This window comes from Sardina pilchardus, chromosome 4 (genome assembly GCF_963854185.1).
Source record: "Sardina pilchardus chromosome 4, fSarPil1.1, whole genome shotgun sequence".
In the NCBI taxonomy this organism is placed as follows: Eukaryota; Metazoa; Chordata; class Actinopteri; order Clupeiformes; family Clupeidae; genus Sardina; species Sardina pilchardus.
This window is the reverse complement of record NC_084997.1, coordinates 4,231,163-4,303,251: the sequence shown is the minus strand read 5'-3', so window position 1 is coordinate 4,303,251 and position 72,089 is coordinate 4,231,163. Positions and strand designations below refer to the sequence as shown.

Here is a 72,089-nt window from a genome sequence, read left to right as displayed (position 1 = left end):
AACCAATAAAAATCTGTCATTTCACCATTTGAAAAATTATGTGTTACTGATTGGATACTGAATACTGATGATCCAATCAGAATGCAGTTTTGACCTGTAACTTGATCTGAGAGCACCATGGAGGTATTATAAGAACTGGAGAAAGTGAACAAGTCCCGCCCCCATTCATTTCAATGGGAATGCTAGGCTAGTGAAAAGTGCCAAAATTGAACGATTTTTTCAGACTTCAACATGGCGTTTCAAGGGGCTTGTTTCCGGTGCCGTTTTACTTAGCCAATTAAGTGCCAGGTTACTGACTGACGTAAGGTACAGAACGAGAGCTCGTGCCCACACTGAAGCTCGTGCATGAGCTGAGAGTGGAACAGCCACCAATCAGCATGAGGAAAACTATGGGAAAACGGCACCGGACATGATGTATTTCTGGAAAATGGCGACGAGGAAGTGCCTTGCTAATCGGCGAAGCTAATCAGTCAAATCCTGACCCCCTGGAGAGCACTTCAGACATCAGATAAGACAAGCATGGCACTGAAGCTTGACAGGAGGAGGGGTAAGCGTGTTTTAACCCTCATAATTATGAATTTGTATGCTAGCCTAATAATTTTGGACTCATTATACTTTTAACCATGTTAACCCTTAGATGCATAGGCTACCAATACCTACACTCTTCCATGAGTGGGGTCAAAAATGACCCCAATTAGAATGCATGCGTTTTTTGCTTTAAACTCAAATAATGTCTTTCATTTTGGTTAAAGATGATGATTTTTATTATATATTTGTCAAAAAAAAATATTATTTCATGTTGGACATATGATGTATCACTTTTTATTAACATTTTATTACAAAACAGCTTTTAGAAAGGCGAAAAAGGTAAAAATCCTAAAATGATCTCAACATAGGTGAATAGGGTAAAATGTTTAACTTAGAGATATCTTCATGAAACTTTACCAGTTGAATACTCACATAAATAGGAGAAAAAAACGTATTGCAAGTTTTCTGTATTTATGTTTCAATATGCTAATTAGGTCATGTCTAATTAAATATGCGCTAATTTGCATATATGTTTTGATGCGAAGAATCTGACCATTGGAAAAAGCCAGGTTGAAAATTGTTTTTTTGTAGTGTTAATATATCAAATAAAAAAACATTTACAGAGGTGATTATGAATATCTTCTTTTGTTATCCAGTAAATCAGAAAATACTGCCAATTGGCTTGAAAAATGAATTTTCGCCCTATTTTTAGGCATAAAAAGTCATACAAATCAGGCCAAGAACGCTATATCAACAAATCCCTCTGTAAATATCGCTTGGTGAATTCTGCTTCACAATGATAGGAAGAGTGGACATCGAAGGATCAAAAAGCGACGTCGCTATGAACGCTTGGCCGCCACATTATATGATGATACTTAGATTTATGTTGTTGTGTAAAAATAGCCTTCAGGATGGTGAGACTGCTGACATGAGATGTGATAATCAACAGTAAATGTATACCTTACTGCCACACTTGATAAAAATCAAAAGATCCTAGGGTTAACTTTTGAAATTCCATAGAAAATGCTTGGGGTCATTTTTGACCCCACCTATGCAGATCGGTGGTATTGATACAAAACATGAAATTACTTTGTGTTTCATAAAATATAATAATTAGACACAAATCCAAATGGCCTCATGTCAAAGACAACCTATTTGAGGAATACATGGAAGGTTAAATGAAAAAAATGTAAAATTAAGAAGATACTGCAAGAAAACAACCTCTGGGGTCATTTTTGACCCCACTTATGCATCTAAGGGTTAAGTGATGATATATGCAGTAAATTTGAAAATATTTCATGACAGTGTAGTCCAGGATTTTTTAAAAGTTGAATGTCCATTGCAATGGACATCAGGTGCTTGGAGATGGTAGCCAACACCTAATTACCTACAGATGGTACGGGTTGAGAATGCTCCTTTCTTTCCCGCACATCGGGACTCCCGAAGCATCGGGACTTTAATTAAAACTGCAACCGCAAGGGGGCAACATAAGACCGCCTTAATAAAATGAAGGTTCGGCTCATACCGGAAAACACGGAAAAACCCGAAGACACCGCGCTGGTGACAAGCAGAGAAAAGAGACATCACGCTCGGCATGTCAGATTGCAGTTTCAGAGTTTTCGAATGTTTTACAGCGTACCTCACAGCTGGCTCTCTCACTCGACGTAGCCTATAACTCAGTCAGTCCAGCAGAGATGCCAGAGCAACGTTTTGGTCAATGGAGAGGGAGAGAAATGCTCCGCATATCCGTCTCATTTAATCCGTCTCATTTAATCATTAAAATGAAGGTGATGACTGGCGAAATTATAATCAAACGACGTTTCAATAAACCATTGTTGAAATTAATGAACATGGTTTTAGAAGCCTTCAATTCAACCTGAAAGACTCGATATAGGCAACCTTAGATTAATTCATTAATTCATTACGGTTACAAGACCGCATTTCCGTGAATAGGCTATTATTGTCAAGGCGAAGACGAAAGAGATGGACAAGATGGACATTTAGGCTACATTTATGTTAGGAATACTTAGAAATGTGTAGGCCTATAGGCTATTTTAAAACGGAGGCATGTTCATTTTAACCGGCGACGCTCGGTAGCTTACCCAGCACTTTATCACAGATTTTGTCCCCACCACTTTTGACAACTGAAAATAAAACGTATTTAACAAAAATATCTTTAATAGGCCTACATGCCTATCATGTCACTTTACTTATAACCGTAGGCTACATGATTGGAGAAGATCACGCATTTTGTAACATTATAACAATGGATGGTCAGATATGCGATAGGGCAGTGAGGGTGATTCATTGTAACCATCGACTAGTAGGCCTAGCTCCGCAAAAGAAGTTTCTAGCAACTTAGAATATATGGATCTCGTTATGCATGTTCATGTTGATTCAGAGATAGACATAGACTACCGTGGGCTACTGTGCGTCAATATAACAGCATTTTATCATGTGGTGAATTAATGACTAACGTCAGTTTAACATGTCAGAACTTTTGATCGGCGTTTCAAGTGCATGCCGCGAATAAATGAACTCGACTGACTGAATCCTTTATATTTCTTGGCTAAGTGCGAAGAGATTGACACTCGAACTGTGGCGTAACTGGTTGAGGCATCTTAATCATACGTCAGCGACCGGGGTTCAAAACTTACTCTACGAACCTCCGGAACCCATTAAGACAAGAGGCATTATTTTATTAAAAAGTTTTGCGATTTTTTTATGATTGCGATGTCTGCTGAAAAGAAAAGTTAATATGTGAATTCGTGGTTCAGCGCACACACAAACACACACACACACACATTTTTACATTTACATAATAGGGCTCGGGCACACGCCTTGCATTCTAGGAATATCGCCGCCATTTGGTAGCGCACTGAACGTAATATCCATTCATTCAGATGCACAAGACAAGAAGCAGAAATATAGTAGCGATTTATTCTTTTCCTCTTGCGATCGTGGGTTGCACTGTTACAACCCACTACACAGCAACATACTACCAAGAAGGCAAAAACTAAGTAACAGGAACACACTAAAAGGCGGGAGTAAATCCATAGTAATCCATAGTAAACTAAGGAGTGAAGCTGCCAATGTGGCTGTGCCCGCGAAGTTTTGATGTCATGATCCCGAGCCCTAGTGTCAGGAAGTGTCTGTCGAGAGAGAGGGGGGAGGGAGGCAATCGTCCAATGCCGCATACAGGTAGGCTATAATGTCTAGTGAACTGGTTAGACAAGTGTGGGGGAGGGGGAATGATCGCACAAGACAATTGCTCTTCATGAAATGGGTAGTCTCACAGACGTTTGTCGATGTTTAAACGTAGCCTACTACATCACTTGCAAAATCGGACGTGGCACATAGAATTATTAGGCTACTGGATTTAATATAGCATAGACTTTGTTCATCCTATATTAGCCTATATTAAAATGTAATGTGCTGCGGGGAAGCATTGGGGAAGTCAGTTTAAGTTGTCCTGTAACAATTTGCCTCTTATTAGAAGAGTATGCAGCCACTACGCACATAATAGTCTAGGTTACGGGCGGATGCGAGCAACCCCATGCAAAAGAAGGCCTTAAGTTAACGGACTGAAGGCATGTTTACATGTCAAACATGCATTAAATCTAAGAAACGAAAAACACAAATATCATGTATTGTGTCGTAAACAGTTAATGACTTCGTGGCCACTATGCGCAACTGCATCGCGCAGTGAGCTGAAGGATAGGAGGACCGACACTTATTAACACAAAGCTTTGTAAAGCACTAACAACCACCCCTCAAAGTTCATTGTCCTTAAGTCCAAACAATAAGTATAAAAATCCGACAATCCAAAACGATAACGAGATCTCCCAGAAACGAAAAACAAGTTTGTTGAGTAGCCTAGTCCTTCCAACAATCTCAGCTTTTGCGTTTGTTAGATAAAAGGCATTCTGTCCTGCTGTATTCCAATGAGAAAAAATCATCCACAAGGTAGGCTAAGGGTCACGGTAATGCAGCATGCAGGAATCTATATACGCACAAAACGAATGAATGGATTATATCGGCCAAAACGAATGAATGGGTTGGGAGAGTCGTCTGGCTGTGTCAGCAGACTGCAGTCGGTCTCGAGGGGTTAAATAGCGCACATACTTGAATTTTAATCTGAAGAAGACCAAATCAAATCAAAAAAGAAGGATTTCAAGTGTGCGAACCTTTTTCCATTTTTTTTTATGATTTAGCCTACTCTTGTTCTGCACCTTGACCGGGGATGTGCACAAACTTTTTTACTACACTTGAATTTTAAACCAACTCTTCTCTAGCCTATATCCTATAGCCATACTTTAATAATCAGATGTTATGCTCATTTTTGTAGGCTTACCTCACCGGCAAGCACGCACGCAAATGCTGCTTTTGCACATCTACAATATTGGCCAGGCTATATAGAATAGGCTTTTAGGACTGTATTTTGCCTTCGTGCAACTTTAGTTGTGCTCAATCTAAATTATTGTCAGTAAGGATAGGTCATATTACCAAATGGCGAACCTCGAAAATTATTTAGGATATAGAGCCGTGTCCATTACGCATGCAGTTATTTTTTAGGCTATTGTTTTATTTGAGTGTTTTTGTCTACCATGGCAAACATAGTTGAAACGTTCGCTCTAAACTTAAGTATTTCCAATCGGCTTTCACAAAACCGATGAGGTCCAGATCTCAGTGGCCTCATAGCTGCCTACAGCCATGCATAGTAAGCCTAATGATAGCCTAATAGTTATGACATTAATAGCCTATTAATGACCTCATGTCGGAATGGCACGTTGTTTGAAAAAAAAAAGTTAAATAGGCCTAGGCCTACCGCCGAGTGGGGATATGTCGGAATGAACAGCGGATACCAGCTGGGTTGTAAAACATTACTGTATTCGTTGATCTTATCGATGCAGTCCTTGCGGCCACTTCTCCCCATCGTAGGAAACTTTCTGTTTAGTGTTGACAACACAAAGGCCTTCACGTTGTGTGGCAGTGCTTGCTTGCCCTTCGATCCATCCCAGTTGGTGGTTTTGCACCTGTCCCTGAGTTATAGTCTATATGAGTAAGCGCTTATGCTCTAACCGCATAATAAAAGAAGCACCTGCAGCAGTGCTTATGGCAAGGCTATTAACACCTGTCACTGAGCTATGGACAAGCAGTTATGCTCGAAAATTATCATAATAACAGACACACCTAATTGTATGGCTCTATGTTTAAACACATCAAATTAGCAAGCATTTCCGCAGCAACGTTTGCTTTCTTTTTCTGTCGGTCCGCGGTTGCTTGGTCAATTGCGCAGCAAATTATCAGATCACCGGACCTAATTTCACCCCATGTCTCGCGGACCAGCAGCAGTCTCCACGTTTCGCGGCCCATAGTTTGAGAAACGCTGCATTAAAGTGTCATTAGGTTGTAGGCTATATGTTTAGTGATTTCTTTGTGTGTTTTTCATTGTAGTGTGTGTGCATTGAGTAGTTCCTTAAAATACGGAACAAAGAGCGTCCCGTAGCCTATCTGTTCAATACGGAAGAAGACTAACTATTACTTATATATTTCTTATAACGAAACGCGAAGAAAACATACGAGGACTGACCATCTTGTTTCTCCGCGTTTCCCCCAATACCATGGCGACAAAGAGAAATAAATATGATTTGACATTTAAGCTGATTGCTGACAAATTTGCCACACAATTCGGGAGAAGCAGCGGACAGGAGCGCCACCACAAGCAAGCACTTCTAGCCCAAATTAACATGGCAACGTTGCCTATGACTAAAGTGTCTAAGTAGGCTAGTCCTACTAATATTACATTTGATTGGTAGCATGTTTGTAGCGCGCCAGTTTACCCATCCCCTACATCAAAACAGCTTAGAATCAATCAAAGAATCAGCTGTGTCGGCGTTAGGCTGTAGGCGATTTTCTATAACCATTTTCATTCATTTCAACAATGGTTCATTGAAACGTCGTTTGAATAATTTCGCCAGTCATCACCTTCATTGTAATGATTAAATGAGATTAAGGAGTCGACTATTGACGGATATGCGGTCTTCATCATTTTGAAATGCGGGATGAAACTTTCTGCCACCTGGTGGTTGTTTGGGTACATTGCCTTAGGCTCGAAAAAAATCGGCTTGACGGCCTGCGGGATCTCTTCGGGAGTCCCGCGGGAGAAGGTGCATTCTCAACCCGTACCCACTGTAGTTGCTTTCGTATGAGTAATTTTCTGTCAAGGATTCCTGGGACACTGAAAGACCAGGGTGCACTAAACTTGGTGAGCATGTAGGCCCACAAGGATAGCATGGAGCCATATTTTTTTTTGGCTTTTTATGCCTTTATTTGGACAGGACAGTAGAGAGAACTAGAAATGCAATTCCAAGGAATTACCAGTGCATGAAAATGCAAAAATAGATAGATAATGTAGATATGGTTACTAAGGTGTAGCTAGGGTAAACATGGTGGTTGCATAATTTACAGAGAGTTGATAGTGTGAAGGAAGACAGTTTAAAGCTGTAACATTCCAGTTCTAACTTAACTAATGATTTCTATTCATGTTAAAATGTTAACTATGGTAACAATGATAACCAGGTTGATTGGTTAACTTAGCTACTGATTTCATGCAGTTATGGTAAAAATGTTAACTATGCTAACTATGCTCACAGTTCTAACCAGGTTGATTAGCTAACTTAGCTAATGATTTCTAGCAGTTATGCTAAAAATGCTAACTATGCTAGCAATGCTTACTATGGTAACAATGTTAACTTAAACTAACAATGCTAACCAGGTTGATTAGCTAACTTAACTGATGATTTCTAGCAATAATGTTAAAAGTGCTAACTATGCTAACAATGCTAAAATTGCTAACAATACTAACCAGGTTGATTAGCTAACTTAGTTGATGATTTTTTGCAGTTATGTTAAAAATGCTAACTATGCTAACAATGCTAACCATGCTAACTAGATAACTTGCTAGTGAGGACTTTTATTTTGAAACATTTGTTGCTAGGGTATCCATGGTGGGCACTATCAGGAAACAAGAAGTTACTGCAGTATAATCATGTTAGTTGCTATGGAAACGGTCATAAACGCTTAATTTTAATGGTTGCTATGTTGGTTGCTAGGTACATGGAGGTTTCATGTAGTTGACTGGAGGCATAGTTGATGATAACTGACAGTTGGAATGGTTGAACAGTTAAATAGTTGAGTAGTTTCAATGGTTAAATGATTTAATAGTGTATTATTGCAGTGAGGACTTTTATTTTGAAACAGTTGTGGACAGAGGAAACAGTTAACAGGATATGTAGTCTTCAGAGAGATTGTATGCTTAAAGCCAGAGAAACTGACAGTTGATACAGGTGTAATCAATTTAACTGGCTAGTCTTAAGAGAGCCAGAGTGTATAAAGCCTGAGACAGAGTAAATAATTTAAAAGTTGAATGTAGATAGTCTAATTAATGTTGATAGACAGAGAGTTTAATGGATGTTGATAGACAGTTTAATGGGTGGATGAGTGAATGGTCTGAAGAAGATGAATGGATAGAAAGTTGGATGGAATGTGCCTTATATTCTTGTAGAGTGGAGAGACACAGCTCTCTACTGAGAGTAGTGGATACAGATACAGGTGTAATCAATTTAACTGGCTAGTCTTAAGAGAGCCAGAGTGTAGAGATACCTGAGCCTGAGACAGAGTAGATTGTTTAAAAGTTGAATGTAGATCGTCTAATTGATGTTGATAGGCAGACTGTTTAGAATGGGTGGATGAGTGAATGGTTTGAAGAAGATGAATGGATAGAAAGTTGGATGGAATTAGGAAGACTTATGTTGATACAGTTGATACAGGGGGACAGAAAATGTAGTCTCAAGAGCCTGAGAGAGAGAGAGAGAGCTGCTGCACCTGGACTGGCCACCTGGCGTAACATTCTAATTGCTGCCGTGATGTCATAATGAGCAATGTTAAGTCTATGGGGAAATGTTTAATAGTTTTTAATTTACTGTTTAAAAAGTATAAAAGTTACAAAGTTGAAAAATATATTGCACAGTTCTCCTTAGTAAGACCTACGTAGCAAAGTTTGAATCAAGTTTCTACGTTAAACGGTTCAAGCTGAATTGCGAGCGTTAGAAGAAGTTGGATTAATAACTAGAAATGCAATTCCAAGGAATTACCAGTGCATGAAAATGCAAAAATAGATAGATAATGTAGATATGGTTACTAAGGTGTAGCTAGGGTAAACATGGTGGTTGCATAGTTTACAGAGAGTTGATAGTGTGAAGGTAGACAGTTTAAAGATGAAACATTCCAGTTCTAACTTAACTAATGATTTCTATCCATGTTAAAATGTTGATTAGCTAACTTAGCTAATGATTTCTAGCAGTTACGTTAAAAATGCTAATTATGTTAGCAATGCTAACTTTACTAACAATGCTAACCAGGTTGATTAGCTAACTTAACCGATGATTTCTAGCAGTAATGCTAAAAATGCTAACTATGTTAACAATGCTAAATTTGTTAACAATGCTAACCAGGTTGATTAGCTGACTTAGTTGATGATTTTTTGCAGTTATGTTAAAAATGCTAACTATGCTAACTATGCTAACCATGCTAACTAGCTAACTTGCTAGTGAGGACTTTTATTTTGAAACATTTGTTGCTAGGGTATCCATGGTGGCCACTATCAGGAAACAAGAAGTTACTGCAGTATAATCATGTTGGTTGCTATGGAAACGGTCATAAACACTTAATTTTAATGGTTGCTATGTTGGTTGCTAGGTACATGGAGGTTTCATGTAGTTGACTGGAGGCATAGTGGATGATAACTGACAGTTGGAATGGTTGAACAGTTCAATAGTTGAGTAGTTTCAATGGTTAAATGATTTAATAGTGTATTATTGCAGTGAGGACTTTTATTTTGAAACAGTTGTGGACAGAGGAAACAGTTTAACAGGATATGTGTAGTCTTCTGAGAGAATGTATGCTTAAAGCCAGAGAAACTGACAGTTGGTGCCCAGGTGGCCGGCCACCTGGCCTAAGATTCTAATTGCTGCCGTGATGTCATAATGAGCAATGTTAAGTCTATGGGGGAAATGGTAATAGTTTTTAACTAATAGTTTAAAAAGTATAAAAGTTACAAAGTTGAAAAATACAAAGCACACATGGCATAAGCAAGACCTACGCAACAACGTTTGAATGAAGTTTCTACGTTAAACGGTTGAAGCTGAATTGCGAGCGTTAGAAGAAGAAGTTTAACTAGAAATGCAATTCCAAGGAATTACCAGTGCATGAAAATGCAAAAATAGATATACAATGTAGATATGATTACTAAGGTGTAGCTAGGGTAAACATGGTGGTTGCATTGTTTACAGAGAGTTGATAGTGTGAAGGTAGACAGTTTAAAGATGAAACATTCCAGTTCTAACTTAACTAATGATTTCTATTCATGTTAAAATGTTGATTAGCTAACCTAGCTAATGATTTCTAGCAGTTACGCTAAAAATGCTAATTATGCTAGCAATGCTAACTTTACTAACAATGCTAACCAGGTTGATTAGCTAACTTAACCGATGATTTCTAGCAGTAATGCTAAAAATGCTAACTATGCTAACAATGCTAAATGTGCTAACAATGCTAACCAGGTTGATTAGATAACTTAGTTGATGATTTTTTGCAGTTATGCTAAAAAATGCTAACTATGCTAACAATGCTAACCATGCTAACTAGCTAACTTGCTAGTGAGGACTTTTATTTTGAAACATTTGTTGCTAGGGTATCCATGGTGGCCACTATCAGGAAACAAGAAGTTACTGCAGTATAATCATGTTGGTTGCTATGGAAACGGTCATAAACACTTAATTTTAATGGTTGCTATGTTGGTTGCTAGGTACATGGAGGTTTCATGTAGTTGACTGGAGGCATAGTGGATGATAACTGACAGTTGGAATGGTTGAACAGTTCAATAGTTGAGTAGTTTCAATGGTTAAATGATTTAATAGTGTATTATTGCAGTGAGGACTTTTATTTTGAAACAGTTGTGGACAGAGGAAACCGTTAACAGGATATGTAGTCTTCTGAGAGACTGTATGCTTAAAGCCAGAGAAACTGACAGTTGGTGCCCAGGTGGCCGGCCACCTGGCGTAAGATTCTAATTGCTGCCGTGATGTCATAATGAGCAATGTTAAGTCTATGGGGGAAATTGTAATAGTTTTTAACTTATAGTTTAAAAAGTATAAAAGTTACAAAGTTGAAAAATACAAAGCACACATCGCGTAAGTAAGACCTACGCGACATAGTTTGAATGGAGTTTCTACGTTAAGTGGTTGAAGCTGAATTGCGTGCGTTAGAAGAAGAATAATAAGAAGTTGAAGCCTAGGAAGAACAGTACAGTGCATTTTCATGCACTGTAATAATAAGAAACCTAGGAAGAACAATATAGTGCATTTTCATGCACTATAATAATAACTAGAAATGCAATTCCAAGGAATTACCAGTGCATGAAAATGCAAAAATAGATAGATAATGTAGATATGGTTACTAAGGTGTAGCTAGGGTAAACATGGTGGTTGCATAGTTTACAGAGAGTTGATAGTGTGAAGGTAGACAGTTTAAAGATTAAACATTCCAGTTCTAACTTAACTAATGATTTCTATTCATGTTAAAATGTTGATTAGCTAACTTAGCTAATGATTTCTAGCAGTTATGTTAAAAATGCTAATTATGCTAGCAATGCTAACTTTATTAACAATGCTAACCAGGTTAATTAGCTAACTTAACTGATGATTTCTAGCAGTAATGCTAAAAATGCTAACTATGCTAACAATGCTAAATTTGCTAACAATGCTAACCAGGTTGATAGACTAACTTAGTTGATCATTTTTTGCAGTTATGTTAAAAATGCTAACTATGCTAACAATGTTAACTATGCTAACCATGCTAACTAGCTAACTTGATAGTGAGGACTTTTATTTTGAAACATTTGTTGCTAGGGTATCCATGGTGGCCATTATCAGGAAACAAGAAGTTACTGCAGTATAATCATGTTGGTTGCTAAGGAAACGGTCATAAACACTTAATTTTAATGGTTGCTATGTTGGTTGCTAGGTACATGGAGGTTTCATGTAGTTGACTGGAGGCATAGTGGATGATAACTGACAGTTGGAATTGTTGAACAGTTCAATAGTTGAGTAGTTTCAATGGTTAAATGATTTAATAGTGTATTATTGCAGTGAGGACTTTTATTTTGAAACAGTTGTGGACAGAGGAAACAGTTAACAGGATATGTAGTCTTCTGAGAGACTGTATGCTTAAAGCCAGAGAAACTGACAGTTGGTGCCCAGGTGGCCGGCCACCTGGCGTAAGATTCTAATTGCTGCCGTGATGTCATAATGAGCAATGTTAAGTCTATGGGGGAAATTGTAATAGTTTTTAACTAATAGTTTAAAAAGTATAAAAGTTACAAAGTTGAAAAATACAAAGCACACATGGCATAAGCAAGACCTACGCAACAAAGTTTGAATGAAGTTTCTACGTTAAACGGTTGAAGCTGAATTGCGTGCGTTAGAAGAAGAATAATAAAAAGTTGAAGTTGAAGAAGCCTAGGAAGAACAGTACAGTGCATTTTCATGCACTGTAATAAGAAGACTTGGAATAACAGTACAGTGCATTTTCATGCACTGTAATAATAAGAAGACTTGGAATAACAGTACAGTGCATTTTCATGCACTGTAATAATAAGAAGACTTGGAATAACAGTATAGTGCATTTTCATGCACTATAATAATAAGAAGAAGACCGAGGAAGAACAGTACAGTGCATTTTCATGCACTGTAATAACTAGAAATGCAATTCCAAGGAATTACCAGTGCATGAAAATGCAAAAACAATGTATAGATAGATAATGTAGATATGGTTACTAAGGTGTAGCTAGGGTAAACATGGTGGTTGCATAGTTTAAAGAGAGTTGATAGTGTTAAGATAGACATTTTAAAGCTTAAAGGGATAGTTCGGGTTTTAAGACACGAAGTTATATGGGTTCCCTGTCAGCAACGTTGTGCATCAGCACTGACTTACCCCGCAACAGCGTCCTGTGAGCCGAGATCCAGCCGGTTTTTGATGCTGAAGAAAGTAGTCCGGCAAGTTTCTGGGGTCACGAAAGTAAAGTGTTTTTCTTCTCAAAACCATATGCGTTCAAAAGAGTGATATATTTGCACCACAAAAACGTTGTCCAGGAAAAATTCAAACCTCGTTATCACTTACTTATTTTTCGCGATTCCTATCACTGCGCGCTACTGACAGCTGGACAACGTTTTTGTGGTGCAAATATATCACTCTGTTGAACGCATATGGTTTTGAGAAGAAAAACACTTTACTTTCGTGACCCCAGAAACTTGCCGGACTACTTTCTTCAGCATCAAAAACGATCAAAAACCGGCTGGATCTCGGCTCACAGGACGCTGTCGGGGGGTAAGTCCCCAGGCAGCAAAAATTGTGCGGGCCGAACGCGGCCCGATTAAAACGAAAACACTCGGCCAATCCTCGGCATGAATCTAGGACCGATTGCTCTACGAGTGCTCGGCTGTAACGCGGCCCGATTAAGGCGAAAACACTCGGCCAATCCTCGGCATGAATCTAGGTCCGATTGCTCTCCGAGCGCTCGGGTGTAATGAAGCCCTATTGCGGAACCCCGATGTAAAGCCCCCCGTCCAGTTCATTGTCTGGGTTTTATTGATTTCCATTCGTGTCAAGTTAATACTAGAATTGCTAAGCAGTTCTACAAGATAGCCTATGCCTAATCTGCATATAAATCAGACAGTTTTCAAGTTTGAAGCATTTTTATTGGACTATATCACAGCATTCATGTAGCCTAAAACCAACAGTTCAAATACTTTGAAACATTTAACTAGTCCACTGCATTTGAGTTTGAAACTTATCTACGATGTCTACCGGTTTGCTCTGGCTTCACCATCTCTGTCGGAGGTCAGCTATATCCACCTGGTGCTGAAGAGCTTTTCTGTGGAGTCTTTAGTCAGGGAATTCCGGCGGACTGCATCTGAGAAAAAAAAGACGGCAGCATGTTAGCTAGTTGATTCAGTGTAGCACGTCTCTGTAACCGTAATATGCTAGCCTACTGGACCAGTACAAAGGTATGAGAAAGAGACACGAGACACCAGTTTTTAGAATAAAAATGAAATAAGTCAGTAGTAGGATTTTGTTCAAATTTATCTTCTTCCACAAGTCGAAGACTGAGCTCGTAAATAACCCATATATTGCATCCAAGCTGCAAAGAAATATTCGCTAACACCCCAGCTAGTTTTAGCCCCTTAGCCAATGTTTACCTTTGAGCTAAACAGCTATCGTTACACCTTGATCCCCACCTTTATAGCCTATACTTTAATCCGTCATGATTAAGAATTTTCGGTTGTTGTCTGATTTTTAATTGAATTACATTTCTGAATTCTTTCTTTTCGTTTCATCTGGAGCAGGGATGGGCAACTTTCATGACTAAGAGGGCCACATTTTTTTATCATCACCATCAGAGGGCCAAATGTGGCCGCGCGCTTCCGCACATCTGATGCTGCAAAATAATTCTGAATAAGAACGAAATATGTCAATTTTCATGCTCAAATGCATTTTTTACATAGACTCCCTAACAACAAATACAAATATTTTACAGCCAGTGATAAGTATTATTTTCAGTGCAAAGGGCTCACATAAATCACCATTCAATGATGGCACAGAATTGAAAAACAATGGCCCATCATGAAGTGCAACAAGCCTCATATTCAATGCATTTATGCTTCCACTCCATTTTTAAGAATTTATAGACATTCCCTAACGTCCATAATGAGAGTAGGCCTACAGATGTAACATGTAACATCCATCACATCTGTACTCTCATCCAACGCCAAAAAGTAAGCTACAGTAGGCCTACTTGCAGTCATGCATGATTTGTCTCAGCTCCCCCCCTCGACATTATCAGAATGTTAACAATTATGCACGTCACCGTGCGTCGGGACAAATATACCGTTTCGAAGTTTTTACCTCCACTACGCACCCAAACAATTTCGCCATCTGATATCGCTTCTTTGCTTTGGCAAGCTCAAGCGAAAGGGCAGGCTACTTCTGATAACTTTTCGCAAGGTGTTGTAGTGTAGTGGCGACTGAAGTTTAAATCTTTCATGGCTGATATAGTTTCTAGCAAAACTTGACATGGGTTTGCCTTACCATTCTATGAACAGACACTGCTTCCGATTTTGACTGAAAGGTAGCCTGTTTTCTAAATGAGTTTTCTACTGTTCTTCTGTGTGTGCACTGTTTTTCCTCAGCGATTGTAAAGGTCCGAGGGCCCGAGATGGTTTGCATAGGAGGCGCAATCTATCGGCGAACAGTATAATTACAATGACGGTGCGGTAAAAAAAAAAAACACGCATTTTTAATCACAGTAAAAATGATCATCCGCGGGCCGCACTGAGTGAGGAGGCGGGCCGCATGTGGCCCGCGGGCCGCCAGTTGCCCATCCCTGATCTGGAGGGATAGGACGAAGGAACTTCGCGGACAAAGTGGGTCAACATTTCATTAGTAATAACACGAATGTAGTAGTTTATGTAAAATGTTAAGGGAACTCAATTGTTGATGCTTTATAGGGAATGTTAAACAAGACTTACCTCAAGTTCACCGTATTTCGCAGAATCAGCAGAAGTCAGGCGTTCTCTCTCATCCAAAGTTATGCACACTCCAGTGATGACTTGAGCTGACTGTGTGCTTGACGATTGCTGCAGTAGCCGTTGAAATCGGCTTCATACTGGTAAAAAGGGTCTGAGCCGAGCGCCCAGTTAACAGCTGTCGAGCAGCGGCCTGCAGGTGGCAAAATGACCTGGCCCAATTGTGGTTGCCACTACTCAGCCGAGGACGCGTCTCAGCCGACAGCGCCGCAGGTTTTACGGAAGCGGCCCGCTCCTAATTTCTAGCAGGGCGCCGATGTCGCAACTCAGCCGACAGCGCCGGAGGTTTTACGGAAGCGGCCCGCGTGTAATTGCTAGCTGGGTCAGTGCTGATGCGCAACGTTGCTGACAGGGAACCCATATAACTTTGTGTCTTAAAACCCGAACTATCCCTTTAAACATTCCTGTTCTAACTTAGCTAATGATTTCTAACAGGTATTCTAAAATGTTAACTATGCTAACAATGATAACCAGGTTGATTGGTTTGCTTGGCTAATGATTTCTAACAGTTATTGTAAAAATGCTAACTATGTTAACAATGCTAACCAGGTTGATAAGCTAACTTAGCTGATGATTTCTAGCAGTAATGTTAAGAATGCTAACTATGCTAACAATGTTAACCACATTGATTATCTAACTTAGCTAATCATTTTTAGCAGTTATGTTAAAAATGCTAACTACTGTATGCTAACAATGCTAACCAGGTTGATTAGCTAACTTAGCTAATCATTTTTAGCAGTTATGCTAAAAATGCTAACTATGCTAACCATGCTAACTAGCTAACTTGCTACTGAGGACTTTTATTTTGAAACATTTGTTGCTAGGGTATACATGGTGGCCACTATCAGGAAACAAGAAGTTACTGCAGTATAATCATGTTGGTTGCTATGGAAACGGTCATAAACGCTTAATTTTAATGGTTGCTATGTTGGTTGCTAGGTACATGGAGGTTTCGTGTAGTTGACTGGAGGCATAGTTGATAACTGACAGTTGGAATGGTTGAACAGTTAAATAGTTGAGTAGTTACAATGGTTAAATGATTTAATAGTGTATTATTGCAGTGAGGACCTTTATTTTGAAACAGTTGTGGACAGAGGAAGTAGTGAAACAGGATCTGTAGTCTTAATGAGATTGTATGCTTAAAGCCTGAAAAAGAAGGTGCCTGTCATATAGCGTTTACGCGTCCTGTCTCGCTCCTCGATCCTCACTGATCTACATAAAGAATGATGGAGCGGCAACAATGGGATAGTCTAGCCCTTCTTCTATCTTTCTTTATGTAGATCATTGAGGATCGAGGAGCGAGCGTCGAGGACATATAAACGCTGCTTGAGAGGCACCCACAGTAAATACTTTAAAAGTTGTATGTAGATAGTCTAATTAATGTTGATAGACAGAATGTTTAATGGATGTTGATAGGCAGATTGTTTAATAGATATTGAATGACAGTTTAATGGGTGGATGAGTGAATGGTCTGAAGAAGATGAATGGATAGAAGGTTGGATGGAATGTGCCTTATATTCTTGTTAAGAGAGACACTGATACAGCTCTCTGAGAGTAGTTGACACAGGTGTTATCAATTTAACTGGCTAGTCTTAAGAGAGCCAGAGTGTACTCTTAAAGCCTGAGACAGAGTAAATAATTTAAAAGTTGAATGTATATAGTCTAATTAATGTTGATAGACAGAGAGTTTAATGGATGTTGATAGACAGATTGTTTAATAGATGTTGATAGACAGTTTAATGGGTGGATGAGTGAATGGTCTGAAGAAGATGAATGGATAGAATGTTGGATGGAATGTGCCTTATATTCTTGTAGAATGGAGAGACACAGCTCTCTACTGAGAGTAGTGGATACAGATACAGGTGTAATCAATTTAACTGGCTAGTCTTAAGAGAGCCAGCCTGAGACAGAGTAGATTGTTTAAAAGTTGAATGTAGAGCGTCTAATTGATGTTGATAGGCAGACTGTTTAGAATGGGTGGATGAGTGAATGGTTTGAAGAAGATGAATGGATATAAAGTTGGATGGAATTAGGAGGACTTATTTTGATACTGTTGTGCACAGAGGATACAGGGGAACAGAATATGTAGTCTTCAGAGAGATTGTCTGCTTAAAGCCTGAGAGAAACTGACAGTTGGTGCCCAGGTGGCTGACCAGCTGGGGTAACATTCTAATTGCTGCCGTGATGTCATAATGAGCCATGTTAAGTCTATGGGGAAATTTTTAATAGTTTTTAATTTATAGTTTAAAAAGTATAAAAGTTACAACGTTGAAAAATACATTGCACAGGTCTCCTAAGTAAGACCTACGTAGCAAAGTTTGAATCAAGTTTCTACGTTAAACGGTTCAAGCTGAATTGCGAGCGTTAGAAGAAGTGGAATAAGAAACCTAGGAAGAACAATATAGTGCATTTTCATGCACTATAATAAGAAGAATAGGAAGAACAGTACAGTGCATTTTCATGCACTGTAATAAGAAGAAGAAGAAGAAGAAGACCGAGGAAGAACAGTACAGTGCATTTTCATGCACTGTAATAATAACTAGAAATGCAATTCCAAGGAATTACCAGTGCATGAAAATGCAAAAATAGATAGATAATGTAGATATGGTTACTAAAATGTAGCTAGGGTAAACATGGTGGTTGCATAGTTTACAGAGAGTTGATAGTGTGAAGGTAGACAGTAGATGAAACATTCCAGTTCTAACTTAACTAATGATTTATATTCATGTTAAAATGTTGATTATCTAACTTAGCTAATGATTTCTAGCAGTTATGCTAAAAATGCTAATTATGCTAGCAATGCTAACTTTACTAACAATGCTAACCAGGTTGATTAGCTAACTTATCCGATGATTTCTAGCAGTAATGCTAAAAATGCTAACTATGCTAACAATGCTAACCAGTTTGATTAGCTAACTTAGTTAATGATTTTTTGCAGTTATGCTAAAAATGCTAACTATGCTAACAATGCTAACCATGCTAACTAGCTAACTTGCTAGTGAGGACTTTTATTTTGAAACATTTGTTGCTAGGGTATCCATGGTGGCCACTATCAGGAAACAAGAAGTTACTGCAGTATAATCATGTTGGTTGCTATGAAAACGGTCATAAACACTTAATTTTAATGGTTGCTATGTTGGTTGCTAGGTACATGGAGGTTTCATGTAGTTGACCGGAGGCATAGTGGATGATAACTGACAGTTGGAATGGTTGAACAGTTCAATAGTTGAGTAGTTTCAATGGTTAAATGATTTAATAGTGTATTATTGCAGTGAGGACTTTTATTTTGAAACAGTTGTGGACAGAGGAAGTAGTGAAACAGGATCTGTAGTCTTAATGAGATTGTATGCTTAAAGCCTTAGACAGAAGGTGCCTCTCATATAGCGTTTACGTGTCTTCTCTCGCTCCTCGATCCTCACTGATCTACATAAAGAATGATGGAGCGGCAACAATGGGATAGTCTAGCCCTTCTTCTATCTTTCTTTATGTAGATCAGTGAGGAGCGAGGAGCGAGGGAGGACATATAAACGCTGCTTGAGAGGCACCCACAGTAAATACTTTAAAAGTTGTATGTAGATAGTCTAATTAATGTTGATAGACAGAATGTTTAATGGATGTTGATAGGCAGATTGTTTAATAGATATTGATTGACAGTTTAATGGGTGGATGAGTGAATGGTCTGAAGAAGATGAATGGATAGAAGGTTGGATGGAATGTGCCTTATATTCTTGTTAAGAGAGACACTGATACAGCTCTGTGAGAGTTGTTGATACAGGTGTAATCAATTTAACTGGCTAGTCTTAAGAGAGCCAGAGAGACAGAGTAAATAATTTAAAAGTTGAATGTAGATAGTCTAATTAATGTTGATAGACAGAGAGTTTAATGGATGTTGATAGGCAGATTGTTTAATAGATGTTGATAGACAGTTTAATGGGTGGATGAGTGAATGGTCTGAAGAAGATGAATGGATAGAAAGTTGGATGGAATGTGCCTTATATTCTTGTAGAGTGGAGAGACACAGCTCTCTACTGAGAGTGGTGGATACAGATACAGGTGTAATCAATTTAACTGGCTAGTCTTAAGATCCAGAGTGTATCCTTAAAGCCTGAGACAGAGTAGATTGTTTAAAAGTTGAATGTAGATCGTCTAATTGATGTCGATAGGCAGACTGTTTAGAATGGGTGGATGAGTGAATGGTTTGAAGAAGATGAATGGATAGAAAGTTGGATGGAATTAGGAAGACTTATGTTGATACAGTTGATACAGGGGAACAGAAAATGTAGTCTCAAGAGAGCCAGTGTGCCTGAGAGAGAGAGAGGAGCTGCTGCACCTGGACTGGCCACCTGGCGTAACATTCTAATTGCTGCCGTGATGTCATAATGAGCAATGTTAAGTCTATGGGGAAATGTTTAATAGTTTTTAATTTACAGTTTAAAAAGTATAAAAGTTACAAAGTTTAAAAATATATTGCACAGGTCTCCTTAGTAAGACCTACGTAGCAAAGTTTGAATCAAGTTTCTACGTTAAACGGTTCAAGCTGAATTGCGAGCGTTAGAAGAAAAAGAATAATAACTAGAAATGCAATTCCAAGGAATTACCAGTGCATGAAAATGCAAAAATAGATAGATAATGTAGATATGGTTACTAAGGTGTAGCTAGGGTAAACATGGTGGTTGCATAGTTTACAGAGAGTTGATAGTGTGAAGGTAGACAGTTTAAAGATGAAACATTCCAGTTCTAACTTAACTAATGATTTCTATTCATGTTAAAATGTTGATTAGCTAACTTAGCTAATGATTTCTAGCAGTTACGCTAAAAATGCTTATTATGCTAGCAATGCTAACTTTACTAACAATGCTAACCAGGTTGATTAGCTAACTTAACCGATGATTTCTAGCAGTTATGCTAAAAATGCTAACTATGCTAACAATGCTAACTATGCTAACTAGCTAACTTGCTAGTGAGGACTTTTATTTTGAAACATTTGTTGCTAGGGTATCCATGGTGGCCACTATCAGGAAACAAGAATTTACTGCAGTATAATCATGTTGGTTGCTATGGAAACGGTCATAAACACTTAATTTTAATGGTTGCTATGTTGGTTGCTAGGTACATGGAGGTTTCATGTAGTTGACTGGAGGCATAGTGGATGATAACTGACAGTTGGAATGGTTGAGCAGTTCAATAGTTGAGTAGTTTCAATGGTTAAATGATTTAACAGTTGTGGACAGAGGAAGTAGTGAAACAGGATCTGTAGTCTTAATGAGATTGTATGCTTAAAGCCTGAGACAGAAGGTGCCTCTCATAGCGTTTACGCGTCCTCTCTCGCTCCTCACTGATCTACATAAAGAATGATGGAGCGGCAACAATGGGATAGTCTAGCCCTTCTTCTATCTTTCTTTATGTAGATCATTGAGGATCGAGGAGCGAGGGAGGACATATAAACGCTGCTTGAGAGGGACCCACAGTAAATACTTTAAAAGTTGTATGTAGATAGTCTAATTAATGTTGATAGATAGAATATTTAATGGATGTTGATAGGCAGATTGTTTTATATTGATTGACAGTTTAATGGATGGATGAGTGAATGGTCTGAAGAAGATGAATGGATAGAAGGTTGGATGGAATGTGCCTTATATTCTTGTTAAGAGAGACACTGATACAGCTCTCTGAGAGTAGTTGACACAGGTGTAATCAATTTAACTGGCTAGTCTTAAGAGAGCCAGAGTACTCTTAAAGCCTGAGACAGAGTAAATCATTTAAAAGTTGAATGTAGATAGTCTAATTAATGTTGATAGACAGAGAGTTTAATGGATGTTGATAGACAGACTGTTTAATAGATGTTGATAGACAGTTTAATGGGTGGATGAGTGAATGGTCTGAAGAAGATGAATGGATAGAATGTTGGATGGAATGTGCCTTATATTCTTGTAGAATGGAGAGACACAGCTCTCTACTGAGAGTAGTGGATACAGATACAGGTGTAATCAATTTAACTGGCTAGTCTTAAGAGAGCCAGCCTGAGACAGAGTAGATTGTTTAAAAGTTCAATGTAGAGCGTCTAATTGATGTTGTTGATAGGCAGACTGTTTAGAATGGGTGGATGAGTGAATGGTTTGAAGAAGATGAATGGATATAAAGTTGGATGGAATTAGGAGGACTTATTTTGATACTGTTGTGCACAGAGGATACAGGGGAACAGAATATGTAGTCTTCAGAGAGGAGCCTGAGAGAAACTGACAGTTGGTGCCCAGGTGGCTGACCGGCTGGGGTAACATTCTAATTGCTGCCGTGATGTCATAATGAGCAATGTTAAGTCTATGGGGGAAATGGTGATAGTTTTTAACTAATAGTTTAAAAAGTATAAAAGTTACAAATTTGAAAAATACAAAGCACATATGGCATAAGCAAGACCTACGCAACAAAGTTTGAATGAAGTTTCTACGTTAAACGGTTGAAGCTGAATTGCGAGCGTTAGAAGAAGAAGTTTAATAACTAGAAATGCAATTCCAAGGAATTACCAGTGCATGAAAATGCAAAAATAGATAGATAATGTAGATATGGTTACTAAGGTGTAGCTAGGGTAAACATGGTGGTTGCATAGTTTACAGAGAGTTGATAGTGTGAAGGTAGACAGTTTAAAGATGAAACGTTCCAGTTCTAACTTAACTAATGATTTCTATTCATGTTAAAATGTTGATTAGCTAACTTAGCTAATGATTTCTAGCAGTTACGCTAAAAATGCTTACTATGCTAGCAATGCTAACAATGCTAACCAGGTTGATTAGCTAACTTAACCGATGATTTCTAGCAGTAATGCTAAAAATGCTAACTATGCTAACAATGCTAAATTTGCTAACAATGCTAACCAGGTTAATTAGCTAACTTAGTTGATGATTTTTTGCAGTTATGCTAAAAATGCTAACTATGCTAACAATGCTAACTATGCTAACCATGGTAACTAGCTAACTTGCTAGTGAGGACTTTTATTTTGAAACATTTGTTGCTAGGGTATCCATGGTGGCCACTATCAGGAAACAAGAAGTTACTGCAGTATAATCATGTTGGTTGCTATGGAAACGGTCATAAACACTTTTTAATGGTTGCTATGTTGGTTGCTAGGTACATGGAGGTTTCATGTAGTTGACTGGAGGCATAGTGGATGATAACTGACAGTTGGAATGGTTGAACAGTTCAATAGTTGAGTAGTTTCAATGGTTAAATGATTTAATAGTGTATTATTGCAGTGAGGACCTTTATTTTGAAACAGTTGTGGACAGAGGAAGTAGTGAAACAGGATCTGTAGTCTTAATGAGATTGTATGCTTAAAGCCTGAGACAGAAGGTGCTTCTCATAGCGTTTACGCGTCCTCTCTCGCTCCTCACTGATCTACATAAAGAATGATGGAGCGGCAACAATGGGATAGTCTAGCCCTTCTTCTATCTTTCTTTATGTAGATCATTGAGGATCGAGGATCGAGGGAGGACATATAAACGCTGCTTGAGAGGGACCCACAGTAAATACTTTAAAAGTTGTATGTAGATAGTCTAATTAATGTTGATAGACAGAATGTTTAATGGATGTTGATAGGCAGATTGTTTAATAGATATTGATTGACAGTTTAATGGGTGGATGAGTGAATGGTCTGAAGAAGATGAATGGATAGAAGGTTGGATGGAATGTGCCTTATATTCTTGTTAAGAGAGACACTGATACAGCTCTCTGAGAGTAGTTGATACAGGTGTAATCAATTTAACTGGCTAGTCTTAAGAGAGAGTGTGCTTAAAGCCTGAGACAGAGTAAATCATTTAAAAGTTGAATGTAGATAGTCTAATTAATGTTGATAGACAGAGAGTTTAATGGATGTTGATAGGCAGATTGTTTAATAGATGTTGATAGACAGTTTAATGGGTGGATGAGTGAATGGTCTGAAGAAGATGAATGGATAGAAAGTTGGATGGAATGTGCCTTATATTCTTGTAGAATGGAGAGACACAGCTCTCTACTGAGAGTAGTGGATACAGATACAGGTGTAATCAATTTAACTGGCTAGTCTTAAGAGAGCCAGCCTGAGACAGAGTAGATTGTTTAAAAGTTCAATGTAGAGCGTCTAATTGATGTTGTTGATAGGCAGACTGTTTAGAATGGGTGGATGAGTGAATGGTTTGAAGAAGATGAATGGATATAAAGTTGGATGGAATTAGGAGGACTTATTTTGATACTGTTGTGCGCAGAGGATACAGGGGAACAGAATATGTAGTCTTCAGAGAGGAGCCTGAGAGAAACTGACAGTTGGTGCCCAGGTGGCTGACCAGCTGGGGTAACATTCTAATTGCTGCCGTGATGTCATAATGAGCAATGTTAAGTCTATGGGGGAAATGGTGATAGTTTTTAACTAATAGTTTAAAAAGTATAAAAGTTACAAAGTTGAAAAATATAAAGCACATATGGCATAAGCAAGACCTACGCAACAAAGTTTGAATGAAGTTTCTACGTTAAACGGTTGAAGCTGAATTGCGAGCGTTAGAAGAAGAAGTTTAATAACTAGAAATGCAATTCCAAGGAATTACCAGTGCATGAAAATGCAAAAATGTAGAAAAAGATAATGTAGATATGGTTACTAAGGTGTTGCTAGGGTAGACATGGTGGTTGCATAATTTAATGAAAGTTGATAGTGTATCAGTAGGTTAAAGGTTGAATATGGATAGCTTAAAAGACAATTTAATGATTGTTGATTGACAGATAGTTTAATGCATGTTGATTGTTGCTAGGGTACTTAAGGTAATTGATAGGCTGTTGGTAGGGTACTTGAGGTAGTTGCTAAGCTGTTGCTAGGGTGGTTACTATAGTGGTTGTCTAGAAAAATCATGTTGGTTGCTATGGAAACTGACATAGATGCTTTATTTCAACGGTTGCTATGTTGGTTGCTAAGTAGGTGGAAGTTTAATATAGTTGGCTGGAGGTATAGTTGATGATAACTGACAGTTGGAATGGTTGAATGGTTGATACACATTAAGTGTAATGAATGATGATAGATAGTTGAATGGATGTTGATGCAGAAAGTTTAATGAATGTTGATATTTTAAAAGTAGATCGTTTAAAAGTTGTTCATAGGCTGATAGTTTAATCTAAAGATATGAAATTGAATTCAGATGTAATCTTAGAGATCCAGTTGATAATATAGTTCATGCATAATGAGGAAGCAAGAGAGAGAGAGAGGTCAATTTAGTTTGAACATCTAACATTCATGTGGTATCAAATGGCATCAGTAAAACATATGGATTGTTTATATAATTGATTCATGGAATATTTGATTTTAATTATCAGCATGTAATTCAAATTAATCAGCATGTAAAAGGTTTGATGATTAGATTCCTCCAAAATCATTAGCCTCAAATACAATAAGCTAGACACAGTTCATAGAGCACACATCTATACAAATCAAATAGCCTCTGGATGTAGAGTTTGACGTTTTTGACCTTTCATTAAATAGAATTTTCTTGATCTTTATCTTGATATTGAAAACAAGCAGTATAAGGGCTATTTCATTAATCAGTTCAACTTCATTTTTTTGTAATTTAAACCCACCACCAACCCCCCCTCTTTGGAGGACAACTTTATTGTATGAGTGGCCCAACTTTTAATTATTCAATGTCCATTTGTTGGCTTTAAAAAAAGGTAAAAGATTATTGGACGCCACACAATTACACCAAAATCATTGGTTGATCTATTGTACCTTTCATTATAAAGTCTATAGAAATTCAGTTTTTTTGTGTCGGGGAAAAGTCAAGGGATTTTATATTTGACTTAGAGTGGGAACCCTGATTTTGGTTTTTGTCATAAAACATTCATCATATTTCATGGCTTCTAGTTGTTATAATATTGATAAAATGGTTCTAAATTAGTAAAATGTGTAAGTTAATATAATGGTTTAAAATGAGTAAAATGTGTAAAATGACATGATGTACAAAAGATTTGATGTACGAAAGATTTGATGAACAAAAAATTAATTAAGAATACAGAACACAGGATCATGATAACTGTAATATGTCTGTATAACACCTGAATGGGCACAGTGCTGAGGATCAGAGATGAAGATGTTATCCAACAATGTGTTCTTCTCAGTGGTCGAGGTGGTAATGAGATTTGTGAATCCTTTAGACTGGAACAACTCATAGATTGGCTTCCTTCCATTGGTCAACATGTCCTCATTGAAATCCCCACAGACTATAACTGGACTATCAGCAATAACATGTAAAGACTCCAATAAATGGCAGAGATTTGGCAAAAATAGGTTCGTGTTGTAATCCGGTGGTCTGTAAATCACTGCAATTAGTAGTGGAACTGGAGCAGCAAATTTCAAAACCAGGAATTCGAGATCAGTCACACCCTGTATGTATGGCATGTGATGGGCTTGAAGATGGCTTTTTACAAACATAGCAACTCCCCCACCATTTTTCTGTGCAAAATGTGAAAGAGTAGTGTATGACACATGTCTATTGCGCTTATACATTCGATAGTTCTCCAAATGGATATTTTCTGGGACAAATGTGCCAAAAAGGTGTGTTTCAGTAAAGCACAAAATATCTGCGAGGCACAATTCATGATGTCTCTTAATGTCATCAATATGGGCTGACAGTCCTTCAGTGTTGTGATGGATCAGTGTTAAAGATGGTGATCTCAGAGTGGGGAGGCAGTGAAGAAGGGGCATGGCATTTCTAAAGTCGACTTTTTGCATACTGTCCACGGAAACGGTCACTTCTGGATCGGCATATATTTTATTTTCATCAAAATCAACTATGCGTAGACCATGTAGTGAAGTCGTTCTGCTGAGAGCAACGTATGCCATGCCAGGTTCAAATATGCGCTGCAACGAGACCACTGCAGAAACTGTCGTCATGCCTTGACATTTATGTATGGTACAACCAAAGGCTAGAGTCATTGGAAATTGGTGACGAACCACACCCTTTTTAGTAAGAGGTTCCTCTACTCTTTCAATGTACACCAAATTGTCCGGTCCTTCTGGTCCTTTATTGCGATGTCTTTGCCCTGCATTGGGACTGTCCAATTCAACACCAAGCATTTTTACAAGTGATCTGCCATCTTGGTCATGATAAACAATTTTACCAATCTTTCCAAATGAACCATTCACCAGTCCATCTTCCACATCTATGTTTCTTATTAGCATCACACGAGCACCATCAGCAACTTGTAGTCTGTCTGGTAAATCTCCTTTATGTCCTTCAAAAGGTGCACTCTGTCTTTCCATCCGACCAGTTCGTAGATCTTTCTTATAGTCATGTGCATCAATGTTGATCAGATCAGAGTATAGAGCAGATATTGTGTTTGCATTGTGTTGGTTTACTTCTTTATTTGTAGCAAAAACATGCAGAATGTCTTTGGGACATTCATCAGCTTGACATATGGCCTGTGCAAGTAGAACTCTGTCTGCTTCAGATAATGCCTCTCCTTTGCGTTTCATTCTTATCCTGTTGAGCAGCTCAGCAAATGGCACATCATCTTTCTGGCGCATGATTTCTGTGAGAGTGACTACTTGGAACCGATCCTTCCAGATATCAAGAACATGATCCTCAAACACACAGAGAGGTTTGGCTTTACCGGGGGGACTTATCTGATTGAAATCGCCACAGGCAAGTATTGAGACTCCGCCAAAAGGTTTTTTGCTGCCTTTGATTTCTTGCAGTCTCCAATTGACATATGCAAAGAGTGATTTTGATATCATGGACACTTCATCAATGACAATTATTTCAACATTGGATAAGGTTGCTCTCACTTCATCTAGACGGTTTCCAAGGCACTGGTAAGGTGGTTTAAGGCTTCTTGGTAGTTTCAGTACAGAATGCAGTGTCTTGCCAGATATGTTGTAAGCTGCTGTGCCAGTAAATGATGTGAGAAGGACAGTGGGCATGGACATGTCTCTTTCCTCTGTGATGCGAGGTAACTTGCGGAGTATCTTTGATGCCTCTGTGTAAATGCATTTGATGAGGTGTGATTTACCAGTTCCAGCTCCACCAGTGACAAAGTAAAAGAACTGATCGGCATTCTGTCCACATACGCGTCTCATGCACCATTTACGCACTGTATAGAATATAGATGCCTGCGTTTGATTTAAATTTTGATACATGTTACGGACCACAGTGGGGTCTATTTGAGGAGCCTCAAACATTGGTGCTGCACTTCCTCTGTTTGTGGTACTTGAGCTGTATTCAGGAATGTCATCTCTTTCATTCATTTCGTCTGGATTCATTTCCTCACGCTCAGAAATGCACTCAAGTCGAAGAAGCTCTGTCTCAGGTGCAAGTGTTGTCCATGCATCCTCCATAGGTCCATTTTCTTCTATGTTCTCAATAGCTTTCTCTATTGCATCACTGTTCTTTTCATATTGTGACCTGTTCTTCTTGACAACAGAAACTACTCTCTCATTATAGTTTCTTCCAGGAAGACATATATAGCCTGATGTATAAAATGACTCATATGTTGGAAATCCTGTGGGTTTCAGTTGTGAATCTGAACGATAAGGGAGGTACAGTTTGAGCAATGTGCCATAGAACTTCTCTGGAGTCTTTTGCTCAGAAAATCGGGCATATCTGATAATGGCAGGCTTTCCTCTTGTTCGCTTTTGAATGAAGCCCATTTCATTTTGAAGTGGTAAAACCTTTTTTCCTTCTTTCTGCCTTCCATACACAACTCTGTAAGTGGAAGCAAACTCTGCCAAAAACATTGTTGCAAACTCTGGTGTATCTGGTCTGTTTTTGTATTTATCTGGCATTCCGGACATCCAAACATTCTCTGAATCAGGAATTCTGTTATTCAGGTATCTTAATGGGACACTCATTTTTAAAGCATTGTCATCAGTGGGTATAAATATCACATTTCGAGAGCAAGACTTCAGTTTCAAGCTACAGACTCGTGCAACAGCCTCTTGAACACTAACTTCTCTGTTTTTGGAGTATGCTTGCATGATTTGTTTCATTTCCTCAGTGTCAGAGGTATTGGATTGAGACGTGTCAGACACAACTGTTTTCAAATACTCACTCATCTCATGTTCAGCTTTGGAAATGTATGATAAGATGTACATCAGACAGGAATAAGGGTTCAGGATGAACTGAATATCAATATTTGCATTCCAGGCCCTCAACAAATGCTCATTATAGCCATTTATCCAGCAGTCCTTTGGTTGACGTTTCATCACTAGCACACTGGACGTTGTTAATGAACTGACACAGTTTAGGTATTCCTCATAGCTTAAGTTGCATTGGGCAAGTAAATGTGGGATGCTTTCAAACAATGTTGTGGAATTATTCAGCAATTCCCATAAAGGCCTCAGTTTAGTTTTGGCTTCTTCAGGAGACATGGAAGAGCGGTCATGATCAGATTCATCGTCAGATTCGTCCATGAGCTCTGCTGGCATGGGTCGTGTTATAAATGTGCTCTCGACAGGCTGTTTCGGGAATCCAAACCGACAGTGCTTATTTCCTTTCTTACATGACTTTGAGTGCCTTTTGCTGTGGGTTTGCACCTCTGTCACTATTTTGAAAAGCTCAGGGTCTGTATTTGGGTCAGGCAGCTGACATGTTATGTACTTGTCCACAAATTCACACACTCTCTCATCTGGGTCATCTTCAAATACAGGTGCGTTCTTACACCAAACCAACATATGTATATGAGGCGAACCTCTAGCTTGATACTCCACTCGAAAAAAGTAGTCAATGACCTCACCAATGGGTTGTGCTGGTGACAAAAGTAGGTGTCTGAGAAGTGCATCAACACGCTTGTCAAACATGCGCATGGTGGTGACAGGGTTGCTACGTAAGATCTCACATTTTGATGCCCAGTCAAGCTCAGAAAAGTCAACCTGCTCTCCTTGCTGTGCCTTTATTGTTTTTATGACCTCTGGCCATCTCATTTCAGCAGCACTAAATGTACAGAAGAATGTTGGGGTACCCAGCTGACGAAGCATTGCAAAGAGGTCTCTGAGTGTTCTTTCCCAGTATGCAGGAGTACCTCTCAAAGGTTGCATGAATCGTGTGGCATCTTTGTTCCGTATCAGTTTTTGCACTTCATGTTTATCTTGGAGCAATCTTGCAGTTATTTTGCGTCCATCTCTGGTCATAGGTTTTCCTTTACGCAGTTGAATAGACATAGAAGACTTTGCCAAATGCATTTCTGTGATAAATTGTGCAAAAAAAATATAATTGGAGTCGAGAGCAAATCGATTGTCAACACAAAAGAGACGTGCATTGAAATATCTGCTTGGTGATAATTTCATTGGTCTTTGTGTTTCATCCAAAGTGTTCATTCCAGTGGGGAACTGTACAGGGAAAGCCATTGCCTCTAGTTTGGGAACTCTGAAAAAACTCACTGGTCTGTTTCCTTCTGCTGGTGCCACAGTGAATATACCTTCACCAAATGTTATCATTTCCTGTGCAATATCAGCTGGCTGTAAGCATGAATCTATAGAGCATCCACCATTTTGTTGACTTATGTCCTGCTCAGAGTCAAGTGAATCCTGGTTATCATGTAACTCGTGGGTTTCATTATTAGGCTGATTGACTGCACTATTTGTCTCTGAATGTTCTGGGTCAGTAATGTCAAACTCTTCCACTGCATCAGTCTCCATTAGATCAACTTCCTCTACAGCATTGATGTCATTTTCATCTGCCAAGCTATTCATTCCATCCCCAAAAGGTTGTGTATCATCAGTTATGGTTATGCCCTTGTACTCTGAATGCATCTCTTTCAGTTTTGATAAGGCACGTAATACTTTGATCATGTCTACAGTTTGGAACTGATAATGCCCTGTATAGTTCATTCTTCTTTTCAACTTCACTTTCAAAAGCTGTGACTGGCTGTTGGGTCTAGGCAAAGCGTTGACTGTTGATTCTACCTCTGAAGGAACACACACAACTCCACCATGTATTAATTTCTGCTGGCCTTTTGGAAGACTGATTATTTTTGCAAATGGTATGTACCGTGCAATGATGTGCCTTTCAAGTATATTAAGATTACTGAGCTCTGGAGGAATTGGTGATAGCTCTAACATATTGTTTACTGCAATGGCTGGCATTTTCCCCATCTTTAAGTTTTCATCACAGCTGTAACAAATCCACTCTGTCTTTTCATCTGATGCACAACATGATTCAAGTGCACTGCACTGCTCGCTGCATGTATGTACATATTTGCCTGTTAAACATCGATCAACCATGCCTCGATTCTTGCGATAACATTCATGATTGCACTCTTTTACCTGGTTATAAAACAAAGCTCTGTGACACACTGTACACACAAAAGTAGGGCCGTTCTGTACATCCATTCGAAAAGATGTGATGGCATCATGCAAAATGGTGCTTTCTGTTTGTGTGGACTGTTGTTCAATCTCTTGCTCTGGTTGAAGTGTAGACAGGCGTGTAAGATGACGGTACTTGCGCTGTATTTTTAAAGCACACCGCATTTTGTTAAGTATTCTCTGGAAACTGTTATTTAGGCCCACATCTGCATTCTTCCTTTTTTGTACAGAACGATAATGTCTGAAGAAAGGGTCATTTCTGTATCTGTCAGTAAAAGTTTGTTTTGATTTCTGCCTAAAGAAAGGGTCAATTCTGTATCTTTCAGTAGTGGTTTCCTTTTTTTTCTGCCTGTATGATGGATCATTTGCATAGTGATTTTTCATGGTTAACTTCTGTCTTGAACGATAGGTTATATCATGGGCATAACGTTTCTGTATGTAAGCCTGTTGCCTTGATCTAAAATTCAAGTCACAGAAGTATCGGCTTTTGATGTATAACTTTTTGTTCAACTTATAGTCAGGTTCATGCATGTAACGGTCTCTGAGGTATGATTTTTTTTTGTGTTGAACACAGTTTGCATACCTCTTTCTTTCATATTCTATTTTTTTCATTCTGTTCTGTTCATAAAATTTGTGCTGTCTGATTCTGTTGTTCTCATTGACGGACATGTCCTTTTGTGTTCGGGCAGTTTTTTTGCGCCTGCGATCCTTACTACATTTAGTAAGTTTCACAGAAATGGCTGGAACATGGAACTCTGTAGTCTGAGAAGGTTGCACGATGTCAGTGTGGCTTCCTTGTTCATTACACTCAGATGTAAATAAAACTGGCATTAACTCATAAATCCATTCATCATGTGATTCAAGGATGGTCCAAAATGCAAGCAGGTGATCAATCATGTCATTCAAGTTGACAAAAGTCAACATCACAGCAGTACCATTGTTTGCTGGAAATCCATAAGGTGTTCTTGAGTGTGGATCAAAAAGTCCATATTTATCATTATGTCTGAACAAAGCTATTGTTAAGCAGCCTAAAGTTAGAAGTGCAAACTTTACATCATTTGACAAACAATGCAGTCTTTCAGAGAGCTGTAGGAAGTCCACACCATCAGGTCCATTTTGCCTTAGATTACCATACCGTGACAGGCACTTCTCAATATGATGCATTTGGCCATAGATCTCAACACTATCAGGTAATTCATCAAGAGCCAAGTGGTCATGTGCATTGCCCCTCATGCTCAACCTTTCCTGTACTTCACTGTACATCAAGTTACCTTTTTGCAAAATGTAGTCAAGATCATCACTGTTGAGCTCTGTTCGGTAGTGAAGTGTAGCAAGAAATACCAGGGAATTGCAGGTGCACTGCTTGTTACTGTTGTTCCCATATCTTACATCACCTTGGTAATGAGTTGCTTGAACACACGTGATGGCTCTCTGCTCCATGTTCATGCGGGAAGCACTAGTTACCTCATTAACCTGTTCTCGGTCATTCAAATCACTTTGGTCTAATGAAGACTTATGTGGTTCAACTTCAGAAAGGTCCAACTTACGCCAACGTCTCTTTTGAGCCTCTGAGCGACGGCCTTTTCTTCCCATGTTTCAAAATGTTACAAGCTAAATATAGTCTACTGGTCAAGTTTAGGTAAATCTAATATTGGTTGTACAAATTACTTGTTTATCACAGATTACACACTAGCGCATATACTCAATGTTCCACTCACAGGTTACTTTATCAACAGTAAATAGACAGTACAATGAGATCAAATGTATCCAAACAGTCTTTATTTCAGTGGCTTATTACAATTATTAGAGGTCCCAAAAATGAAGTGTACTTTGAGATTATCAGTTATATGCAGTACTAGGATGGAATGTCAAAGTCCTCACACAGCCCAGGTTCAGTCTTGTAGCACAGCTCAGGTGTAAGAGTAGATATACAACAGCAAAGACAACTTTGGCAGATATTATTTGAATATATAAACGTTAAACAGGTTATAAAGTTCACAGTAATAGTTCTCAGTATGGTTCCAAGTCTTTATATAGTTCAGAATATGTGCGTTAAGAAAGAATTCTTGTCAGAATTGTTTGCAGGTATGTTATGTTAAAGGATGCTGCTGTTTCAGAATGGGATTCAGCGTCTCAATATAATTCAAAGTAGTATTCAAAGGAGTATTCAGTTGCAAATGAGTATTCAAGTCTGAAATGAGTATTCAAATCTCACAGTATTCAAGTCTCAAAGAAGTATTCAAATCTCAAAGTATTCAAGTCTCAAAGGAGTATTCAAATCTCAAAGTATTCAAGTCTCAAAGGAGTATTCAAATCTCAAAGTATTCAAGTCTGAAATGAGTATTCAAATCTCAAAGTATTCAAGTCTGAAATGAGTATTCAAATATCAAAGTATTCAAGTCTCAAAGGAGTATTCAAATCTCAAAGTATTCAAGTCTCAAAGGAGTATTCAAATATCAAAGTATTCAAGTCTGAAATGAGTATTAAAATCTCAAAGTATTCAAGTCTCAAAGGAGTATTCAAATCTCAAAGTATTCAAGTCTCAAAGGAGTATTCAAATCTCAAAGTATTCAAGTCTCAAAGGAGTATTCAAATCTCAAAGTATTCAAGTCTCAAAGGAGTATTCAAATATCAAAGTATTCAAGTCTGAAATGAGTATTCAAATCTCAAAGTATTCAAGTCTGAAATGAGTATTCAAATATCAAAGTATTCAAGTCTCAAAGGAGTATTCAAATCTCAAAGTATTCAAGTCTCAAAGGAGTATTCAAATATCAAAGTATTCAAGTCTGAAATGAGTATTAAAATCTCAAAGTATTCAAGTCTCAAAGGAGTATTCAAATCTCAAAGTATTCAAGTCTCAAAGGAGTATTCAAATCTCAAAGTATTCAAGTCTGAAATGAGTATTCAAATCTCAAAGTATTCAAGTCTCAAAGGAGTATTCAAATCTCAAAGTATTCAAGTCTGAAATGAGTATTCAAATATCAAAGTATTCAAGTCTCAAAGGAGTATTCAAATCTTAGAGTATTCAGTTTCAAATGAGTATTCAAGTCTCAAAGGAGTATTCAGTATGAAAATGGTACAGAGTATAGTATGTACAGAGTATAGTATGTGCAATCAAATATGTTCTCAGGAAGTGTTCAGTTCTTGTCGTAAGTATGTTTGCAGGTAGGCGTTAGTGGGTTCTGTTGTATATGAGTGCAGTGCAGGGTGTGCAGACAAAGACAGGCACAGTGTCACACGTGACACTACTCTGGAAGAGCCGGTCTGGAACAAGCCTAAAATGGAAACAAAAAGAGAGAACACACAAGTTAGACACCATCATAAATAAGGTACACGGCAACATTGCTGCTTTGCTCGCTCCGCAGTGAGAGATAATGTTTATGTTTATGTAATGCACATGTTTATGTAAGCAAAACAAGTGTAGCAAACAGCATAGCTGGTCTAGCTGTAAAAATAATTCAAATTACATACCTGAAAAGTCTGCAGCACCACAAAAGACAGGATGGGAGTCTTGAGATTTTTTTTCTGTGGCAAAAATTGCCTCACCACAAGGAAAGGTGGAAATGGAGGGCGGAGATGGAGTCTTTAGAAAGACTATTGTTTTCTGTTGTGAATAAAGAAAAATGTGTGAAATTGTGACCAATGCTATAACTTTACAATGCAACACAATCACATTAATTTAACAAAATGCAGCACAACTTATTTGTGTGATCAAGTAGTATCAATAGGCTATATATGACTTGTACTTGGGCCACCCCTAGAAATATGTTTGTTTGCTGTAACATTTGAATCAGAAACATATTGGACCAGTAGGTTGATAGGCTACATATTTTTAGTTACAAGTCAAGTCCATTTGTGTGTTTTATCATCCTGTTGTCCATTGCCCATGTGCCTATAGAGGCTGGCAACATCTAGCCTACACTGGCCTTATCCTCTGCGTCCTAATTCAAGGCAACGTTGTCCAATTCATGGGTTTCATCAGGTCCCTTTCCACAGGTGTATAAAATCAAGCACATTGATTATCAATGCAGACTACATGGTGCTTGATTAATACACCTGTGGAAAGGGACCTGATGAAACCCATGAATTGTTTAACTCCATGCAGAGGCATTAACGCGTTGTCACCGACGCCAGCGTTTTTAATTGTTTTAAGGTCAAATTAGTGGAACTCTGATCCCCTTGGCGCTGACCATTAAACGTTGCTGCAGAGTTTGTAGCATAAATAAACTAGCAATAAGCTTATTTTCCGTTAAGGCAGTCTCTTGCAGTCTACGTTATATTAATGAATAGACTGGTGTATTTTTCGATGAGTGTTCGATGCGCTGTCGTGTCTACGTTCCACTATCGATAGTTTCCAAATGTCAGACATTAATTAGACGTTGTTTTCGACAATTCATAAATTCGAATAAAAGTGATGCTAATGAATGTCACACAAAGTACACGTCTAGTTGAAGTAGATAATAGCGAGACCGACAGTTACCGTTAGTTAGCTTGCCTATGTTAGCTACCAAACGTCATTGCTTCAGGTAGCTTCTAGCAGGCAATGTAGCTAGCAGCTAGTGCTAGCTACCGTTAATCACGATAATTTCCCAAAGAGCAGACTTTGAGTCAGCTATGCTACTACCCTACCAATTGTCGGAAACAATTCGTAAACATTGTCTTTGAACAACACATACGTCGAATAGAAGTGATATGACAAGGAACACTTCACAACGTAGGCTTACAAGTCTAGTTAAGTAGCTAGTTGTTAGCGTTAGCTCGAAAGATAACGTTAGCAGAGCCCGTCTATGAGACATTCTCTGACGTTAGCCAGTTACCAGCATAATTTAAGATACAACGAACGCTGTTAACCATACCAAAATACATTTCGTGTTAACGTTAAGCAAACAAAACTTACTTTGGAGGTAATGTGAAGAGTCACGGTAACTTCAGGTCGAAGAGAAGACTTGAAGGCTCAGTAGCAGCAAGTGCAACACGAATGAGGCGTCTGTCCATAGATATAGGATATATGTCTATGCGTCTGTCTGTTAGCGGGTGTCTATGTGAAGCAAGCACGCGACTGAGTTACGTCATTGGGTGCCTGTCATTGCCATAGTCTTTTACATCCTCCCTTCCTTCCTCGGTCCAGAGAGGGTTAAAGCGAAGTTAGTAATGAAGGATCTTTGCTCGGTCCTCACTGACCTAAATAAAGAATGATGGGGCGGCAACAAAAGCAATGTTATAAAACTGAATGTAGCAAAATAATATCATTAGGCTATATTTACCTCCGCCAATACACTCTGATACACTGCTTTACATTATTTTGAAAGTAATTGCACTATTAATTTTGGCCAAAACCCTACATAGGCTATGGTTCCTTTAAGATAAACAAAATAGTAGAAAATTAAATAAACAACAACAATACTAGGCTAATAATATAAATGATAATAGTATTATAGTAAAGTAAAATAAAATAAAACCAGCAATCAAAATTATGCAGTTTAAATAGACATAAAGAAAAAAACATAGGCCTACCGGTAGGCCTAGGGTATTTCAAAATGCACTATACCATAGTGTACACAATACAATAATCAAATCAAATTTAAGGCTGAACACAAATAAACAAGGAACATTATCAGGGAATATTAAAGTCTAAGGAAAAAGAGAAGCTTTTAACATGGATTTAAAATAATCAATAGTACGGATGGACCTAATTTGGCTAGGGAGACTATCCCAGAGCCAGGGAGCAGAAATAGAAATGGCTCTATCACCTCTAGTTTTAAATCTAGATGAAGGAAAAGAGAGGTGTTGGGAAGAAGATCTGAGTGACCTACAAGTAGGCTATAGTAAGGACTTAATAGGTTGCAGGTGTATTGTGATGCTCATTCATGTTTAAAAACAAATGTTTTACCTTGATTTATGTTTTATTATGATCTTTATTATTACTCTTTGCCCATCTATGCTCTTATCTGTTTTTACCTTGATTTATGTTTTCTTTTTATGTTTTATTATATTTATTATTACTCTTTGCCCATCTAGGTTCAGGTTCAGGTTACTTTATTGGTACCCGTGGGTAAAGGTTGCAGTTAGAGAGAGTGGTTGCTAAGGGTGATTGGTGGTAAGATGGTTGCTAGGGTACATATGGTGGTTGCTATGCAAAATAGATTGGTTGCTATGCTAGTTGCTAGAGTGGTTGCTAGGTTGTCATGACACTGGTGGTTCCTAGGTAGTTGCTAGGGTAATTAAAGTGGTTGCTAGGGTAGTTGTGATGGTTGCTGTAGTAATTCAAGTGCTAGACTGGTTACTAGGGCAATCATGTTGGTTGCTATAATGGTTGCTAGCTTGCAACTGTGGAATTGGTTGTTAGACTGTTGCTAGGGTATCTGGCAATTATAGTGGTTGCTATGGTGGTTGCTAGGTAGGTGGAGCTTTAATATAGTTGGCTGGAGGCATAGTTGATGATAAACAGTTAAAATGGTTGAACAGTTAAATAGTTGAGTTGTTTAAATGGTTACATTATTTAATAGTGAATAGAAACAGTTTTGGTTTGGTTATGCTAACTATGCTAACAGATTATCTTCGTAAGATTCGCTAGGTTAATCATGTTGATTGCTATTTTAGTTGCAAGGTTTTAACTGTGAAAGTGGTTACTAGGCTGTTGCTAGAGTATCCATGGAATCAGGAATAAAGAAGTTACTGCAGTATAATCACGTTGCAGTATAATCACGTTGGTTGCTAGGGAAACTGTCTCCTGTAATGGTTGCTATGTTGGTTGCTAGGTACATGGAGGTTTCATGTAGTTGACTGGAGGCATAGTTGATGATAACTGACAGTTGGAATGGTTGAACAGTTAAATAGTTGAGTAGTTTCAATGGTTAAATGATTTGATAGTCTATTATTGCAGTGAGGACTTTTATTTTGAAACAGTTGTGGACAGAGGAAACAATTTAACTGGCTTTGAGAGCCAGATTGTATGCTTATGGTGCCTTCATGTGCTATGGTAATTATGGTAAATACCAAAAGCCGAGGTCAAAAATGCACATGAACACCATCTCATGTGGTATTTTCCACTGGGCAACTCGTAGAATATTTTGATGGACGAGTTGCCGAGATGAGATAACCTTTGACATTTTCAACATGGCGGAGAGCAACGGAAGAGTTGTGAATGAAAGCATTGTTTACTACTAAACATTTTTTGCTACTGTTAGCAGATATTTTTTGTAGCCTATAAAATGTTGTGTCATTGACAATTGTAATATAACGCTTTAACACTCAGTGTACATTTTTAAAAAGCTGTTGGTTTGGTGTTACCTACCCAGAGCGATATGCTAGCTAGTGATGAGCGACAGGCAATTTACTCATTTCCTATCAGTACGGCAACAAAGCACTTGAACACAACACACTGGTAACTACCAGTTCACAAATGGAAAATATCATCTTTTCCATAGCACGTGAATGCAGCATTAAAGCCTGAGACAGAAGGTGCCTCTCATGCAGCGTTTAAGCGTCCCCTCTCGCTCTTCGGGCCTCGATCCTCACTGATCTACATAAAGAATGATGGAGCGGCAACAATGGGATAGTCTAGCCCTTCTTCTATCTTTCTTTGTGTAGATCATTGAGGATCGAGGCCCGAGGAGCGAGGGAGGACATATAAACGCTGCTTGAGAGGCACCCACAGTAAATACTTGTATGTAGATAGTCTAATTAATGTTGATAGACAGAATGTTTAATGGATGTTGATAGGCAGATTGTTTAATAGATATTGATTGACAGTTTAATGGGTGGATGAGTGAATGGTCTGAAGAAGATGAATGGATAGAAGGTTGGATGGAATGTGCCTTATATTGTTAAGAGAGACACTGATACAGCTCTCTGAGAGTAGTTGATACAGGTGTAATCAATTTAACTGGCTAGTCTTAAGACAGCCAGAGACTGTATACTTAAAGTCTGAGACAGAGTAAATAATTTAAAAGTTGAATGTAGATAGTCTAATTAATGTTGATAGACAGAGAGTTTAATGGATGTTGATAGACAGTTTAATGGGTGGATGAGTGAATGGTCTGAAGAAGATGAATGGATAGAAAGTTGGATGGAATGTGCCTTATATTCTTGTAGAATGGAGAGACACAGCTCTCTACTGAGAGTAGTGGATACAGATACAGGTGTAATCAATTTAACTGGCTAGTCTTAAGAGAGCCAGACACAGAGCTTGCTTACTTTGCTTAAAGCCTGAGACAGAGTAGATTGTTTAAAAGTTGAATGTAGATCGTCTAATTGATGTTGATAGGCAGACTGTTTAGAATGGGTGGATGAGTGAATGGTTTGAAGAAGATGAATGGATAGAAAGTTGGATGGAATTAGGAAGACTTATGTTGATACAGTTGATACAGGGGAACAGAAAATGTAGTCTCAAGAGAGCCAGTGTATGTGTGAGAGAGAGAGAGAGCTGCTGCACCTGGACTGGCCACCTGGCGTAAGATTCTAATTGCTGCCGTGATGTCATAATGAGCAATGTTAAGTCTATGGGGGAAATTGTAATAGTTTTTAACTAATAGTTTAAAAAGTATAAAAGTTACAAAGTTGAAAAATACAAAGCCCACATCGCGTAAGTAAGACCTACGCGTCAAAATTTGAATGGTGTTTCTACGTTAAGCGGTTGAAGCTGAATTGCGTGCGTTAGAAGAAGAATAATAAGAAAAAGCCTAGGAAGAACAGTACAGTGCATTTTCATGCACTGTAATAACTAGAAATGCAATTCCAAGGAATTACCAGTGCATGAAAATGCAAAAATAGATAGATAATGTAGATATGGTTACTAAGGTGTAGCTAGGGTAAACATGGTGGTTGCATAGTTTACAGAGAGTTGATAGTGTGAAGGTAGACAGTTTAAAGATGAAACATTCCAGTTCTAACTTAACTAATGATTTCTATTCATGTTAAAATGTTGATTAGCTAACTTAGCTAATGATTTCTAGCAGTTATGCTAAAAATGTTAATTATGCTAGCAATGCTAACTTTACTAACAATGCTAACCAGGTTGATTAGCTAACTTAACCGATGATTTCTAGCAGTAATGCTAAAAATGCTAACTATGCTAACAATGCTAAATTTGCTAAAAATGCTAACCAGGTTGATTAGCTAACTTAGTTGATGATTTTTTGCAGTTATGTTAAAAATGCTAACTATGCTAACAATGCTAACTATGCTTACCATGCTAACTAGCTAACTTGCTAGTGAGGACTTTTATTTTGAAACATTTGTTGCTAGGGTATCCATGGTGGCCACTATCAGGAAACAAGAAGTTACTGCAGTATAATCATGTTGGTTGCTATGGAAACAGTCAAAAACACTTAATTTTAATGGTTGCTATGTTGGTTGCTAGGTACATGGAGGTTTCATGTAGTTGACTGGAGGCATAGTGGATGATAACTGACAGTTGGAATGGTTGAACAGTTCAATAGTTGAGTAGTTTCAATGGTTAAATGATTTAATAGTGTATTATTGCAGTGAGGACCTTTATTTTGAAACAGTTGTGGACAGAGGAAGTAGTGAAACAGGATCTGTAGTCTTAATGAGATTGTATGCTTAAAGCCTGAGACAGAAGGTGCCTCTCAAAGCGTTTATGCGTCCTCTCTCGCTCCTCACTGATCTACATGAAGAATGATGGAGCGGCAACAATGGGATAGTCTAGCGGCCCTTCTTCTATCTTTCTTTATGTAGATCATTGAGGATCGAGGAGCGAGGGAGGACATATAAACGCTGCTTGAGAGGGACCCACAGTAAATACTTTAAAAGTTGTATGTAGATAGTCTAATTAATGTTGATAGATAGAATGTTTAATGGATGTTGATAGGCAGATTGTTTAATAGATATTGATTGACAGTTTAATGGGTGGATGAGTGAATGGTCTGAAGAAGATGAATGGATAGAAGGTTGGATGGAATGTGCCTTATATTCTTGTTAAGAGAGACACTGATACAGCTCTCTGAGAGTAGTTGACACAGGTGTAATCAATTTAACTGGCTAGTCTTAAGAGAGCCAGAATATCTTAAAGCCTGAGACAGAGTAAATAATTTAAAAGTTGAATGTAGATAGTCTAATTAATGTTGATAGACAGAGAGTTTAATGGATGTTGATAGACAGATTGTTTAATAGATGTTGATAGACAGTTTAATGGGTGGATGAGAGAATGGTCTGAAGAAGATGAATGGATAGAATGTTGGATGGAATGTGCCTTATATTCTTGTAGAATGGAGAGACACAGCTCTCTACTGAGAGTAGTGGATACAGATACAGGTGTAATCAATTTAACTGGCTAGTCTTAAGAGAGCCAGCCTGAGACAGAGTAGATTGTTTAAAAGTTCAATGTAGAGCGTCTAATTGATGTTGTTGATAGGCAGACTGTTTAGAATGGGTGGATGAGTGAATGGTTTGAAGAAGATGAATGGATATAAAGTTGGATGGAATTAGGAGGACTGTTGTGCGCAGAGGATACAGGGGAACAGAATATGTAGTCTTCAGAGAGGAGCCTGAGAGAAACTGACAGTTGGTGCCCAGGTGGCTGACCAGCTGGGGTAACATTCTAATTGCTGCCGTGATGTCATAATGAGCAATGTTAAGTCTATGGGGGAAATGGTGATAGTTTTTAACTAATAGTTTAAAAAGTATAAAAGTTACAAAGTTGAAAAATACAAAGCACATATGGCATAAGCAAGACCTACGCAACAAAGTTTGAATGAAGTTTCTACTGTAAACGGTTGAAGCTGAATTGCGAGCGTTAGAAGAAGAAGTTTAATAATAACTAGAAATGCAATTCCAAGGAATTACCAGTGCATGAAAATGCAAAAATATATAGATAGATAATGTAGATATGGTTACTAAGGTGTAGCTAGGGTAAACATGGTGGTTGCATAGTTTAAAGAGAGTTAATGTGTGAAGGTAGACAGTTTAAAGGTTAAACATTCCAGTTGTAACTTAACTAATGATTTCTAAAAGGTATGTTAAAATGTTAACAATGATAACCAGGTTGATTGGTTTACTAAGCTAATGATTTCTAACAGTTATGGTAAAAATGTTAACAATGCTAACTATGTTAACAATGCTAACCAGGTTGATCAGCTAACTTAACTAATGATTTCTAACAAAAATGTTAAAAATGTTAACTATGCTAACAATGCTAACTATGCTAGCAATGTTAACCAGGTTGATTAGCTAACCTAGCTAATGATTTCTATCAGTTATGCTAAAAATGCTAACTATGTTAACAATGCTAACTATGCTAACCAGGTTGATTAGCTAACTTAGCTAATCATTTCTAGCAGTTATGTTAAAAATGCTAACTACGTTAACAATGTCAACTATGCTAACAATGCCAACCAGGTTGATTAGCTAACTTAGCTAATCATTTCTAGCAGTTATGCTAAAAATGCTAACTATGCTAACAATGCTAACTATGTTAGCAATGCCAACTAGGTTGATTAGCTAACTTAGCTAATCATTTCTAGCAGCTATGCTAAAAATGCTAACTATGCTAACCATGCTAACTAGCTAACTTGCTACTGAGGACTTTTATTTTGAAACATTTGTTGATAGGGTATCCATGGCTGCCATTATCAGGAATAAAGAAGTTACTGTAGTAAAATCATGTTGGTTGCTATGGAAACGGTCATAAACGCTTAATTTTGATGGTTGCTATGTTGGTTGCCAGGTACATGGAGGTCTCATGTAGTTGACTGGAGGCATAGTTGATGATAACTGACAGTTGGAATGGTTGAACAGTTAAATAGTTGAGTAGTTTCAATGGTTAAATGATTTAATAGTGTATTATTGCAGTGAGGACTTTTATTTTGAAACGGTTGTGGAAAGACGAAACAGGTTAACAGGATATGTAGTCTTCACAGAGAGTTGTATGCTTAAGCCTGAGAGAGAGAGGGCTGCTGCAGGTGGGGCTGGCCACCTGGCATAAGATTCTAATTGCTTAACGACCCGACTGTGACGTCATAGAGGCCAATGTTAAGTCTATGGGGAAATTGTTAATAGTTTTTAATTTATAGTTTAAAAAGTATAAAAGTTACAAAGTTGAAAAATACTTAGCAGCATGCCCCTATTGAAGACCTACGTTACAACGTTTGAATGAAGTTTCTAGGTTAAACGGTTCAAGCTGAATAGAAAAAATGAATTTGGTAAGCGGAATAATAATAAGAAGAAGAAGAAGCCTAGGAAGAACAGTACAGTGCATTTTCATGCACTGTAATAATAAGAAGAATAGGAAGAACAGTACAGTGCATTTTCATGCACTGTAATAATAAGAAGAATAGGAAGAACAGTACAGTGCATTTTCATGCACTGTAATAAGAAGCCTAGGAAGAACAGTACAGTGCATTTTCATGCACTGTAACTAGAAATGCAATTCCAAGGAATTACCAGTGCATGAAAATGCAAAAATAGATAGATAATGTAGATATGGTTGCTAAGGTGTAGCTAGGGTAAACATGGTTATGGAAGCATATGAGTTCCATAATTCAAATGAGAATGCATTCTGCAATATGCAATTCTAAAAGACATTACATTAGGCAATTGCTAATTCATTATGCAATTTAATATTACAATTTGCAATACTTTCTTTCAAACTGCATTTTAATATACAAAGTGACAATGCAATCATCAAATCAATTTGATTTATTTTGGTTAAAAATTTGAATAAACATGGATTGAATTGCATTCCATTTTGCCATGGTACTTTAGTCTCAAAATTCAAATGGCAATTAATTTTGCATTTCAATTTTCAATATTCAGTTTCATCTTTTAATTGTCAATTACTTTTGCAATGTAATGTTCAAAATTCAATGTAGAATTGAATTATTTTTTAATTTTTTTAATTTATTTGATTTTTTTTTAAAAATGTTTTTTAAAAAAATATTGAAAACATTTTGAATATTTTTTGGCAAAAAGTTTTGCCCGGTTTGCAGAAATAGCGCCCCCGTTATTGCATAGCACTTTGTCACGCTCTTTGTGTCTCAAAATTCAAATGGCAATGGCAAACGCGATTCCAAAACACTTTGCAATCTGTCAGTCTCCCATCACCCATGGCAGGAACTACGTCACGTCCATGTTTATCTCGCATTGGTCAGTCTTCTCTTTAAGGCGGGTCTTGGGCAGGGCGGCTGACGGCCTCCAGGTAGAGAAGATAACGTAAAAGAGAAATTGTCGCTGACACAGTAGCCTACTGTTGGAGGTGATGGGCAAGAACAGTCGCTCAGCTACTGAGGGAGGCAGGCGTGTGTGTGTGCGCGTGCGGAGACCTTGATCCGACCGTACGCCACCCCCTCCAGGAGCGTGTAACAGGGTGAAGCGTGAAAAATAGCACACAGGTAGCCAGGGGAGCTGATCGAGGGAGCTGGCAGCCCAGGGCCCTGGAGCTCATATCTGGGTGCAGCGTTTGCTCCTCTCAGCCCGGAGGACTGCTCCAGATTAACGACCATAGACAGTAAGATAGGCTACTGACAGGGCTAACACAGGGCTACTAACAGGGCAGGGCTGTTAATGACAGGGCAACATCGTTTCATTCACACTCAGGCACTCCTGGTCTGACCACGACCGTCCAGCTGCAGCCTGCACTGTCAGAAAGGAAGCGAGCCACGTCCTGAGATATCGATGGCTTTGCCCCAAACGAGGAACGTGCATCGTTCTTTTCACAAATACACCATATTTGTAAGCAAATAAAGTGGTTTACTTAAGATTACTCAGCGTTTTATCAACGTTTGGTCCGCGAAAATATTCTCGCTGCACCGGTAGGGAACCCGCCGTCATGTCATCCGGCACAAGCTTCCTTGGTACACTGCTGTCATAAGCATTACGGTTCCCCATTGACTCCCATTGATTCTGACAGTCAGAATCAATGGGAGTCAATGGGGAACCGTAATCCTTATGACAGCAGTGTACCAAGGAAGCTTGTGCCGGATGACATGACGGCGGTGGTAGGGAATCGGTTGCGAGACTCGGTGAGACGTGATCATCCCACTGGATTGTTGTTTGTACAAACATTCAACATCCAAAACTATAACTGAAAAACGTCAACATTGACGAATGTAATACATTTGTGCTACGTTATAAAAATAAAACGTAGACACCTATTAAAAGATGCACTTGCTAATTTGTGCTACATTCTTATCAACGATCAGTGAAAAACTACTTCCTCGTTTGGGGCAAAGCCATCGATATCTCAGCAAGTGACTACGCTTGCTTTCCGGTTCTGACCAAACGTTGATAAAACGCTGAGTAATCTTAAGTAAACCACTTTATTTGCTTACAAATATGGTGTATTTGTGAAAAGAACGATGTACGTTCCTCGTTTGGGGCAAAGCCATCGATATCTCAGGACGTGGCTACGCTTCCTTTCTGACAGTGCAGGCTGCAGCTGGACGGTCGTGGTCAGACCAGGAGTGCCTGAGTGTGAATGAAACGATGTTGCCCTGTCATTAACAGCCCTGCCCTGTTAGTAGCCCTGTGTTAGCCCTGTCAGTAGCCTATCTTACTGTCTATGGTCGTTAATCTGGAGCAGTCCTCCGGGCTGAGAGGAGCAAACGCTGCACCCAGATATGAGCTCCAGGGCCCTGGGCTGCCAGCTCCCTCGATCAGCTCCCCTGGCTACCTGTGTGCTATTTTTCACGCTTCACCCTGATACACGCTCCTGGAGGGGGTGGCGTACGGTCGGATCAAGGTCTCCGCACGCGCACACACACACGCCTGCCTCCCTCAGTAGCTGAGCGACTGTTCTTGCCCATCACCTCCAACAGTAGGCTACTGTGTCAGCGACAATTTCTCTTTTACGTTATCTTCTCTACCTGGAGGCCGTCAGCCGCCCTGCCCAAGACCCGCCTTAAAGAGAAGACTGACCAATGCGAGATAAACACGGACGTGACGTAGTTCCCGCCATGGGTGATGGGAGACTGACAGATTGCAAAGTGTTTTGGAATCGCGTTTGCCATTGCCATTTGAATTTTGAGACACAAAGAGCGTGACAAAGTGCTATGCAATAACGGGGGCGCTATTTCTGCAAACCGGGCAAAACTTTTTGCCAAAAAATATTCAAAATGTTTTCAATATTTTTTTAAAAAACATATAAAAAAAAAAAATCAAATAAATTAAAAAATTAAAAAATAATTCAATTCTACATTGAATTTTGAACATTACATTGCAAAAGTAATTGACAATTAAAAGATGAAACTGAATATTGAACATTGAAATGCAAAATGAATTGCCATTTGAATTTTGAGACTAAAGTACCATGGCAAAATGGAATGCAATTCAATCCATGTTTATTCAAATTTTTAACCAAAATAAATCAAATTGATTTGATGATTGCATTGTCACTTTGTATATTAAAATGCAGTTTGAAAGAAAGTATTGCAAATTGTAATATTAAATTGCATAATGAATTAGCAATTGCCTAATGTAATGTCTTTTAGAATTGCATATTGCAGAATGCATTCTCATTTGAATTATGGAACTCATATGCTTCCATACATGGTGGTTGCATAGTTTACAGAGAGTTGATAGTGTGAAGGTAGACAGTTTAAAGATGAAACATTCCAGCTCTAACTTAACTAATGATTTCTATTCATGTTAAAATGTTGATTAGCTAACTTAGGTAATGATTTCTAGCAGTTACGCTAAAAATGCTAATTATGCTAGCAATGATAACTTTACTAACAATGCTAACCAGGTTGATTAGGTAACTTAACCGATGATTTCTAGCAGTAATGCTAAAAATGCTAACTATGATAACAATGCTAAATTTGCTAATAATGCTAACCAGGTTGATTAGCTAACTTAGTTGATGATTTTTTGCAGTTATGCTAAAAATGCTAACTGCGCTAACTATGCTAACCATGCCACTATCAAGAAACAAGAAGTTACTGCAGTATAATCATGTTGGTTGCTATGGAAACGGTCATAAACACTTAATTTGAATGGTTGCTATGTTGGTTGCTAGGTACATGGAGGTTTCATGTAGTTGACTGGAGGCATAGTGGATGATAACTGACAGTTGGAATGGTTGAACAGTTCAATAGTTGAGTAGTTTCAATGGTTAAATAATTTAATAGTGTATTATTGCAGTGAGGACTTTTATTTTGAAACAGTTGTGGACAGAGGAAACAGTTAACAGGATATGTAGTCTTCTGAGAGACTGTATGCTTAAAGCCAGAGAAACTGACAGTTGGTGCCCAGGTGGCCAGCCACCTGGCGTAAGATTCTAATTGCTGCCGTGATGTCATAATGAGCAATGTTAAGTCTATGGGGGAAATGGTAATAGTTTTTAAGTAATAGTTTAAAAAGTATAAAAGTTACAAAGTTAAAAAATACAAAGCAGGCATGGCATAAGCAAGACCTACGCAACAACGTTTGAATGAAGTTTCTACGTTAAACGGTTGAAGCTGAATTGGCTGCGTTAGAAGAAGAAGTTTAATAATAACTAGAAATGCAATTCCAAGGAATTACCAGTGCATGAAAATGCAAAAATAGATAGATAATGCAGATATGGTTACTAAGGTGTAGCTAGGGTAAACATGATGGTTGCATAGTTTACAGAGAGTTGATAATGTGAAGGTAGACAGTTTAAAGATGAAACATTCCAGTTCTAACTTAACTAATGATTTCTATTCATGTTAAAATGTTGATTAGCTAACTTAGCTAATGATATCTAGCAGTTACGCTAAAAATGCTAATTATGCTAGCAATGCTAACTTTACTAACAATGCTAACCAGGTTGATTAGCTAACTTAACCGATGATTTCTAGCGGTAATGCTAAAAATGCTAACTATGCTAACAATGCTAAATTTGCTAACAATGCTAACCAGGTTGATTAGCTTACTTAGTTGATGATTTTTTGCAGTTATGCTAAAAATGCTAACTATGCTAACTATGCTAACCATGCTAACTTGCTAACTTGCTAGTGAGGACTTTTATTTTGAAACATTTGTTGCTAGGGTATCCATGGTGGCCACTATCAGGAAACAAAAAGTTACTGCAGTATAATCATGTTGGTTGCTATGGAAACGGTCATAAACACTTAATTTTAATGGTTGCTATATTGGTTGCTAGGTACATGGAGGTTTCATGTAGTTGACTGGAGGCATAGTGGATGATAACTGACAGTTGGAATGGTTGAACAGTTCAATAGTTGAGTAGTTTCAATGGTTAAATGATTTAATAGTGTATTATTGCAGTGAGGACTTTTATTTTGAAACAGTTGTGGACAGAGGAAACAGGATATGTAGTCTTCAGAGAGATTGTATGCTTAAAGCCTGTGGCCACTATCAGGAAACAAGAAGTTACTGCAGTATAATCATGTTGGTTGCTATGGAAACGGTCATAAACGCTTAATTTCAATGGTTGCTATGTTGGTTGCTAGGTACATGGAGGTTTCATGTAGTTGACTGGAGGCATAGTTGATGATAACTGACAGTTGGAATGGTTGAACAGTTAAATAGTTGAGTAGTTTCAATGGTTAAATGATTTAATAGTGTATTATTGCAGTGAGGACTTTTATTTTGAAACAGTTGTGGACAGAGGAAACAGGATATGTAGTCTTCAGAGAGATTGTATGCTTAAAGCCTGAGAGAGAGAGAGCTGCTGCAGCTGGCCTGGCCACCTGGCATAAGATTCTAATTGCCCTATTATGATGTCATAATCGCAATGTTAAGTCTATGGGGAAATTTTAATAGTTTTTAATTAATAGTTCAAAAAGTATAAAAGTTACAAAGTTGAAAAATACAAAGCTCCCATGGCCTAAGTAAGACCTACGCAGCGCAGTTTGAATGAAGTTTCTACGTTAAACGGTTGAAGCTCCATTAAGAGCGTTAGAAGAAGAATAATAATAACTAGAAATGCAATTCCAAGGAATTACCAGTGCATGAAAATGCAAAAAAAGATAGATAATGTAGATATGGTTACTAAGGTGTAGCTAGGGTAAACATGGTGGTTGCATAGTTTACAGAGAGTTCATAGTGTGAAGGTAGACCGTTTAAAGCTGAAACATTCCAGTTCTAACTTAACTAATGATTTCTATTCATGTTAAAATGTTGATTAGCTAACTTAGCTAATGATTTCTAGCAGTTGTGCTAAAAATGCTAATTATGCTAGCAATGCTAACTTTACTAACAATGCTAACCAGGTTGATTAGCTAACTTAACCGATGATTTCTAGCAGTAATGCTAAAAATGCTAACTATGCTAACAATGCTAGATTTGCTAACACTGCTAACCAGGTTGATTAGCTAACTTAGTTGATGATTTTTTGCAGTTACGCTAAAAATGCTAGCTATGCTAACAATGCTAACCATGCTAACTAGATAACTTGCTAGTGAGGACTTTTATTTTGAAACATTTGTTGCTAGGGTATCCATGGTGGCCACTATCAGGAATAAAGAAGTTACTGTAGTAAAATCATGTTGGTTGCTATGGAAACGGTCATAAACGCTTAATTTTAATGGTTGCTATGTTGGTTGCTAGGTACATGGAGGTTTCATGTAGTTGACTGGAGGCATAGTTGATGATAACTGACAGTTGGAATGGTTGAACAGTTAAATAGTTGAGTAGTTTCAATGGTTAAATGATTTAATAGTGTATTATTGCAGTGAGGACTTTTATTTTGAAACAGTTGTGGACAGAGGAAACAGTTTAACAGGATATGTGTAGTCTTCAGAGAGATTGTATGCTTAAAGCCTGAGAGAAACTGACAGTTGGTGCCCAGGTGGCTGACCAGCTGGGGTAACATTCTAATTGCTGCCGTGATGTCATAATGAGCAATGTTAAGTCTATGGGGGAAATTATAATAGTTTTTAACTAATAGTTTAAAAAGTATAAAAGTTACAAAGTTGAAAAATACAAAGCCCACATCGCGTAAGTAAGACCTACGCAACATAGTTTGAATGGAGTTTCTACGTTAAGCGGTTGAAGCTGCATTAAGTGCGTTAGAAGAAGAATAATAATAAAATGCCTAGGAAGAACAGTACAGTGCATTTTCATGCACTGTAATAATAATAAGAAAAAGCCTAGGAAGAACAGTACAGTGCATTTTCATGCACTGTAACTAGAAATGCAATTCCAAGGAATTACCAGTGCATGAAAATGCAAAAAAGATAGATAATGTAGATATGGTTACTAAGGTGTAGCTAGGGTAAACATGGTGGTTGCATAGTTTACAGAGAGTTGATAGTGTGAAGGTAGACAGTTTAAAGTTGAAACATTCCCAGTTCTAACTTAACTAATGATTTCTATTCATGTTAAAATGTTGATTAGCTAACTTAGCTAATGATTTCTAGCAGTTGTGCTAAAAATGCTAATTATGCTAGCAATGCTAACTTTACTAACAATGCTAACCAGGTTGATTAGCTAACTTAACCGATGATTTCTAACAGTAATGCTAAAAATGCTAACAATGCTAAATTTGCTAACAATGCTAACCAGGTTGATTAGCTAACTTAGTTGATGATTTTTTGCAGTTATGCTAAAAATGCTAGCTATGCTAACAATGCTAACCATGCTAACTAGATAACTTGCTAGTGAGGACTTTTATGCTAGGGTATCCATGGTGGCCACTATCAGGAAACAAGAAGTTACTGCAGTATAATCATGTTGGTTGCTATGGAAACGGTCATAAACGCTTAATTTTAATGGTTGCTATGTTGGTTGCTAGGTACATGGAGGTTTCATGTAGTTGACTGGAGGCATAGTTGATGATAACTGACAGTTGGAATGGTTGAACAGTTAAATAGTTTAGTAGTTTCAATGGTTAAATGATTTAATAGTGTATTATTGCAGTGAGGACTTTTATTTTGAAACAGTTGTGGACAGAGGAAACAGTTAACAGGATATGTAGTCTTCAGAGAGATTGTATGCTTATAGCCAGAGAAACTGACAGTTGATACAGGTGTAATCAATTTAACTGGCTAGTCTTAAGAGAGCCAGAGTGTATATTCTTGAAGCCTGAGACAGAGTAAATAATTTAAAAGTTGAATGTAGTCTAATTAATGTTGATAGACAGAGAGTTTAATGGATGTTGATAGACAGTTTAATGGGTGGATGAGTGAATGGTCTGAAGAAGATGAATGGATAGAAAGTTGGATGGAATGTGCCTTATATTCTTGTAGAATGGAGAGACACAGCTCTCTACTGAGAGTAGTAGATACAGATACAGGTGTAATCAATTTAACTGGCTAGTCTTAAGAGAGCCAGAGTGTAGAGATACCTGAGCCTGAGACAGAGTAGATTGTTCAAAAGTTGAATGTAGATCGTCTAATTGATGTTGATAGGCAGACTGTTTAGAATGGGTGGATGAGTGAATGGTTTGAAGAAGATGAATGGATAGAAAGTTCGATGGAATTAGGAAGACTTATATTGATACAGTTGATACAGGGGAACAGAAAATGTAGTCTCAAGAGCCTGAGAGAGAGAGAGAGCTGCTGCACCTGGACTGGCCACCTGGCGTAACATTCTAATTGCTGCCTTGATGTCATAATGAGCAATGTTAAGTCTATGGGAGAAATGGTAATAGTTTTTAACTAATAGTTTAAAAAGTATAAAAGTTACAAAGTTGAAAAATACAAAGCACATATGGCATAAGCAAGACCTACGCAACAAAGTTTGAATGACGTTTCTACGTTAAACGGTTCAAGCTGAATTGCGAGCGTTAGAAGAAGAAAAATAAGAAGAATACTAGGAAGAACAGTACAGTGCATTTTCATGCACTGTAATAAGAAACCTAGGAAGAACAATATAGTGCATTTTCATGCACTATAATAATAAGAAGAAGACCGAGGAAGAACAGTACAGTGCATTTTCATGCACTGTAATAATAAGAAGAAGTTGAAGACTAGGAAGAACAGTACAGTGCATTTTCATGCACTGTAATAATAAGAAGATGAAGAAGTTGAAGACTAGGAAGAACAGTACAGTAAAAAGCCTAGGAAGAACAGTACAGTGCATTTTCATGCACTGTAATAAGAAGAATAGGAAGAACAGTACAGTGCATTTTCATGCACTGTAATAATAAAAAGTTGAAGTTGAAGTTGAAGCCTAGGAAGAACAGTACAGTGCATTTTCATGCACTGTAATAAGAAGAAGCCTAGGAAGAACAGTATAGTGCATTTTCATGCACTATAATAAGAAGACTAGGAAGAACAGTACAGTGCATTTTCATGCACTGTAATAAGAAGAAGTCTAGGAAGAACAGTACAGTGCATTTGCATGCACTGTAATAAGAAGTCTAGGAAGAACAGTACAGTGCATTTTCATGCACTGTAAATATAATAATAAGAAGTCTAGGAAGAACAGTACAGTGCATTTTCATGCACTGTAATAAGAAGAAGATGCCTAGGAAGAACAGAACAGTGCATTTGCATGCACTGTAATTATCAATCCCCCACATGATCACATTAACATTGGGCCTGAAGACATAGCAAGGCTTTCATGTCATACATCATACATCATCAACAATATTCAAATGTTATTACTCAGACACCAAAATACATCAAAAATACTTTTAAATCCATTACTTCGTTAATATTGTTCCACTGTGTTTAATTCAAGGCCTCCTTCCTTCAAAGTAGTGTGATTATGTCGCCCCCTTGTGGGCTGGATTGCACTCAGTCAATGTCAATGAATTTAAGGGTGGCAGCTGGTCCAATATACTTATCTTTATAATGCCAGGCAATAGCATAATCCATGTTGCCATTAATTGCCACTTTATGTTCTGCAACTCTCAATTTCAAATTCCTTTTGGTTTGACCTACATAATTTAGCATGTATACTACATGTGTCGAAAGGCAATTCATGAATTATTTGATGTCATATTTCTTCCCTGAGTGTGGGTGACTGATAGTCTGGCTATCACCATAAGCTCAGAGCGATGAGAGATAGATGTGCGTGTCTCCAGCCTGCAGGGCTTCAACCATCGTCATTTCGCTGCAGGGCGAAATCCAAATCGCCGGCAGATCATGCTGGATTTACCCAGCATGAGTGGCCGAATGTTTTTGTGTCAAATGTGTGAGAGCATCATTCCCATAATTTTCAATTTTTGTTTTTTGTTTTTTCTTCAAATTTCATTTTTTTCTTTTTGACAAACAAATTATATTCTGTGATTATGAACTACAGGTTTTTATGGATGCCTAAACATGAAAACCTGTTTCAGTGTAAAGGTGACCATGAACTCTGAACAGACTTTTTTGTCCATCAAGAATGACCAGGCTGTAAATAATCAAAGGCTGTAGTTGTGGGAGAGATTACTAGACCATTATCAATGAGTGCAATAAAACATGGCATGATAGGATACTAGCGAGGATCCCTGATTATGAAACATCGAGCATGGGGAGTGCATACAATGTTAAGCATCGGTATAAATTCTGTGCTGATGAGGCAATGTTGTTACTATTCAGACAGTGCTAACATGAGGACACTGTTAGGGCTCTTCACTTTGTGGTTGTGTTCCAGTGGTGGAAGTGGCAAGGCTCAAAACCAGAATGACTTTATACTTCTTGCAGGTCCATTGACGAAAAGTTTTTGTAAAAACTTGAGCGCAAATCAAGCAGCTAGTCAGTCTGTTGTTTCAGAAAGAGCAGATGTCTTCGACTGCAGTCTCACGCTGCCCTCAAAGCTCAGAGACCACTTCCAGTATCTTCAGAGTCAGGGGGTGACGCACTACAAGGTGCCCCTCTCCTGGTCCCACATCCTCCCCACAGGAGACCCCAGTCGGCCCCATCGGGACACAGTGAGCTGCTACAGGACCCTTCTGGAGCAGCTGACTGAATCAGGCCTGCAGCCCCTGGTGGTCTTACACCGCTCAGCTGTTCCAGAGGGACTTAGGGCCACACTTGGGGACTGGGACAGTCCTCAACTGCCAGAGGCCTTTGAGCGTTATGCAGAATTTGTGTTTGCAGAGTTCCGAGACTCGGTCAAGTACTGGATCACATTCAGTCATCTTGATGAACTGAGTGAGAGTGGAGGGCTTACAGATCCAAATTTACCTTCTCTGGAAAACATCCTCCAAGCTCACATCAAGGTTTATAAACTATTCCATCGCTTATCAATCAACAGGGGTAAGTATTAACAGTATTATATTTAAGGTAGATTATACATCAGATCAATCTCACAATGTGCTAATGTTTCTTTTGTTCTTTTGGCTATTGAATCAGATTATCAATCATACTACATATCCTAAACTCATACCAATTATTTTTGCACATACAAGGACTTTAGTAAAAGTGCTATTGGAAGCAAATGCATGCAATAAATAGTGCTGGGAAGAGGAGGGGTGGAGGAAAAGATGTCTTAGTTGGGTGCCCCTAGGACATCTACATTCTGCAATATAATCATGAATGCCTGTTCTGTTTACAAATACTTCCCAAGGGATCGGACAAGAACTTTCATTGCATAAAGGTGCTTTGAAAAAGGCCCTGAACAAATGTACAATGTATTTTAATCTTCTTTTGTGTTTATTAATTTACATAGCTGTAACTATCCTCTAGAGCAGTCTAAAAACCACAAAATGAATTAATTGTTTTCCTGAAATAAACTTCAGACAGTAGAAAATACGTTATTTTATGCAAATAGAATAATCTAATCACAAGGTGCTTTTCAGATTGCAGAGTGTCATTGGCGGTGAAGGCCAGTGAAGATCTTCTTCCTTATAAGATAAAGGCAATAAACAAGGGCAAGGTGAGGCACATGCTTTATCTTGTGTTATGTGTGTCTGGGTTCATAAATATACAGATTACAAATGCATCTATTCTAAACGCAAATAATATTGATACAAAGCATGTTTTATATTTATTAACTAACAATGGTTTATTTCATATGCATCCAATTACAGATATGTATGGACTTTCTGTCAATGAAACTTGATTGCCACTTTCAAACAAGTCTTGCAGAACAATTGAGAAAACTTTTGGTAAGCTATTATGATCTTGATATAGTTTGCTGATGCACAAGTCCTGATATCAATCATATACATCTTTATCAGATTATAATTCTAAGTATGCCTCAGTAAATTCCTTGAAAATGTTTGCACTTCAACCTTTAACAAAGGTCATCTTATTTTAGGTTGATAATGGACCCGTTCCTGTTCTTTTGTATCAACTGAATTTGAACAACTGTGCCTCAGACACTATTCCTTTCCTGGCCAGATTATTGCAGGGTAATACAACATTGTATGATATCATCAGGATGTGTGTTGTTGTTCTGTCACTGTGAACCTATTTAAATATCAGTACATAGCACAAATCTGTATATTCATGTAATGCTTTAATTACCTTCCATTTTAATCAAATGTAGAACATCAACTTGTGGGCTATGACATTGTTGATCTGTATGGAGATGGTCCACTGAACAACGAGGCAGCAAGGTATACATTTCTTTATACATTTCATTTGGAATATGTACCTTAAAGTCAAAATCATTAAGACACTATTTAATGTTTATTTAAAATCTGCAAAATTACTCAAGTTTGACACTGCACACAGGTCTCCATCGAAAGATGCTTCCAGTGATCGGGAAATAGACGCTTTTACCACCACATATGGAAAGATTTTGACAAAATTCAGTGCTCAGTCCCCATCTGAGCGTGATAACTTCCTGATTGGATCATTTCCTGCGGGCTTTCAGTGGGCCGTCTCCAGTGAGTCTTTCAAAGTGGAGGGCGGCTGGTCTGAAGATGGCAAAGGGGAAACAATATGGGACCGTTTTGGACACCAGGGTCATGTGTTTGATAACCAGACTGCTGACCTGGCTTGTGACAGCTACAACAAGGTGGACTATGATGTGTACCTGCTCAGAGGTCTAGGCACCGACACCTTTCAGTTTTCCATATCTTGGGCCCGAATCTTCCCCACTGGCCTCAGGGGGAGCCTGTCAGAGAAAGGAGCCCTTTATTATGATAACCTCATCAACACGCTCCTTCAGTCAAACATAGAGCCTGTTGTCACCCTTTATCACTGGGACCTTCCTCAGGCCTTGCAAGACAATGAAGGCTGGACGAATCCCAAAATTGTGGAGGCTTTTAAAGACTTTGCAGACTTTTGCTTCTCCAGATTTGGAGACAGAGTGAAGACCTGGAACACCTTCAGCAGTCCGTGGGTCGTGAGCCACTCTGGTTATGGCACTGGTCAGCATGCACCAGGAGTCACGGACCCAGTAATATCATCCTATCAGGTAAAACTTCAGTTAACATTTAACAACCATTGCTTCTTGCATGACACAGAGTAAATTACAAGCAAATTATGTTCTGTGCATGTCAGGCATGATTTGAGTAGTGTTATGATATGGCATACTTCATCTTCAACTGTTCTATCAACTGTGTTAGTCACTGACTCTCAACTTCTCAGGTGACCCATAACATACTCAAGTCCCATGCTGAGGCCTGGCATGTCTACAATGATAACTACAGGACACAGCAGAATGGGATAGTGGGGATAGCTCTGAACTCAGACTGGGCTGAGCCTCTGAACGTCACCAGTCCTCAGGACACTGAGGCAGCTGAACGCTACCTGGACTTCATGCTGGGCTGCTATGCACACCCCATATTTGTGAATGGAGACTATCCAGCAAAGTTCAAGGCTCAGATTGAAAAGAAAAAGAAAGAATGTCTGACCAATGAGGTAGCAAGACTTCCCGTGTTCACAGAAGCTGAGAAACTGCGGATCAAAGGAACAGCAGATTTCTTTGGGCTGAACCACTACACCACCCGTCTAGTAAATGGGAGTAGCGGACAGTGTGTTCCAGGACCTCATGGTGTTGGAGACTTCCAGTCTCACGTTGACCCCAACTGGCCAACCATAGACTCTGACTGGATTCACCCAGTGCCATGGGGACTTCGACGTCTGCTGGAGTACATCTCAGCACAGTACACAGTCACCAAAGTGCCAATACACATTACTGGAAATGGGATGCCAATGTACTACAATGGTGAAAGCTTCAATGACACAGACCGTATTAACTTCTTAAACAGTTACATCAATGAAGTACTGAAGGGTAAGTATGTTTACTCATTTTGTTACTGGATATTCTCTTCTTGCTAAACTTTGAAAGCATGTTTTCTTGCCCTTCTTGCTGAGCACATTATAGATTGCGTATTTGAGTGTATTGTGTGTGTATACATATTCATTATTCAGTAATTATCAGTCATGTTTAATCACTATTATTTTCTTACAGCCATAATTATTGACGGAGTGGACATTAAGAAGTACACAGTTCAGTCCCTAATGGATGGTTTTGAGGGTCCACAAGGCTATAGCCAAAGATATGGTTTGCATTATGTCAACTTTGAAGACTCAAGTAGACCTAGAACACCCAAAGCATCTGCATACTTCTATGCTCATGTAATTGAAATGAATGGCTTTGAAGAAGTTAGATCAGTTTCATCTGTTCCGAAGTTACAGACCACCAGAAAAAATCCAGCCTTGCCCCCCTCCAAAGTGCCCTCCACAGCTAAAGTGGTTTGGGAGAAGTTTTCACATCAAACCAAGTTTGAAAAAAAGCGTTACCACTACGGAACATTCCCTGAAGGATTCCAGTGGGGTGTCTCTTCGTCAGCCTATCAGATTGAAGGTGCGTGGAACACAGATGGAAAAGGATCAAGTGTATGGGACACATTCACTCAGAAGCCTGGGAGCATCCCAAACAATGAGACTGGCGATGTGGCATGTGACAGTTACAATAAGGTGGAAGAGGATCTCTACATGCTAAGAGCTCTAGGAGTGAAGTCCTACAGATTTTCCTTGTCCTGGTCAAGAATATTTCCGAATGGCCATAGATCCTCTAAGAATCAGAAGGGAGTAGATTATTATAATAAACTGATCAACGGTCTAATTGCCAATAACATCACCCCAATGGTGACTCTCTACCACTGGGATCTTCCTCAGGAACTACAGGACGTTGGTGGATGGGAAAATCTCAACATGATTGACATCTTCAATGACTTTTGTGACTTCTGCTTTGCCACCTTTGGTGACAGAGTCAAGTTATGGATCACATTCAACCAACCTTATACCATTGCTTGGTTTGGTTACGGACTTGGCCTGTATCCTCCCAATTCTAAAGATCCAGGATACGCCCCTTACAAAATTGCACACGATCTCCTCAAAGCTCATGCAAAAGCATATCACACCTATGATGTTAAGTACAGACCAACTCAAGGAGGACTGGTGTCCATCAGCCTCAATGCAGATTGGATTGAGCCAAAAGATCCCAACACCCCTCGACAGGTAACTGCTGCTGACCGAGCCCTCCAGTTCCAGCTGGGCTGGTTTGCCCACCCCATCTTCAAAAATGGCGACTACCCTGATGCCATGAAATGGCAAGTTGGCAACAAGACTGATCTTCAGAGACTTGGAAAGTCTAGATTACCTATATTTACTGACCAGGAGAAAGCTAGTATCCAAGGAACGGCTGATTTCTTTTCCATCAATGCCTACACTTCCAAGATGGTACATCATGTGACCACATCACTGAAGCCTGCATCCTATGAAACAGACCAAGATTTGGGTAGAGAGAATGTTGATCACTCAGTGAACACAGCTATTGAAGATCAAAAAGCAGTACCATGGGGTTTGAGAAGACTTTTAAATTGGATTAAGGAGGAGTATGCAAATCCTGATATCTATATCACAGAGAATGGCGTAGCTACAGACTCTGAGACAACTGTTGATGACCCAGACAGAATATTTTTCTACAAGACATACATTGATGAAGCTCTTAAAGGTAATGACTTACAATTACTGTTTATGAAAATTCAAATTGTATTATTGATCTTAACCGTAATTTTCAGTGATAAGTTATTTGGAATCTTTTTGTGTCAGGAAATGTGGTTTAAAATGGCCTGAACAAACATTTTATGAATAAGTTCAAATCTATGGCTCTCTGTTCCCTCATTAGCATATAGCTTAGATGGAGTAAATGTCAAGGGATTCATGGCCTCCTCACTAATGGACTCATTTGAATGGCTTAACGGCTACAAGGTGGGATTTGGGCTTCATCACATCGATTTTCAAAACCCATCCCGCCCAAGGACCCCTAAGTATTCTGCACATTACTATCACCAGATCATAAAAGACAATGGTTTTCCACAACCAAGCGGTGATAATGTCCTGTATGGCCGTTTCCGTGAGGATTTTGCCTGGAGCACATCAACAGCAGCGTTTCAGGTACTTTGAATTAAGCTACTTTTATGATGTGCTTTAATATCAATAGATTTCACAGAATCATTCTTTATCCTTCTTCCTAGATTGAAGGGGGCTGGAGAGCAGATGGGAAAGGTTTAAGCATCTGGGACCAGTTCTCCCACACACCTTTAAGAGTAGGAGATGACGAAAATGGAGACATTGCCTGTGACAGTTACAACAAGATCCCAGAGGATTTGGCCATGCTCAAGACACTGAAGGTCAACCATTACAGGTTTTCTATCTCATGGCCCAGGATTCTACCTGATGGGACCAATAGCTTCATCAACAAGCCAGGACTGGACTACTATCATCGTCTGGTAGACGCTCTGCTGGCTGCCAACATTAAGCCTCAGGTTTGAAAAGAGAGCCAATATGAAGAAGTTCTCATATTACTGAAATACACTGTAAATACATTATCATGAATATACTGTACTGTACTGTAGGAAAGAAATTGTTAACAACAAAAGCATGCATGGTTTATTGAGTAACCTCTCAGTGTTTGCTGTGCATATTTTCAGGTCACCCTGTACCACTGGGATCTTCCTCAAGCTCTGCAGGATATGGGTGGCTGGGAGAATGACACTATTGTTCAAAGGTTCCAGGAATATGCTGATGTGGTCTTCAGCAGCCTTGGAGGCAAAGTGAAGTTTTGGATCACACTGAATGAACCCTATGTTGTAGCCAATCTAGGACATGGCTACGGAGTTTATGCACCTGGTATGAGCTTTCTGTTGTTCATTGTTGTTCATTGTTTCTTTGTACATGTATGTCTTTTTTTTCATTTGCTTTAGTTTATCCTCATTTTAGTAACAGTCATCTAAGTGCAGACAGACTTTGTTAAATGACTGTCTTTTGTTTCTTTGTTAAGTGTTTCATATATATTTTTGTATATCTTTTTGCATGTGACGTGCTGAGGGGCACAGTGCCCTGTGTTCCCACTTATATATTCCCCAAATATACCCTAACTGGCTGTTACGACTGTATTAGTAGAGCGTAGAGCCATTAGTGTCTTGGCTGTGAGCAGTGTTTAGTTTATTGTGATTCTTATGTGTAAGGCCACTGTGATTCGCCACATGTAATTTGTTGTTTATTTAAGTTTGCATGATTCCTTTTTCTTTACTTATTTGGAGTTTAACTATTTTTAGTATTTGATTTGTACATGTTTTTGCATGGGGATTTATTTTTTTCACCCCTATGTTTCATCACTGCTTTGTGTCTGTTTCTCTTGACCACCAAGGCTACCCAAACAACCTTCATAAAGTATTTTGGTCAGTTTAGATTCTGCGCAGCCTTGAGGAACTTGTAGAAATGTCATGTGAAGTTATAAAATGTTTTTAGCATAATTGGATTCAGCACTCTCCTTCTTATTTTATCACTGTACAGGCATAAGCCTTCGCCCAGGCACTCTCCCTTATATTGTGGGCCATAACCTCCTGAAGGCCCATGCTGAAGCCTGGCATCTCTACAATGACAAGTATCGCGCCACACAGGGTGGCATCATCGGCGTTACCATCAACTCAGATTGGGCAGAGCCTCGCAACCCTTACAAGCAGGAGGACATTGATGCTGCCAGGCGATACGTTCAGGTGACATTCTCAGCACTCTTGCTGCAAAAATGCTAATTATGCACATAAAAGAATAGAAAAGATAAAATTATATAAGGTACAATTACATTACCAAAATATCAGACAATATGAGTTATTTCTCTTTCAGCTCTGAAATACATGACATTCTGAATGCATAGAAAAAGCACTCACAGTTCCTTATAAAACTTTTAATCGCCCCAAGTTTTATAAGGGACTGTGAGTACTGTGCTTTTTTTGGGGGGGGGCTTTTTATGCCTTTAATTGGACAGGACAGTAGAGAGAATGACAGGAAGTGAGTGGGAGAGAGAGCTGGGGTGGGATCCGGAAAGGACCACGGGGCGGGAATCGAACCCGGGTCGCCGGCGTGCGGTGCAGGTGCCCCAGCCTGTTGCGCCACGGCTGGGGCCAGTACTGTGCTTTTTACATTCATTACGCTACAGTAAGACTCAGCACCCATTTGACTTTGTTAAGAGAATGTTGAGCATGTTTTGTTTTTTTGCCTTCTGTAGTTCTATATGGGCTGGTTTGCTAACCCCATCTTCAAAGGTGATTACAATGAAGTGATGAAGACCACCATACGTGAAAGAAGCGAAGCTGCGGGACTTAACAAATCTCGGTATGACACCTCCTCGTCCTATCTGTGCTGTATGGCCATGTGCAGGGCACTATCTGTTAATTTTAAAATTTACCATCTATCTTTGCAGCCTTCCTGAATTCACTCCAGAAGAGATCAAGAGAATAAATGGCACTCATGACTTCTTTGGACTTAACCAGTACACTTCAGTCCTGACTTTCCCAAAGACTTTTGATAAAAACCTTCAAATTTATGATGCAGATAGGTGGGTACTGGTGTCTCATATACACACTTCACATTTGAGAGGTTCCATTCTTTTTTAGGTTTAACTGATGGTTTCCATAAGCATTAGCTGCAATCTGTAACAGGGTCTAATAACCATTTTGATTCTTTTGTTGATTAATTATTTGCATGCCATAGTTCAAGTGAAGTGCTGCCAAGTCAAATCCTGGCCTACCTGTCTAAGAAAGTTTATGCTACAAGCATCCCCATCTGTATGTTCACTCTAGGGGGGTGGGCACGGTTACGGACCGGTCCTGGCTGGACTCTGGCTCCCCGTGGCTAAAGATGACTCCCACTGGATTCAGAAAGATCCTTAACTTCATCAAGGAAGATTATGGAAACCCCCCCATATACGTCACAGAGAATGGAGTCTCAGAACGAGGTCCAATTGATCTGAATGACAGTCCCAGGGTTTATTATTATGAAAACTACATCAACAATGCTATGAAAGGTACAACATTGCACCGTCTGTACTATCAAGGCCATCAGTAGCAGTAGCTCACAGAACAGAACTTAGCATGTGATGGAATGAGGACTTCTGAGTTCATAGCAAGGTCACTGTTCTTGTGTCTAATTTTCAGCATTCCTGCTTGACGGTGTTGACCTCCGTGGTTACACAGCCTGGACCCTAATGGACAACCTTGAATGGGCACCTGGTTTTGCGGAAAGGTTTGGTCTGTTCTATGTCAACCGTTCTGATGTGTCTCTGCCTCGCCTGCCAAAGGAGTCTGCCAAGCGCTACTCAACCATCATCCACTGCAATGGCTTCCCTGACCCCTCTGAGGGCCCTCATGAATGCCTCACCCCTGAATCTGAGGGTAAATCCCCATACAATGTTCATGCACAAAAATCTATGGCTATGTCTTCAGTGAACATTAACCATGGCTGTTTCCTTCTGCACCCATAGGAACAAGTGCACCTCTCACCACTACAACGATTGCCACCTTATACCCCCCAGTGGTGAAGTTTCTGGGCATGGAGGTGTCAATTCCTGATGCTGCGACGGCTCTGAACGTTCTTTTCAGCTTCTCCATTATTTTGGCTGCAGCTGCAGCAGTCATGACCTATCAGTGTTTCAGGGCAACTAAGAAGTCAAAACCTATGACTGAAAATATCAGCATGGCGAGTAAATTCTAAGAAGTGTGGGACTCCCCTCTCTTATTCAGTGAAACACACACACTAAGTGTATATTAATTTACAGCATTGCCTTATAATTCATTTTTCTAAAATGGATAGTTCCAATCTTTGATTATGCTTGGCTGAACCACATTCAATGCCACTGGACGGCCTACTCCTGAAAGTATCAGTCTAGAGAGTAAATTCTGAGGAAAAAATACCTGCTTCCATTATTTTCTTTAAAAGTTCCACAGATGCCCTTGAGCAAGGCAATGAACCCCGAGGTGCTCTGGGGAGAATGTCCTTGTAATATTATGTACGTATGTATGGACATAATAATGTAATATGTAATATTATGGATATGTATTTCTTTGGATAAAAGTGTCTGCTAAATAAATAAATGTAATGTAAATGTATTATACAATTATTGTGACTGTTTTCATACAAAACTTTTATATGTTATGGTTATAGTCAAGTAAAGTCAGTTTATTTGTATAGCGCATTTAACAAGAGTGCGCTCCACACACAAGATGTTGACAATTAAGACGAAAGATGCCGGACGGAGCAGCGCAATCACCAGCGTACCCACCAAGACATACAAGACAGACAACAAACAACAACAAATTAACAAATAGTGAAAAAAGTTAAAAAGAAAATAAATCATTTATAAAGGAAAAAATGATCATGTTAAATTAGTCCAATTTCTAATCGGCTGAAAATGTCCATGGGCAATGTTGACTTGTGTGAATCTGTGCACAGAGCTGTCTTTACAACTGATGTAACATTAATAAAGTCCTTTTTAACTGACCAACCCAGAGAATTTACTGGCAGTCTGGAGAGTACTGGAAGAAGAGAATAGTCTGAAGTCATGATGGGCGATCTTGCTGATCATTAGCTCTGTGGTTTTAGACGGCAACAGTTTGATGTTTCATGGTTATTGACGGTGTTAACAGAGTTCCTTATGTTAGCCCTCAACCCAGACTCCAGGCACTTAAATGTTAGATGCTAATATAGCAATCTTTCCGTCCAGGATGGATGAGGGACTTTAGAGACCCAAGGTAGGCTAGTCAGGCAAGCTCATCAGCCCAGTGGAATAGAAGCACAATTGTGCCAAAATTGGGTTGAAATTGTGTATTCTGCACAGGCCAAAAGGGGGCCTATGTGTCTTCCCTCACAGGATGAAAAGAGTATATTTACACTTAATTTAACACCAAATAAGACAACTATGGCACTATGGTTCTATAAAATTATTAATCTGTTGCCATCTTGTGGATACATGTGGAACTCTTCGGCTGCATTTTGAGCATTGTAGGGGAGAGCTTACATAGGCCTGATTGAAACACCTTTTAATCAAATGTAATTTACAAAGAGATCGCACCACACTGAAAGCAAATATGTTGTCACTAGCAACCCACATCTGTCCTCTGTCAAATTTCATTTGAAGCTCTGAATAAAACATCTAGAACAGGGTAAAATGAGCATGGGGTAAGGTGAACCTTCCCTTTTTTCTTTCCTTTTTTAAACGAAGAAGGAATCATTCTTTACGATATGTGGAAATGTAGAGCACATGGAAAATGTGGTAAAAAAAAAATGTGTGTAAAATTTTCCATCTTTTTGATGTCGTGAATTGTGTGGAAGTATCATGTGCTATGAATGATTCTGCCATTTTCATAGCTAGAACAGTAGGCTATATCATTATTTCTATAGTACAATATGTTATTTCACTATGGCTATACATGAGTTATACTGTACATCATGCTAAAATTATTTTAGCAATAAATTATGGCAAAATGACCCTGAATATTTGAGGTATGGATTCACTTAGGCCTTTGTTGAGGGCAAAAAGGAACAGAAACCCCAATGTGTGACATGCAGTAAATTGCTGGCATATGAGAGCATGACACCAATAAAACTAAAATGCCACATGGTAACAAAGCACTCTGTCAAAAACAAACCTGTCGAGTACTTTGAAAGGTGACGCCAGGAGTTGAGGACTTCACAAATGTGCAAGTTCCAAACTAGTACAGGCTCACCATGCAGCTCAACATATCATTTGGCTTGGGAACTTGGCCTCAACTTAATGACCATGGGAAATTGAGGCCAAGGTTTTGAGGCCCAAGGCCAGGCTAGCTAAGAAAAACTGATCTAGATTATGAAAGTTTCACTTTTTGAAATAAAGTACAGGAAAATATGAAATTTCCTATAATATGCTATTTTTAGATGCACATGTACTGTACCTGTATTGTGAAATCTCAAGAATGAATTATGCTGAAATTATACATCCATATAAATTTACATGCAATTTAAAATGTACTCTGCTGTTGCTGCTCACATGGCTTTCTCTTTACATGTGACCTCTTTTTATGATGACTCGTAGAATGACTCAGCAACAGTGGTGCTTTATCAGTGTTTATATGACAGACATTTGTGTTTTATGGGGGCTGGGGGGTGCCAATGCTGTCAATGTTCATGTCATACTATCAGTGTTTTGATGCAAAGGGCATTATCAGCACATCACAATAAACTGTGGACATCACTGGTGTAAAGTTATGTTATGAAACAAAGGCCTTTTGCATTGCTATAAATTGAGAGAAATGACTTAGTTGAGTACCTGCAGAGATGATGGTGACAACGTTTCTGCTCTCTCTGTGTCTGCTGAGCCTTCAGGGTTGCCATGGGAAAGGGGATATCCCACAGGAGTTCATGCTTCTTGCTGGCCCCTTGACCCACAGCTTAGTGAAGGACTTGACCTTAAGTCCCTCTGCAACCCAGACATTCCCATCTGAGGTGACAGATGATGCCTTTGACTGCAGCCATGCACTGCCCTCAAAGCTCAGAGACCACTTCCAGTATCTTCAGAGTCGGGGGGTGACGCACTACAAGGTGCCCCTCTCCTGGTCCCACATCCTCCCCACAGGAGACCCCAGTCGGCCCCATCGGGACACAGTGAGCTGCTACAGGACCCTTCTGGAGCAGCTGACTGAATCAGGCCTGCAGCCCCTGGTGGTCTTACACCGCTCAGCTGTTCCAGAGGGACTCAGGGCCACACTTGGGGACTGGGACAGTCCTCAACTGCCAGAGGCCTTTGAGCGTTATGCAGAATTTGTGTTTGCAGAGTTCCGAGACTCGGTCAAGTACTGGATCACATTCAGTCATCTAGATGAGCTGAGTGGTGATGAAGACAAGGCCTCTTCTGCGTCTGCCCTGCAAGGTGCCCTCCATGCCCATGGCCGAGTGTATCAACTCTATCATCGTATGGTCTCTGGAAAAGGTAAGATAAGTCTTATGATTAATAGTAATAATTCATTGAAAAGTTAAAGTATTAATGTCTAAAGATTCCTTCATGCGTTAGAATACAATATTCTAACTTATCAGCATAAGAAATATCATTTGTAATGTCTGAAATACACTTTATTACAGTTATTTTTCAGTTGCAAGTTATGTAGCCTTTAATTAAGGTACATGTACAGTAATGAATAGCACAAACACAATGTTATAAACACAACTTGATAACCATCAAAATATCTATTTTGACCAATGTTGTACGTCTCTTTGCTGGAAGCAATACTGGAGTGTGTAACACACAAAGAGTAGTCTCAAGCTCTTCTTCAGACTGTCAGTGAGTGAAGGGTCAACTTAATCTAAAAGCTTATCAAAGTTGTTCAATAAGACAATAAAAGAAAACATCTTTCATAGGTGGTAAAGTGGCATTTGGACTAAGAGCCCATTTTTATCAAAGAAGAAGCACTAAAATGGTAAGGCCAAGGTCAAAGTCAAGTTCAAAGCGGTCATATATTTACAAAATCAAATTCAAAATTCACCTTTTGACCCTGTAATTCAGCAGGTGAATTCTGACTTTGTGTCACTGGTGTTTGACAATGAGTGTTCCCCACAAACAATCTTGGAGGAGCAGCTGAGACAGGTAATGGAGGATATACCTATAACTCAAAACTGTCACACTGAAATCGACCATTTGGGTAGCATTTTTTTGTTGTTGGCAAATCCAAAGCATTTAATTCCTATCTATGAAATTCCTGGTGAATGTATCAGTCCACAATGGGGCATCTTTTGGGGCATCCTTTGGGGTATCTATGGCCTACTGGCTAGGGATTTACAATACAATATACATTACAATAAATATGATAACTGGAAAGACTGATAATAATGCAATTCATTTTATATATTGCCAGGTGAATCTGTTCATTGGTCAAAGCACACAAAGCTTTTTGGACAGAAAATGTCACTGTTTATGAGATCAACTGTTTTTAACCCTCATCTCTGTAAACACTACGGAACTGCATTTTGTCCTAGGTGTACAGTGACCTACCACTTATCATCTATCAATTCAGTATCAAGAGATGTCCCCTCAAGGACAAATATTTACCAACCATTTCTAATGATCTAGGGGGTAAGAATATCCTAATTGCTGCAACTAGGCCAACAATTCTATGCACACAATTTAACCTTATATGCACATAATCCTACTTTAAAATTTGGATACTTTGGAATATGTGGTTGCAAATTTAGAAAATAACTGTTTTGTTTTTCTAGTCCTGGCAAACTGGAGAGATGGCAGAGTTTTAGGTTGTGATGTACAAGACTTTCTTGGGGAGGTCAGAGACAACATAAGGTGATTTCTCTGTTTTCAGTTTTCAATTATCACCGGTATACATAATCTACTTCAGTACTGATAGATTATTTTCTTGATTTCAGATTGACAAAGCATAATGGGAATGCTAAATTGCAAAACAAAAAGTCATTGTCTACATATCAGAATGTCTGGCAGAGTTTTAGCTCTCAGTCCCCATCTGAGCGTGATGACTTCCTGATTGGATCATTTCCTGAGGGCTTTCAGTGGGCCGTCTCCAGTGAGTCTTTCAAAGTTGAGGGCGGCTGGTCTGAAGATGGCAAAGGGGAAACAATATGGGACCGTTTTGGACACCAGGGTCATGTGTTTGATAGCCAGACTGCTGACCTGGCTTGTGACAGCTACAACAAGGTGGACTATGATGTGTACCTGCTCAGAGGTCTACACACCAACACCTTTCAGTTTTCCATATCTTGGGCCCGAATCTTCCCTACTGGCCACAGGGGGAGCCTGTCAGAGAAAGGAGCCCTTTATTATGACAACCTCATCAACACGCTCCTTCAGTCAAACATAGAGCCCGTTGTCACCCTTTATCATTGGGACCTTCCTCAGGCCTTACAAGACAATGAAGGCTGGACGAATCCCACCATTGTGGAGGCGTTTAAAGACTTTGCAGACTTTTGCTTCTCCAGATTTGGAGACAGAGTGAAGACCTGGAACACCTTCAGCAGTCCGTGGGTCGTGAGCCACTCTGGTTATGGCACTGATCAGCATGCACCAGGAGTCAAGGACCCAGTAATATCATCCTATCAGGTAAAACAATAAAGACCTTCTGTCGAGTCTATTTACATGGCATTGGGAGAAACAATTGCATACTTTGTGGTGTGCCCGGAGACATATAAGACTATATTATATAAGTATAAGTATATATACTCTTTCAATCCCATGAGGGAAATTCGGTCTCTGCATTTATCCCAATCCGTGAATTAGTGAACACACACAGCACACAGCAAACACACAGTGAGGTGAAGCACACACTTACCCGGGGCAGTGAGCTGCCTGCTCAACAGCGGCGCTTGAGGAGCAGTGAGGGGTTAGGTGCCTTGCTCAAGGGCACTTCAGCTGTGGACTTGTCGGGGATCGAACCGGCAACCCTCCGGTTACAAGCTCAAAGCCCTAACCTCTAGCACCTCTGTGATATTGCACTGATTAGCTAATATTCCTGGGTTTTACTTTTATATGACATAAAAAATCTCACTCTCATTTTCTAGGTGACCCATAACATACTGAAGTCCCATGCTGAGGCCTGGCATGTCTACAATGATAACTACAAGACACAGCAGGGTGGGAGAGTTGGCATAGCTCTTAACTCAGACTGGGCTGAGCCTGTCAGTCCTCAGGACACTGAGGCAGCTGAACGCTACCTGGACTTCATGCTGGGCTGGTTTGCACACCCCATATTTGTGAATGGAGACTATCCAGCAAAGTTCAAGACTCATATTGAACAGAAGAAGAAGGAATGTCTGGTCAATGAAGCAGCAAGACTTCCCGTGTTCACAGAAGCTGAGAAACTGCGGATCAAAGGAACAGCAGATTTCTTTGGGCTGAACCACTACACCACCCGTCTAGTAAATGGGAGTAGCGGACAGTGTGTTCCAGGACCTCATGGTGTTGGAGACTTCCAGTCTCATGTTGACCCCAGCTGGCCAACTACAGAGTCTAGCTGGGTTCAGGTAGTACCTTGGGGACTTCGCCGTCTGCTCAAGTACATCTCAGCGCAATACACATCAGTTACCAAAGTGCCAATTCACATCACTGGAACTGGGATGCCAACAGCTTACAGTGGAGATGTGCTCAATGACGTCCAACGTGTAGGATTTCTGCGAGGCTACATCAATGAGGCACTGAAAGGTATATTTGCTTTTAATCAATACTTGTGGCTTAACACAATAAATTGCTTTTATCATCAGATGAAATAATGCTTTTTTGTTTTTTTCTAAAAGCTATAAATCTAGATGGAGTTAACATACAAAAGTTCACTGTTCAGTCATTAATGGATGGATTTGAAGGTCCACAAGGCTACAGTCAGAGGTATGGTTTACACTATGTGGACTTCGAAGACCTAAACAGGCCAAGAACCCCCAAAAAATCTGCCTATTTCTACTCAGAAATAGTTCAGAAAAATGGCTTTGCAGATGTGCAAAAAAAAACTGCAGGTTCGATTAGTTTCAAGCATCCTTCAAGCACCCGCTTGCCAAGTTTACCATCTTCTGAAGTTCCTTCCAAAGCCAAAGTTGTTTGGGAGAAGTTTTCAAGTCAAACAAAATTCCAAAGAACTCTTTACCACTATGGAACATTCCCAGAAGGATTCCAGTGGGGTGTCTCCTCCTCAGCCTATCAGATTGAAGGTGCGTGGAACACAGATGGAAAAGGACCAAGTGTGTGGGACACATTCACTCAGAAGCCTGGGAACATCCCATCTGCTGTAACTGGCAATGTGGCATGTGACAGTTACAATAAGGTGGAAGAGGATCTCTACATGCTAAGAGCTCTAGGAGTGAAGTCCTACAGATTTTCCTTGTCCTGGTCAAGAATATTTCCGAATGGCCATAGATCCTCTATGAATCAGAAGGGAGTAGATTATTATAATAAACTGATCGATGGTCTAATTGCCAATAAGATCAACCCAATGGTGACTCTCTACCACTGGGACCTTCCTCAGGCTCTTCAGGACGATGGTGGATGGGAAAATCTCAAAATGATTGACATCTTCAATGACTTTTGTGACTTCTGCTTTGCCACCTTTGGTGACCGAGTCAAGTTCTGGATCACATTCAACCAACCTTATACCATTGCTTGGTCTGGTTATGGACTGGGCCAGTTTCCTCCCAATGTTAAAGATCCAGGACATGCCCCTTACAGAATTGCACACAATCTCTTAAACGCACATGCAAAAGTATATCACACCTATGGTGACAAGTACAGACCGACTCAAAGAGGACTGGTGTCCATCAGCCTCAACGCAGATTGGGTTGAGCCAAAAGATCCCAACGACCCTCGACAGGTAACTGCTGCTGACCGAGCCCTCCAGTTCCAGCTGGGCTGGTTTGCCCACCCCATCTTCAAAAATGGCGACTACCCTGATGCTATGATATGGCAAGTTAGCAACAAGAGTGAATTTCAGGACCTTGGAATGTCCAGACTGCCAATTTTGACTGACCAGGAGAAGGCTTATATTCAAGGCACGGCTGATGTCTTTTGCATTAACTCCTACACCACAAACATTGTGCGACATGCAACCACTGCACTTATCCCCCCATCTTATGACACTGATCAGGACCTTGGGAAAGAGGAAATTCCTGATTCTCCAACCACTCCTATCCAAGGGCAAAAAGCTGTGGCATGGGGCCTCAGAAGACTTCTCAACTGGATCAAAGAAGAATATGGAGATCCAGATATATATATTACAGAAAATGGAATGGCTTCGCCTCCTGCAGTAACTGTGGAAGACACTGACAGAACATTTTTCATGAAAGCATTTATTGATGAGGCATTGAAAGGTAAATACACTTAGAAAGTAAGCATTTTCCGGAGGACTTATGAATAAATTGTGTATCTAATTGTGTATTATTTCTTTTTAGCTCACAATCTGGATGGGGTGAAGGTGAAGGGCTACGCGTGGTATTCTCTCATGGACAATTTTGAGTGGCTTAATGGCTATCAACTTGCATTTGGGCTTCATCACGTTGACTTCACGAACCTCCTCCGTCCGAGAACACCAAAACAAACAGCTCACTTATACCACAAGATAATCACAGAAAATGGATTCCCTGAAACAATGGAGTTCAAACTGATCTATGGCCATTTCCCGGATGGTTTTGCCTGGAGCTCATCAACGGCTGCCTATCAGGTGATTACCAAAAAAATTCTGCAAACATTATTTTGAATTCACACATACTATCACTGCATCTTGGCATTCGGAAGTACTTAGCAATAAGTACTGTAGATACAGCATATTGGCTCTTGAAATATTCAAAGGCCTCAGGAGCAATTGAATATTCATGTCATTTTTATTTATCCAATACTACTTGTGCAGTTTTATAGACCATCTTAAACACACTCATAAAACCAACAAAGAAAATGCAAAAATAGAGGATTTTGTGTATTCCATATATGTACCTTGGCAAATAAGTACTCATATTTTCATTCTATATTGATCTACTTTTGCACTCAGCTCCACAAGACCTGGTGCTATGGCTCAGTTGTGTTTCTAAGGCTTTGTTCACACTGGCTGTCGATGTCTTGCATATCCGATCAGAATCTGATCTTTCTGACTGACTGTTCTCATTAGTGGGCTTTCTGCAAGGCAAGCCCATCTATTGTTCTTCTTTGCCCACTTTTTTAAGACGCCTCTTCTCCTAGAGTGTTTGAGCTATCGATGCGGTTCAACACTAAAAAATCAGACCCAATCCGGTGTAAGTGACTATTCATCACTGCCCCCTGGTGAGCAAGCCCACTATTGCAGCTCCTCCACGGAGATGCACATTTCTAGTTGCATATTGCAAGTGATCGCATCCGATCTTGGCGTGCAATGCTCAGATCCGATATAAATTACACACACCTGGACTAATTAGGTAGAGTCGTACACAACCAAGTCGTCATGGATGAAAGCGGATTCATTTTTGATATTTCCAACTTATTATGCGTAGCCGCGGCCCAAATACCTCGTCACCCTTAACGTTACAGTTTTCCATGTTTCACCATAAAATGATGACTTTAGTCTGACGTTGGGTTTTGTTTTGCTGGTAGCCCTGGCGCACACGCTGAATAAATCAATCAATCACTTCCGTCACTCAGAATTACGTTGCAATTGTTCATCGCAGTGCAAATTACGAAAGGGGCACGTTGAAATCCTATGCAAGTGGTTTAACTGTTCAGATAGAGTCATATCCGATAGTAGATAGATAGATAGATACTTTATTGATCCCCAAGGGGAAATTCAAGAAGTGATTGAAACCACCTTCGTATGTGGTGCGAATCTGCATTTCATTCGGTTTTGTGCCGTTCAGACTACCCAAAATTCAAGCTAGATACATTCCAGATAAGCAAAAAATCGGATTTCGACTGACAGTGTGAACAAAGACGAAGTCATATCAAGTGAACTAGAGGAATAAAATGTGGTCAGTTCAGAGATGCTTGTTTTATCTGGC

The 72,089-nt window shown here is 39.1% G+C and overlaps 2 protein-coding genes and 1 long non-coding RNA gene across 3 annotated transcripts in view; 2 read left to right on the top strand and 1 right to left on the bottom strand.

The window, feature by feature from the left end:
• Nucleotides 1-33,616: 33,616 nt before the first annotated feature.
• LOC134078096 (uncharacterized) lies at nucleotides 33,617-35,514 on the bottom strand. Its single transcript, XR_009938822.1, has 3 exons — nucleotides 35,438-35,514; nucleotides 34,012-34,144; nucleotides 33,617-33,815 (listed from the first exon to the last, which is right to left on the bottom strand). It is a non-coding gene; the product is annotated as an uncharacterized LOC134078096 (long non-coding RNA).
• Nucleotides 35,515-52,884: 17,370 nt separating this feature from the next.
• Nucleotides 52,885-62,312, top strand: LOC134077969 (lactase/phlorizin hydrolase-like). The gene is made up of 15 exons (XM_062533602.1): nucleotides 52,885-52,913; nucleotides 53,011-53,615; nucleotides 54,850-54,919; nucleotides 55,038-55,725; nucleotides 55,899-56,544; nucleotides 56,725-58,272; nucleotides 58,447-58,715; nucleotides 58,796-59,086; nucleotides 59,252-59,450; nucleotides 60,117-60,319; nucleotides 60,829-60,935; nucleotides 61,024-61,158; nucleotides 61,403-61,626; nucleotides 61,757-61,997; nucleotides 62,108-62,312. The coding sequence occupies exons 1-15, from the start codon at nucleotides 52,885-52,887 to the stop codon at nucleotides 62,310-62,312; spliced, it is 5,460 nt and encodes a 1,819-aa protein (XP_062389586.1).
• Nucleotides 62,313-64,910: 2,598 nt separating this feature from the next.
• Nucleotides 64,911-72,089, top strand: part of LOC134077968 (lactase/phlorizin hydrolase-like) — a 21,474-nt gene continuing 14,295 nt past the window's right edge. The window contains exons 1-6 of the mRNA XM_062533601.1: nucleotides 64,911-65,562; nucleotides 66,843-66,921; nucleotides 67,005-67,692; nucleotides 68,151-68,790; nucleotides 68,883-70,439; nucleotides 70,521-70,789. Of these exons, the coding sequence (XP_062389585.1) occupies nucleotides 64,911-65,562; nucleotides 66,843-66,921; nucleotides 67,005-67,692; nucleotides 68,151-68,790; nucleotides 68,883-70,439; nucleotides 70,521-70,789 (3,885 nt within the window). The remainder of the gene's footprint in view (nucleotides 65,563-66,842; nucleotides 66,922-67,004; nucleotides 67,693-68,150; nucleotides 68,791-68,882; nucleotides 70,440-70,520; nucleotides 70,790-72,089) is intronic.

Coding starts and splice junctions, on each gene's coding strand:
- LOC134077969 (XM_062533602.1), top strand. CDS start 52,885: ATGGGGAGTGCATACAATGTTAAGCATCG. Junction 60,936..61,023: donor GCGGGACTTAACAAATCTCG/GTATGACACCTC, acceptor CTATCTTTGCAG/CCTTCCTGAATTCACTCCAG. Junction 61,998..62,107: donor ACCCCTGAATCTGAGGGTAA/ATCCCCATACAA, acceptor TCTCACCACTAC/AACGATTGCCACCTTATACC.